Genomic DNA, 72,089 nt, shown 5'->3' on the forward strand with positions numbered 1-72,089 from the left:
TGTAATGAAGAGAGGTGGATGGGGAAAAACTGACTCTGCAAAGTCGTCCTATGTGATCTCCAAATGCGTATGCACACATGTGCTCACACATACATGTGTTCATACATCCTCAAGGAATTATAATGTAATCATAAAAATAATAATATTTTGAATAGCATGTGTAAGGACAAAGAAATGGTTCCGTCAATAAATGCTTTTCCTGGCAAGCATAAGAACCTGAGTTTGGATCCTCAGTCCCATATTTTAAAAATAATCTGGGTTCCGTGGCATATAATTGTAATAGCATCACTGGGAAGGCAGAGACTTCAGGCTCCCCAAAGTTATCGGGCCAGCCTTTATTAACTTTATTCCTTTTGCATATTCGGTGAGTTCTAGGTTTCAGTGACTGATCCTGTCTAAAACCATGAGGTGGAGAGTGGCTGAGGAAGATAGTGTTGACTCTCTCAGACATGTGTAATCCTTTGAATAAAAGGATGTTTCTAAATCTATCAAGGTAAGCTTGATATCATTTAAACCTTGCCAAGAGGTAGTCAGTCTATGCCTACCTTATTGTATAAAATGTTAGATTTAAAAATTATATTCTAGAAAAGATCTTCACCAACCCTACATCTGATAGAGGGTTAATATCCAATATATACAAAGAACTCAGGAAGTTAGACTCCAGAGAACCAAATAATCCTATTAAAAAATGCGGTGTAGAGCTAAACAAAGAATTTTCACCTGAAGAAATTCGAATGGCTGAGAAGCACCTTAAAAAATGTTCAGCATCATTAGTCATTAGGGAAATACAAATCAAGACAACCCTGAGATTTACCTCACACCAGTAAGAATAGCTAAGATTAAAAACTCAGGAGACAGCAGGTGTTGGCGAGGATGTGGAGAAAGAGGAACACTCCTCCACTGCTGTTAGGAATGCAAGTTGGTAAAACTTGCACTCTGGAAATCATTCTGGCAGTTTCTCAGAAGATGTGGAGAAAGAGGAACACTCCTCCACTGCTGGTAGGAATGCAAGTTGGTACAACTTGCACTCTGGAAATCATTCTGGCAGTTTCTCAGAAATCTGGGCATGACACTTCTGGAGGACGCTGCTATACCTCTTCTGGGCATATACCCAGAGGATTCCCCGGCATGCAATAAGGACACATGCTCCACTATGTTCATAGAAGCCTTATTTATAATAGCCTGAAGCTGGAAAGAACCTAGATGTCCCTCAATGGAGGAATGGATGCAGAAAATGTGGTATAGTTATACAATGGAATACTAGTCAGCAATTAAAAACAATGAATTCATGAAATTCTTAGGCAAATAGTTGGAACTAGAAAATACCATCCTAAGTGAGGTAACTCATTCACAAAAGAATACACATGGAATCCAGTCACTGATAAGTGGATATTAGCCCAGAAGTTCTGAATACCCAAGACACAATTCACATATCAAATCATTCCCAAGAAGAAGGAAGCAGAGGGCACTGGTCCTGGAAAGGCTTGATGCAGCATTGTAGGGGATTACCACGATAGAGAGTGGGAGGGGGTTGTTTGGGGAAAGAGTGGAGGGAGGAAGGATTAAGGAATTTATGGGGAGGGGGGAAGCGGGGAAGGGAAAATCATTTGGAATGTAAACAAAGAATAGAGAAAAAACTGATTCCTACATGAGAAAAACTATGAGAGACCTCAAAATTTGAACTCTGGAAAAATGCTTGTTTAAAGTACAGATTAAACATCCTCTACCAGGATATATGGCTTTCAGATTTTTTTTTTAAAGTAAAGTGAATTCACCTGCAGTTCTATAATTCCATTTATCATTGGTTCTCAATTCTCATCATCTCAAGGATTAAATACTTCTTAGCCAACAGCTCTCTTCAGATTTCTGTGCTGGAAACTTCAGTATCTGAAGTGAACATGATTGAAACTTTATGAGCCTTCATATCTGAACATATATCTAGTTCATATCTAGTCATATATTGAATCAAATGTAATTATAGGGACTTCGTTATATGTTCTACTTCCCCTAAATTCAGAGGGATAAAATGCACATTATGTCATGGAAAATATTTTTGTATGAAAATTTCTATATTCAGATTTTTATCAGAAAATATGCAAAACACAATTTCTAATATATGTTACTGGAACAAATGGCCACATAAATATTCATTCTTCAGTTTTACAAGAGAGATTTCTTCTGTAATTTTCTTCACATAAATAACAATATTTTGTAGCGTGAGATTATTCTATCAGTCTTTCTGATGCATGTTTTTCTGTGCAATAAAAATTGCAGTATTTTTGAACTCACATCAAATTCTTATTTTCCTGTATTAGTTGATATTTCAAAAGACATCTACAACATTTTGAAGAATCTTATATTTGTCATGGAACCTGCTGTTGTGTCATTGTAGCTACGAAGAGAGTGTCAGGCAGCATCCTATGCACTCATTTTCAAATTCTGTGAGTAGTTAATGTAGTTGTGAAATATTTTAGTAGACATGTATTGCCTCGTTGATTTGTTTTTTAGAGTGTCTTTATAATTATATAAGTTTTTGGATTTTTTTGTATGTATATGAATTTATGTATGTTTTTGGTATATTGGAAAATAGAACAGTTGTTATTAAATAGAAAGAAAATTTAAAAAAAATCCTATATCAAATAACTCTTTCTAAACTTCAAATGTGTGATGTTTTTGAAAAATGATAATTCAGAGAAAGATTTTCCACACTATCTAATGTACCATATAACAGTCAATATAAGAGAGTATTATATAATATTTACTAAAGGATACGCATGAACCCCCACATGCAAATATAGAGACAGGTCTCAATCATACGAAACATTTGTACTTATATTTTCTTCTCATCTGAAACCATCTAATCATATGTGTATATATATATATATATATATATATATATATATATATATATATATATATATATATATATATATATATATATAATTTTTTATACATATATAAGAAACAAAATTCAGAAGAATTGATTGAACAGCATCCTCTACTTCCAATATGTCTAATATTAGATGCTCTTCCTTGAAAAGTATCCTCCTATTCCTGGAAATAATGACAATAACCGCTTATGAGAATAATAATTGTGTCCATAATATGAATAAAATAAAAAAAATGTTTTAATTGTTTTCTTTACATATCAGAATTGGAACAAATATATGGACTTTCAAAAAGAAACCAATCATTTTAATATTGTTTACTATCAAAATCAAAGTGAATTTCACTTCTTTACAGCAATGACACATATAAGGCACACTGTCAGCATATGTATGTATATACATAAACACACACACATATATATAATATGTTATATATATGTAGGTGTATATGAATATATGCATATGTATGTATGTGTATATGTGTTTATATGTATATATGTGTATATATCCATTAGGAATAATATTCTCCATCATGATTTGCTCGTCACAGCATGCAGCACTGACATCAACATAGCTTCAAATTCAGGTAGGATCATAACCAACAAAATATATTACATGGTCAGTATGTGGTGCTACCCGCATGCATCAGGAACATCAACAGAATTTTTGGCAGGTAGGGTTTCAGGTATCAATCTTACCTTTATTCCCAGCTAAGAGCACTTACCTCAATATGTCTATGAGCATCAGTATGGATTTTCCAATTCTTCAGATTCTCAAGCAGTAACACAGAAAACAGCCATAATTTGGGTCTCCATCAGCAATAGGAATAATGGATTCCATCATGACTGCTGTTTACAACATGCAGCAGTAACATCAGATTAGCTTCTTCTTATAGGTTGGGTTAAAGGCATCAAAGATCATTACAAAGTTGATATCTGGGACTACCTGCATGCACAAGGAACATCAACTGAGTATCCTCTTTCAGATATATCTCAGGTGTCAATCTGATCTCCATTGTCAGCTCAGAACATGTACCTCAATATGACTGTGGGCATAATTATGGGCACTGGAGTTTATCAGAGTCTCAAGCAGCAACACCAATTATAGCCATAACCAGGGTCTTCCTCAGCAATAGGGATAATGGATGTGCTCATGATTGCTGATCACAACATTCAGCACTAAAATCAATACGGATTCTTCCTCTCCTTACAGGAGGGATAACAGTTATCAATGCATGTTACATGTTCAACATTGAGGTTGCATTCAAGCATCAGCTACATGAACAAAATTTCCTGTGACAGGTAGGATCTTGAACAATATTCAAATCTCTAGTGGCAGCAAAAATATACTTACCTCCATTTGACTATGTGCATGAGTACAAACGATGAAATTTATTAGATTTTCAAGCAGCAACAACAAAGGTAGCCATCACCAGGATCTCCATCAGGACAGTCATTCTGGGCTTCATCATGACTTACTTCTTAAAACTTAACCAGTCTTACTGACAATGTTCTTTATAACAGAAAATTCTCCTGAGGGGTCTCATGCATCTAGAACCTCTTCAAAAATACAAACTTTCATCATCACAATCGTATGCTATTCACCGTCTCTTTAATAATGAGGGCTCAGAACATGTTCCTATTGTTCACGAGAGAAAGAAACTTTCCATTAGTGGCAAACAGGAGCCTACCGTTATGTTCCCCATTCTATTGGGATTCATACCTCCACCAGCTCCAAAAGGGAATGTCCATCATACCCTGTTAGCCAAGGAATTTGAAGACAAATTTTATGTCAAGCATGGGATGTAATAATAACTTGCCATTCTTGCGCAGGGAAAGACTCAGCATTCCAATGTGAATATGGATACCCACTTTGTGACCCCTCCCTCACAGGAGGCCAAAAATATTCACATTTTGTCCAAAGCAATCTTAAAATATCCTAATACAAAAGTAGAAGCTGTAGTTCTTGCTCTCACATAAGGAGCTATCAGTTCTTCTCAATCTGACCAATGTAGTCTCAAATTTTCTAATTCTCACCAAAGAGACATTGGATATGTACTCCATGTATCCGGGTAGCCTCAGAACATTTCAGGCTTAAAGAAATGGCCTCTCAAATGACCCATTTAAGAAATTGGGCCTCATAGATGCTTTTTCTAAGAAAAGAGAGCTCAGAAATGTGTGCTCTAATCAAAATTCAGTCAGTTCTTCAAGTCCTGCCCTAGGAATACTCTGGCTCACCCCTTGTGCTCTAGTTGCTACCAGACATTTCCTGCCTTACAAATGAAACCTGTAAGGCTTCCCATCACAGGAGAGTTGCCTGGGTCCCACTCTTTCTTCTCATGGTTTTTTTCAGTTTTTTTTCAATACACAGGCTGCCCTCATTTATCACATTAAGGGTTTTATATGAATAACTGGAGATTAGAACTTTATCTTCTCATCAACCATCTCTTAAAATTGTAACCTCCATTCCTAGCTCTCTCAGATCCACATTGAGGGATCAGGAAGCTTAAAACCATGACAAGAATCCACCTTCTGTTTAAGAGTAGCTCTCAATTTGTTGCTAGAATCATACACTATACAATTTTCTCCTCATGGAGAATAAATAATGCTTCTTCTGAACAGGGAGGACCTAGAACTATTTGATCTGACCTAATTGGTGACAAATAAACTCTCTCATTCTAAGGTGAAATGAATGCAACTAAGCCTGATCCTCTCACCTCATAACCTCTTTTCAAAGAACAGGTCCCTGGTGCCGGAGGCCCTAGTGCATAAGAGTAGCAAAGGAAGCCATAAAACAAGGAAAATTGTCCTAAAGTTTACGAGCATAAATGAGAAAGCCATGTCATGTTCAAAAGAATGCAGCTGATTTATCAGGAGACCAAGCTGGGAACTTTCTCCTAGCATGTTTTTGATTGATTACCCTGCTACTTGTCCTTCATGATATGGATGTTTCAGGTTTGCATGAAGCTTGGTAAGGAAATGTTCACTCTTTCCCTACACTCTAAGTTGACTATTCCCAGATTTTCCCCTGAAAAAATGATTCTTTGATATTTCTGCTTTCCACAACATAGTAAGAGGCTTTTTGCCTCGAAAGAATCATCTTCTTAATATTTTGTGTGTGTATGCATCAACGTTTTCATTCTGTCCATTGGTCTTCCACACCAGCAAGACACACATTTCCTAGTTCCTGAAGTGGCGACCAAATCATTCACACGGGTTAACGGGATCTTCAGGCATACTCTGTCAAAACCAGGATGCCAAATATACTTCAGTGGTTCTCAAGCAATGACCTAGTTCATAAGAATCCCAGATTTCCAAACTACTGTATGGACAAAGGGAGATTATGATCTGTCTGAACTCTGAACCAGGGATATTCAAATAGACTAAGTCACTTAATGTTACCTGTCTAGAACCAATGTGCCTCCTATATTTCACCAATAACTCAAAATGTTTTAAATGTATCTCCTCAACATCAAATGTGTCAGAATCTCCCCAGTTTTCCAGTGAACATTAATATATAACATCTTTGAGAACCTGATATCTTAGACATTCATTTGTTGCTCAAATATCCCTCAAAGTTATCACAGCAGAACAAAAGTGTCTCTTATATCCTCAATGACTAAAGAGGCCCTGTGATAAATGACATAAGATGCAAAGGACTTCAGACATTGTCAATATTATAAGAAAGCCACAAATACAACACTTTTACTGTCATCATGCAATAGCATTGATGAAGTCACAGAGGGGACTGGCATGCAACCAGGAAATTAATGCCTCCAGCTAATAACTCAAGAAAGACAGAAGCAAACTAACCAGTAACTTCAAGGGGGCTCACACCATTTTTGAGGTCTTCTTCTATTTCCTTCTTCAGAGTCTTGAAGTTCTTGTCATACAGATCTTTCCCATGTTTGGTAAGAGTCACCCCAAGATACTTTATACTGTTTGTGGCTATTGTGAAGGGGGTCATTTCCCTAATTTCTTTCTCAGCCTGTTTATCCTTTGAGTATAGGAAGGCCACTGATTTGCTTGAGTTGATTTTATAACCTGCCACTTTGCTGAAGTTGTTTATCAGCTGTAGGAGCTCTCTAGTGGAGTCCTTTGGGTCACTTAGGTAGACAATCATATCGTCTGCGAATAATGATAGTTTGACTTCTTCCTTTCCAATTTGTATCCTTTTGACCTCCTTATGTTGTCGAATTGCCCGAGCTAGTAACTCAAGTACAATATTGAAAAGATAAGGAGAAAGGGGGCAGCCTTGTCTGGTCCCTGATTTCAGTGGGATTGCTTCAAGTTTCTCTCCATTTAGTTTGATGCTGGCTACCGGTTTGCAGTATATTGCTTTTACTATGTTTAGGTATGGGCCTTGAATTCCTGTTCTCTCCAAGACTTTAAGCATGAAAGAATGCTGAATTTTGTCAAATGCTTTTTCAGCATCCAATGAAATGACCATGTGGTTTTGTTCTTTGAGTTTGTTTATGTAGTGGATTGTATTGATGGATTTCCGTATATTGAACCAACCCTGCATTCCCGGGATAAAGCCTACTTGATCATGGTGGATGTTCGTTTTGATGTGTTCTTGGATTCGGTTGGCAAGAATTTTACTGAGTATTTTTGCATCGATGTTCATAAGGGAAATTGGTCTGAAGTTCTCTTTCCTTGTTGGATCTTTTTGTGGCTTTGGAATCAGCATAATTGTGGCTTCGTAGAAGGAATTGGGTAGTGTTCCTTCTGTTTCTATTTTGTGGAATAGTTGAAGAGTATTGGTGTTAACTCTTCTTTGAAGGTCTGGTAGAATTCTGCACTGAAGCCATCTGGTCCTGTGCTTTTTTTGGTTGGAAGACTTTCTATGACTCCTTCTATTTCTTTAGGCATTATGGGACTGTTTAGATGGTCTAGTTGGTCCTGATTTAATTTTGGTATTTGGTATCTGTCAAGGAAATTGTCCATTTCCTCCAGATTCTCCAGTTGTGTTGAGTACAGGCTCTTGTAGTAGGATCTGATGATTTTTTGGATTTCCTCAGTTTCCGTTGTTATATCTCCCTTTTCATTTCTAAGTTTATTAATTTGGATACTTTCTCTGTGCCCTTTGGTCAGTCTGGCTAAGGGTTTATCTATCTTGTTGATTTTCTCAAAGAACCAGCTCCTGGTTTTGTTGATTCTTTGTATGGTTCTCTTTGTTTCTACTTGATTGATTTCTGCCCTGAGTTCGATGATTTCCTGCCTTCTACTCCTCCTGGGCGAAATAGCTTCTTTTTGTTCTAGGGCTTTTAGGTGTGTTATTAAGCTGGTAATGTATGCTCTCTCCATTTTTCTTTTGGAGGCACTTAGGGCTATGAGTTTTCCTCTTAGCACTGCTTTCATTGTGTCCCATAGATTGGGTATGTTGTGTTTCATTTTCATTGTGTTCTAAAAAGTCTTTAATTTCTTTCTTTTAGAGATAAGTCAGGGGTCGCAGCGCCATCATTGGGTGTGGCCGTCCCCACCCTGTCAGCACCTTCCACTCCTACACCTAATCTAGAGACTACCCAGTATACAGGGAGTTCCTTTTGTCCACAAGTTTGGTCACAGGTTCGCACCGAGTTCTCTTTAGCTTATCCAGTGGAAAAAAAGATAGCCTTTTCAACAAATTGTGCTGGTTCAACTGGAGGGCAGCATGCAGAAGAATGCGAATTGATCCATCCTTGTCTCCTTGTACTAAGCTCAAATCCAAATGGATCAAGGACCTCCACATAAAGCCAGACACTCTGAAGCTAATTGAAAAGAAACTGGGGAAGACCCTTGAGGACATCGGTACAGGGAGAAAGTTTCTGAACAGAACACCAATAGCGTATGCTCTAAGTGCAAGAATTGACAAATGGGACCTCATAAAATTACAAAGTTTCTGTAAGGCAAGGGACACCATGAAGAGGACAAATCGGCAACCAACAAATTGGGAAAAGATCTTCACCAATCCTACATCAGATAGAGGGCTAATATCCAATATATATAAAGATCTCAAGAAGTTAGACTCCAGAAAACCAAACAACCCTATTAAAAAATGGGGTACAGAGTTAAACAAAGAATTCTCACCTGAAGAACTTCGGATGGCGGAGAAGCTTCTTAAAAAATGCTCAACTTCATTAGTCATTAGGGAAATGCAAATCAAAACAACCCTAAGATTTCATCTTACACCAGTCAGAATGGCTAAGATTAAAAAGTCAAGAGACAGCAGGTGTTGGAGAGGGTGTGGAGAAAGAGGAACACTCCTCCACTGCTGGTGGGGTTGCAAATTGGTACAACCACTCTGGAAATCAGTCTGGCGGTTCCTCATGAAAACTGGGCACCTCACTTCCAGAAGATCCTGCTATACCACTCCTGGGCATATACCCAGAAGACTCCCCACCATGTAATAAGGATACATGTTCTACTATGTTCATAGCAGCCCTATTTATAATTGCCAGATTGGAAAGAACCCAGGTATCCCTCAACAGAAGAGTGGATGCAAAAATGTGGTATATCTACACAATGGAGTACTATTCAGCCATTAGAAACAATGAATTCATGAAATTCTTAGGCAAATGAATGGAGCTAGAGAATATCATACTAAGTGAGGTAACCCAGACTCAAAAGGTGAATCATGGTATGCTCTCACTAATTAGTGGATATTAACCTAGAAAACTGGAATACCCAAAACATAATCCACACATCAAATGAGGTACAAGAAGAAAGGAGGAGTGGCCCCTGGTTCTGGAAAGTTTCAGTGAAACAGTATTCGGCAAAACCAGAACGGGGATTGGGAAGGGGTGGGTGGGAGGACAGGGGAAGAGAAGGGGGCTTACGGGACTTTCGAGGAGGGGGGGGCTAAAAAAGGGAAATCATTTGAAATGTAAATAAATTATATTGAATAAAAAAAAAAAAAGAAAGAAAATACACAGTAAAATAGAGTAACCAAAAATAAATAAATAAAAGTAATGTATTTCTCAACCATAAAAAAAAAAAAAAAAAAAAAAAAAAAAAAAAAAAAAGAAAAAGAAAGTACTATCAAAAGTATGGCAAGGGCATACTTTTCATTTACACTTCCCTCCTCTTTATCTAAAGGTGAATGGTGAATAAGGTATAACAAGAGACTTGTTAGAACTAAAAAGACAAGGAAACAGCTTAGCATCATGGCATATCGACATGTGTCTCAGGAACACTGACAATATCTCCCATCTTGTCTCCATCTTCACCAGCATCAACGTCTTGCCAAGAATCAGTAACAGCAGGAAGATCTTCATTTTTATTACAGCGTCTGGTCAGCCGCTCAGGCACCCACAGTGGATCTTGTTGAGTCTGAGGAAACACACAAACAGAACCTCTCACCCACGCCAACACTGGATCAGGGCCATGCCATAATCCTGTAAGCACATCCTTCCATTTAACATAACCCTTCAAGGTATTATTAGGGCATTGGTGCCGATCAGCTGCAGCCAAAGCATCATTATCCAGATTCAAAAAATTTAAAGTAAATAATGCCAATGAAAGTCGTTCTTTGGGAGTTCTACCATACCCAATTCCCTCTTTTTATTTTGTAAAGCAAAGAGCCTCTACTTGAGCCACCGTGAAGGCAGCGGATATTCCATAATTTTGAACTGATTCGGCCATCGATTTGATAACTTTAAAGTCTAAAGGCTCATGACTCCTTTGCTCTTGTGGATTCTGAAATACTGCATAAGCTAAAGAGAACTCGGTGCGAACCTGTGACCAAACTTGTGGACAAAAAGAACTTTCTATATACTGGGTAGTCTCTAGATGAGGTGTAGGAGTGGAAGGTGCTGGCAGAGTGGGGATGGCCACACCCATTGATGGTGCCACCCCTGACTTATCTCTAAGTTTCTTCCTATATTTTAGGCTTGCTCCCTCCAACTGTTCAACCAGAGCATGTATCTCCTCCTCCTCAAGATCAGAATCTTCCGAACAGAAATCTCCTAGCCCTCCTGAGGCAGGATAGAGAGACTTTGCCCCTTTTTCTTTAACACTCCCTGCCTTTTCTGTTCATTCCTCTTGTCAGATTTCTAAAGCAGTTTGTCCATCCCCTATGCCCTTACAGCATTTTTTATCTTCTAAACAGCCCCTAGCAAGCTTCCAAATAGGTTTTACTCCTCCTTTGTGCCCTGATCCCAGGCTAAGTCCAGATCCTTCCCTAACCTATCCAAGCAGGTGACCGTTAGGCTGCCATAAACAGCGAACCAGGGTACCACGGTATCACATTCATTTAGAAATCTCTCTAACGTCGATTTCTTGATCTTTAAATTCTTTGATAAAAGCAGCTCCTGAAGTGCCAGAAAAATTGGATGAGACTGTGAGGTCCCAATTTTAAAAATTAAGGCTCTAAGTCCTTTTACTTGGGATCACCTGGAATGCACATTGGTCAGCAAAACCAGAACACGACTCCCCAAAAAAGAATGCAGGCAAAAATGTAGGACACTGCTATCAGAGCAGGGTCCATAAATTGTAACTCTTTACTTTTCCCTAGGTTGCTATAAATTGTAACTCTTTACTTTTCACTAGGTTGCTAATCTGGGAACTTAAACCTCTGCTGACTTTACTTTCACTTTCTGTTTGCCTTCCGCAAACTTTTCAGCTGCCTCTTTGTCTACAGAGAGGAGCAGGCTGCCCGTTTTTAATGGTTCCTTATGTCCCACCTTACCTTGGGAACTTTATCGCTCCACACCGGAGTCTTTATAACCTCTTGTACCGAGGACTTTTCCCTTTGTCCCTCCTTACCTGGGAACTTTATTGTCTCTCACGGAGAACTTTATTTTGCCTCACTTACTGGGGAACTTTATAGTCTCTCAATACCAAGAACTTTACTTTGTCCCATTTAACCGGGAACTTACCAGCGGGCTACCCTGACTGCGAGAAGTTCTGATCTTCAAACCCACCGAATGAGAAGATTTCCTGGAGTTTCGGCACCAGTTTGTCACTACCACTCTCGCCGGCAAGGAATGACGAAACACATGAAGATCTTCATCAAGCAGTTTATTCAGGATCCCTGTACTTCTTCTCCCCTGTACTACTTCTTCTGACTCCAGAAAGAGTCAGCCCAGCCCTTAAATACTAGTAGCTAGCCAATCAGGTTTAGCCACGTGGGCATTGCAGATAGGCTGTATCCACGCGGAAGGCGCAAGACTCAACAGACTCCACCCAAATAAGGACTTGTTAACCGTTAATGACAGTTAAAGGGCAAGCAGCTCTCTATATTTCTCAACAGAAAGTTAACTGTCCTCCACCCCCAATCCTGTGTGGCTTATTGTAAGTTTAAATAGGAAAGAGATCCAGGGTCTTTGACTTGAGTTGTCAGAAGAAACCTCAGATTGCTGTCAAGTCTCCAGTGGATTCCTGAGAGAAAAGAAATTTCTCTGAAGATATGAAGACCTACAATGCCTGAACGATCCTCCTCTACTGAAGGTAAACATGGATACTCCCCCTACTGGCCAATGGGGTGAAGGACTTTTCTTCATTCCCAAACTTTGGTAAATTTCCTCCCATGACTTTGACCTTAAAAGTTATACCCTTTACCCAGTGTATTCCCATAAGAATACCTTGTGACTAGGAAACCATGGGATATATTACCTCTGACCAAGGAACATTTCTCCCTCCTGTCATAGTTTACAGAAATCAAGAGGAGGAAGCATATCCTTGAACCTTATGCCACTTCCTTGACTACAGTAACTTTACATGGTATAAAATCTTAAGTAGTTCACTTCTGGCTGTTTGAACTTAACAAGCTGTTTATGAATCATGGTATCAATATCTGATCTCCTCCTGATTCAGCTAATGCGAAGGATACCCTATTCTCTTAAGAACTGTCAGAAGGTGAGGAAAAGCTAGGACATCATGATGTAAGGTAAGCATTGTAATTTTTTTTCAAAATATAGGGATTTTTATACTTTGTCATCTTTCCTCTTACGAGGATCTCAGCATATCTTTTCCTTCCAATGATACTCACTCCTTCTACCTTTGAATACTTAGTAATCATATCTTCACACTAAAGCAAAAATAGCCTTAGATCATTCCAGTTTGTTCAAAGGACACAGGATATACAGATGGGGAAAGTACTTGGAAGCTAGTGAGATAGACTCTGAACTTCCCTCTAGTACTCATTGTAGCTTGGAAAATTCCCCTGCTAACCATGAGTAAACTAGATATCTGTTTTCTGCAAAGCATAAAAGGGGACCTCTATCATATGGAGCAAGACATGCAGGATTTCTCCTGTATTGAAGATGGACTTACAACTTTCCATTCTGAGAACTACATGTTCCCTTATTTCTTCATATACTCCTGGACTTTTGAAGAGGCAAAGAGAACTACCATGGATGACGCTGAGCCTCAGTCCTTCCCTTCCCTAACAATGTAGCCTTGGAATTTGTGCCCCCTGCAAGGGGGAATGTGAGCTACTATTTTTAACCAAAGGAACCTCACACATCCCTTACTTCAAAAGTGAAATAAGACATGATCTTTGCAATAATAGTGTATTGTGCCTTGTATCCCCAAACATTCTCTTGTGACTTTAAACTGCCTGAAATATATATTCCCTAAATAAAGAAGATTCAAACCTTTCATCAAGATGGGAAGCAAAATATATCAATTCGACCTCTGGCCATGGGTACTTCAGACAGTCATTTTTCCTTACATGGGCTCTCTATACTAGCATCTTATTCAGCCCCACGTATTTACAATTATTTTCTATAATATGAAACTGATGCAATTTGGTTGTCTGAAATCAATATTAAATTCAAACAATAGTATGTTAGTATTCTATTTGGGTATATTTTTGTCTTTTAGGGCACATTGCTGTATTAACATGAGAAGTCAGAAGGTGGGGTTGTTGAGCATATCCTGGCCAGACACTTTGAAAGACAGATGTCAGATCTTGATTATTGAAAATTAGGTCTTGAAAAAGATGACTTTTATAACTAGCATGTTGAGTAATATGATCCTGTAAATCAACAACAATTATATGGTAGATTTGAGTGACCATGGCATGAATATAAACTCCATGCTGAAGAGCATAAAAGCACTGGGGATGAGAATTGACAAAAAATGGTAAAACCATTTACCAGAATCTCAAGAATACAGGAGATAGGAGTATTCCAGGCACTGAAGCATGGCTCTATAATATCTTTCTGAAGTTGTTGTCTTAGCTGATGAGAAAGCTTAAGTCTTTACACTTAATTGGTCACTAGTGTGGGGAAAAGCAGGACTGTTCTATTCAAAAATATTGCCTACGTGTTTTTCAGTAGCTCCTTGAGAATGAATGTTCTAGCACAGATATTTTACAACTCCATAAAGACAGGAACTTTTACCCTAAAGAGAGAAATGTTAAGGTGAAATAGATTTTAAAAGGCAGCATTGCATTGAACTCTTTGACACAAGTTTTCTGTTCTTTGGTGGTGGGATTAATTTAACCATGTACCCACTGACTGTATAAAATTAGAAAGTTGGTATACCAACTAGAATCATCATCGGTTTTGCCTATAATATCTTTTTTTGAAAGTATATGTGATGGAAACTCTAATATAAGACTTATAAAGAAATGTCAACTGATCTCAGTACGCATGGAATCAGGTTTTTGGTTTTCTCACCTAAATCAAGGATATGTGGGAAGGAGTCACCATATGTGATGGGAGCCTCTACCATTTCAGTTATATGTAGTTTTATAACTGGGGTTACAGGTATGCCAAATCACTGACTTCATTTAAGAGTAGTTATCACATTCCTTACAATTTTAGGGTTAGGGATGAAGGTGGGTTCCATCATCCTTATTACACAGGATGCAAATTCTGCTCATTTAGCCTCATCTGCTTCTGCTGAGTCAACCCTAGGGAAATAGAGCTGGGAAATAAAAAAAAAAAAATCAACATAATGCATTACCACTTACTACCTGATTCCTCTACTGGGCAAATCACCCTGACCTATGAACATGAACATACACACACATTATTAGCTACTCCTGTATCTTGTCTACTTCTGGTTAGATGGGGGCCTCTGAGAATGAATCTGGTGACTCCGCCTGGGCGACAAAGTCCACTTTGCATCCCCATTTCCACTGTACTATGAAGATTAAATTCTCTCAAGAGACAGGAACCATATTGTATAAGTATCCTTAAGGAACCCCATCTGTTTCTGAAGAGAAGTCAAAATATAAAAGCAAGACAGTAGACACAGGGGCTGAACTCTGGTCCTCACACTATGCAGTGAAACCACCACCCCTTTGGCATTGGTACAGGATACTAACCTGTCATCTTGACCCCTCAAATGTAGGTGAGAAACCCAGGCTGGGCAGGCCTGCCCAGAGTGTGCTAATAGTGTGGATCCATATCACACCAATCTTCTAGAGGCCATAGAGCATAAAAAAGATAGGAGGCTGCCAAGTGTGACACAAGCACCTCCTACAACTTATTACAAGTCTCCCAAATAGATACAAACTTCGATTGGGGAGGATTTAGTTCATATTACAATGGAAGGGGGAAATGCTGTGGATATAGTATTACTGCAACACAATAATAATAATAATAATAATAATAATAATAATAATAAATAATAATAATTAATAATAATAATATTTTGTAATTAATCTGTGTGTTGTTTCCTGGGGAAGTTATTTCTCACACTCTCACAAATCCATAGTTGCCAGAAGTATCTTCTTTGGGGTTGAGCCCAAAGATGCTTTCCTTGTTCACTTTGCCCTATATCCAGCCTATCATTTTTCATTGATTTTGCTAATTAAAAATATCATGGATTACATTTGATATCAGATAAATATCTAAGTGTTTTTGCTTTTATTGTTTTGTTGGTTTTTTATTTGTATTTATTTATATATTTTGTTTTTTGAGACAGGGATTCTCTGTGTAGCTCTGGTTGTCCTGGAACTCACTCTGTAGACCAGACTGGCCTGAAATTAGGAATCTGCCTGCCTCTGCCTCCCTAGTGCTGGGATGAAAAGTGTGCAATATCTGTAGTTTTAGGATACCTTTTTTTAAATTCTTACTTTTATCAAATAAGAATATTCCCATTAGCCCATTGATTCACTGTTTCTTTTTGTAGAAAGTTATTTCTCATTGCTGCAAACAAGAAAGTATCACAAATCCATCACTCCTTTTGCTTCAGGTGTTAATTGCATTGTTGTTGATAGTAATTACCTTTTCCATGAACTTTGCACATGGAAGATTTTTCCAAACTCGTGATGAAATGTTTGTATTCAGACTTACTGAAACTCATAGCCAGCATTATTCAAACAGTATAATTCAAAATAACCCAATAACATTAGTAGTAAGGTAGTATTCAATTTTTTAAATAAAAACTTTAACATTTTTATAATTTATAATTTCAATATTGGAAATCTTATTCTGGAGTGAGTAATTTTCTTTTGAAACTAGTATATATTTTAAATAGGGAAATTTTATTTTCATCTCATTTACCAACTCATTCTTTAGGACAAATCACTAAACTGGACTTAACATGTCCAATTCATGTTGTAAAAGATTTACCAAGAGGGGATAACTTAAACTCATAAGGAAAGATCATTTTAAGTAAAACACCTAATTTTAGATACAACCAATAATTAAAAGTAGTTTATTAACTGGTGAGAAAAATTGACCTGTAAATAAATTTACTATATCCATAAAGTTAATTTCCTCTGTTTAAAATTAAAATTAGTAAAATATTTATATCTTCCCAATGAAAATTACTGTAAATTCTGAGTTTGTTTTTTATAACTTTACATGTATACTTTATTTACCAATTAAATTATTTTGTTACTGTACATGTGCATTTTAATAATATATGTCATTCTTTAATTTTTATTGAGATGATAGTTTATAATTTATTTGGGAAATCTGTTACTTTAAGGTTGATATCTTTCTTAAAAATTCATGCCTTTATTAAATTAGGTAAACATTATTCCAACTGTTTTCCCATCTTTGCTTATTATTGCAGGAGTGGATGACCTGGTTGGTCATCAGTGAAAGGAGAGGCCCTTGGTCCTATGAAGGCTCTATGCCCCAGTGTAGGGAAAGGCAAGGATAAGGAAGCAGGAGTGGAAGGGTTGGTAATTAGCATTACAGTGGATGGGATGGGGGATTTAGGAGGAGAAACAAGGAAAGGGGTTAATATTTGAAATGTAATTAAAGAAAATATCTAATAAAAAAGGAAAAAGAAGTAGTATTAAGCATCCCTTGTGCTTTTGTATATTCCTTTGCTAATATGCATTGTGTTAGTTAATTAATTACTTATGTCTATTAATTATTTTTATTTATATACCTATTTATCTCTATTTATTTATTGAAAATGGAGACTACAGTAAGTTTTCAGAGAGTAACTTGTTGTCCTACCATTAGCCAGAGATATTTAGGGATCTCTACTGAATCTCCTTGATCAACTAAATCAAACATAGGCCAGTTCTACAACTGTAAATTTTGACTGGCTACAAAGGATGGAAAGTCATTTCGAACATCTTCTGTTCCATCACCAGAACAACTGTCTAGGGTAATACTCATAGATTCCAGGATCTTTTCATTCCTCTAGGTTTCTACACTTTGCCTCCCCAAATTTAAGCTGTCTCATCACACATCATTCCCCACATTTCACCAACCTCAACATGATCTCTTCCACTCTAGACCTCACTTGCTCCCTTCTTACCCATAGACTCTATTCTTCTTCCCTTTCCCAGAGAGATACATGCTTCCCTCCTACATCCTTCATCCTTACCTAACTAACCTCTCTTGATCTATGGATTTTAGCTTGATTACCATTTACTTAAAACCTAACATCTAATTAGAAGTGAATGTATAGTATGTATACTTTTCTAGATCTGGGTTTCCTACTCAAAATAAGCTTTTCTAATTCTAATCATTTGCGTATAAATTACTTCTTATCAAATTTAACCACTGAGTAGTTCTTCATTGTGTAAATTTACCATATTTTTTTGGTCAAGTAATGAGTTGAGTGATATATGTGGTAATTGTAGTTTCTACCTATTATAAATAAATTCACAATGAACATGTGGTACGATCAAATATCCTTTGTATACATTCTCAAGAGCAGTATATCTTGTTCTTGAATTAGATCAATTCCCAATTATCTGAGGAGCTTGCATATTGATTTCTATAGGGATGTAAAAACTATTCACTCCCTCCAACTCTACATTCTCAACAGCATGAGCTACCACTTGTGTTATTTATCTTCTCAATTCTTCCAAATGTAAGAGGGAATATTAGTTTTGATTTGCATTTTTCTCATGGCTAAGGCTTGACAATTTCCTTAAGTGTCTCTCACACACATTGGGTTCATATCCTGAGAATAATGTGTTTACATTTGAAACTCCATTTATAATTTTGTAGTTGTTGTTTCAATATCTACTTTTATGTGATCCTGTTTTTTGTTGGATATTATATTTCTATGGGATGTGAGGTGGATAAAAATCTTTATCCACTTAGTAGGTTGCATTTATGGCCTATTGATGATGCTTTTTGCTGTTTTAAATTAACAGCAGAATGATTTGAACATCATATTTAATTTTTGTGGTATATAAAATATGTTACACAATATATTAATGTTACTACAAAAACAAGTAACTTTGTTAAGATAAATGTTACATAAATGGATATCTTAATTATGTCATTTTCATAATTTTTATTTTATTTACACTTGATATTATTGTTTTATTCTTTATAGCACTTAGAGATTCTATTCTATAATATAAATCAATAAATTTAATATCTTCTTTATTTTATACATATTTTAATTAATTATTGTTATACACTTCATATTTTATATAGCACCTTGCCAAACCCTGTCCATCCTCTGACTGCTCCACATCCAATATCTCCTTCCCTTGCACTGTTCCCACATAGATGTCTCTACACACCTACCCTGCCTGACTTTTACACTCCCTGAGGTTTCCATTTAATTGAGGGTTAGATGCATTATCTCTCAATGAATACTGGCCCCACAGTCCTCTACTTTTTGTGTGCTAGTGGCCTTATATCAACTAATGTATATTGCCTGTTTGGTATTCCATAGTTTAAGAGATACTGAAGGTTCAGAATAATTGAGATTGCAGGATCTCCTCCAGGGTCAGCAAACCATGATTTAGCCTTCCCTAATTCAACAGTATGGGTCAGATGCTTCTGTAAATTGATTTGTTTCAAATATCTAATTCTAACACCTTCAGTTGTTTGTTGGGTTTTCTTGAATGCTGTCATGCTAGGTTCCTTTTAGGGAGCATTCAGTAACAGTGTCAGTCCTTGAGGCATCCTCTTGTACTGAATCCCATTTTGAACCTGCCATTGGAACTTCTAATTCACTGGCCCCTCTACTTTTTCATCCCTGTAATTCTTTGAGAAAGAAAAAATATTGGATCAGAGGTATGAATGTGGGATGACCCATCTCACTCATTTTTATCCCTGTCTTGCTCTTGGAGTTAAACTCTATAAGTTCCCTCTTCCTTCTGTCAAGCATATCATCTAAGGTTCCTACCTTTTACTTCTGTGAGTCTCTCACCTCCCATGTCTCTGGTCCATTCTGGAGGATTCCCCCAACCTCTTATATCCCTAGGTTGCCTGTTTCCATTCTTTCTGCTGGACCTCAGTGCTTCAGTCCTTTTCCCTCCCTTAGTGTCAGATAAGGTTCCCCTACCCCCTTCTGATACCCCCTCTTCTCTCCTGTCTATGTTCCCTACGAGGTTTCTCCCTTCTTCCTTACTTGTGATTGCTTGTTTTTCTCTCACAAGTGGGTCTGATGTGTCCACACATCATTTTGTTGACTCTTTTTCATAGCAATATATGATTCTAGACTGTGATTCTGAGGACCCTTGATCCTGGCCACCTAAACAATTTCAGACATGGTTTTCCTCTTGTGTCATGGACCTTAAGTTGGACTATATACAAATGTTTGAGCCTCTGTTAACTGAGCACTTTTTGACATTTTGTAGGCAGGACAAAGTGTATGATAAAGTTTTGTGACTGGGACTATTTCCCATCCATAAGCTGCTAGAAAAATTCCCTGATTACAGAAGATGGGCAGTTCATATCTGCAATTACAAAAAGGCATTGCTAGTTTCATTTTCATAGTTTCCAGAGAGTTTTTCTTAAGCTCAGTGGGTCTGAGGACTGAAGCACAATTGTCCTTTACTTAACAGCTAGTGTCCACTTCTATGTGAGTACATACCATGTTTGTCTTTCAATATCTGAACTATGTCTACTTCCCTACAATTTTAGGATATCATTGGTTTTAACACCTGACCACTTATTTCACTGTGTAATTGTACCACATTTCCTTAATTCATTTTTCATTTGAGGAACATCTATGATATTTATAGATTATTATGAATAAAGTTGCAAAAAAGACACAGAGCAAGTGTCTCTGTCGTAGCAGAATAGAAACTTTGGAGCATAAGTGCAAAAGGGATATAACTGTGTTTTAATGTAGAATAATTTACAGTTTTCTGAGGAACCATTATATTGATTTTCATCATGGCTTAACTAGTTTGTAATTCTCCCATCAATGGAGGAAATGTGATCCCCATGTTTCAAATCCTTGCTACCATGTACAGTTCCTTGAGACTTGGTACTAGTCATTCAGATAGGTATAAATTAATCATAAATTTGTTTTAAATTGTTTCTCCCCGGTGGGTAAAGATAGCTAAAAATGTTTAAAGTGTTTCAAAAATTTGAAATCCTCTGATGAGAATTCTGTCATCTATCTTAATCTGTAGTCATTGAGTACAGAGTTTATTTATGTTTATGTGAAAGTTGTAGGCTTTGAGATATTTTTCTTGTTCAAAATAGCTTTTAGTTTGTGGTGGACTGAGAGGAAACAGGGCATTATTTAAATTTTCTTACCTCTGTTAACATTTAATTTGTTAGCAACTGGTAAATTTTCATGAGTGTTTCATGACCAACTGAAAATAAAATATAATCTTTTGTGTTTTGATGACATGTCATGCCCTCTCCTTTGTTGCAAAAGTGGTATTGAAGTCACCCACTATCAGTACCTGGTGTTGCATGATTAACTGTAACCTTTGTAAAATTTGTGTCCTTTGTAAATGATGTTACCTCTCCATTCAGCAATTCTTAGAAATGAAAAATCACCTTGTTGTATCTTCTTTTTGATATTTATGAAGTGTCTTACCTTGTCCCTTCTACTTAGTTTTGGTTTGAAATATTTACATTTATATATATGCTAGAATGGCTAAACAAGCTTGCTTTTTTGGTCCATTTGTTTGTACAGTATAGATCAGAAAATTGAGTGCTCATATCCTGAACTGAAAGCAGGAAGCAGAGAGAACTAATTGGAGGTAATGAGATGATACCAGCTATGAGTTTCTGCTTGTGATGCTATACTTTTTCCTCACACCAACACCCGCCTTGCAAGCAGCAGTAACCATTTGGTATAAGTTGTTCAAATTCACAATATAAAGGATGGAAATACGTAATTAAATCACAACAGCACATTCTCCTCTCAAGAGTCAGAGGCCACCTTGGAGGAGGTAGGAGAATGATTCTAAGAATCAGAGAGAGTGAATGACTCCAGAGAAAGTCTGCTTTCAAGACAAAGAAAGCATTTTTACAAATGAATTGATAGTGGGTATAACTATATCCATGAGATCAGTTCAAGACCATGCCAGACAAATCCAGGATATAGGGAAGGGTACTCTAGAAAATCCCAGTGTGAGGCAAGAACTCTAGCCACTTCCTTCTGGTCACTATTGGGACATGGAGATTTATATTTTGGGGGATATTGGCCATGAACATAATAACAACAGTAACTGCATATGATGGTTTAAGTGAGAAATGTCTTCTTTAAGATTAGATATTAGAATATATTATTCTCTTCATGTCTGATGTTTGGGAAGGTATAGTAGTTTATGTAGATAGTTGAAGAAGTATCTTATAGGACGCAGGTCTTGAAAATTTGCACATCACTTGACTTTCGCCTTATTTCCCTTTTTAGTGCTTGTAAGAGATGGGAATTCACAGCTTTCTACTAGTTTTACTCTTCCTGACCCTTTCTGCCATAAAACCTAACATGAAAAAGCCTTTTCTATCTGAAAACATGACAAACTAAACTATACCTTTTGTGAGGAGTCCTGTTCATGGAATTTTAACATCCCAACTGTAAGTGAATACAATGGTGTTTTTGTAGGTTTATCAAAAACACAGAAAAGATGAATGGGGGAGTTAGTGGTAAAGGGATAAAAGGAATGAAAAAATTGAAGAGATGAAATGAAGAATGGATTTTTCATTTTTAACCTAAACAATCATCAGCTTAGAATGAGGAAACTAGGTAACTTTATTCTGTAGAAGTTTGCATTCTGATTGGATTCAAGGCCCACTATACAGATGAGGACTTACGTAGTACAGAGGGCAAATTTGATCAGTTCCCATAGCTCAGGAGTTCATTTGCCATAGATGAGAACCTACTATGATTCTTTTTAACTTTTTGTATACAGTATCAATCAAGCCACACATGTAAACATATCATTTTTGGGGGTAATCTTTAGGAGTACTAATAATATAATTCTTTCATTTGAAGCAAAATAGACAGAAAATGTTATGTATTTTGAAAGAAGATGCATGAATAAGTGTATACATGGTTTTTGAAAGATAAATTAGAAGCAAAAAATATCATGTACTATGTATGTTCATTTACTTATAACTTACATGTAGTATAGGTAATTATGTAGCTACTTAATAGTGTGAGTTCTTTTGATATTTTCAGATAGCCTGAGTTCATCTAACTCTCCTCCCATCTTCGGTATGTTTATCGCCCCATAATTATAAGCTGACAGAGTATTCTATATCTTCATCAGTTCATTTGTAACTTCCTTTTTCCCACTTATGACTGCTGTATGACTTCAAAGCCTGCGATGGTTCCTATTAACTAGATTCTGAATTTTCTTCATGTTATGCACTCAGATCAACAGAATTCGACATAGCAGGCACTGATGAGAAAGAACACAGAGCATTTCTGATTTATTGTCTAGAATAATGCACGCAGTAACATTTTTTATAGTTTTTTTATGTACTTGGAAAAGTCCTTACTGCATCTTTTGACATATGAATACTGTTCCATATTGTATAAGGACCACACATCTAATCATCAGTTAGGGCAATTATGTTATTTCTATTTCCTAGTTAATATTAATATACCAATACTGAGAAAGAAAAATATTTACAGGAGACTATTTAGTGTTTGGGTAAATAACAATGGTTAGGAAGATTCAGCACATGTAAAACAAAAGAAAATAATCCTTATAATGAGCTTGGCAGGAGCTAGATGTTTTAGCTTCTATCCTTATATGATGTAGTAAAATGTTCTGATAAAAGTGGCTTTTATATTTCTGTGAGGGAAATGTTTATTTGGCTCCCAACTTGAGGTTGTTCTCTTCATGACAGGGACCTTGAGAAAGTTCATTAAATCAAACATAGAGTCAAAATTAGATAAGAATGAATTAATATATTTTTAACTTGCTACCTACATTATGTGTAGTCCAGGATGTCTGGACAAGGCCATGATGCTTAATATAATTCGGAAGGAGTTCTCTGTATCAAGCAACATAATCAAGTTATTTCTGCACAGACAATATTTGACATTATTCTTAAATTAGATTATCTTGTTAATTTTTCTTCATGTATCATATATGCTCAGTACCATGATTGCTTAATGATAATTAAATAATTAATTAAAACAAACTACCACATTAGCTATTATGAAAAAAATCTTTTTTGTCATTTCTTTATTTTTTATTAGATATATTTTTTATTTACATTTCAAATGATTTCCCCTTTTCTAGCCCCCCACTCCCCGAAAGTCCCGCAAGCCCCCTTCTCTCCCCTTTTCCTCCCACCCACCCCTTCCCACTTTCCTGTTCTGCTTTTGCCGAATACTGCTTCGCTGAGTCTTTCCAGAACAGGGGGCCACTCTTCCTTTTTTCTTGTACCTCATTTGATGTGTGGATTATGTTTTGGGTATTCCAGTTTTCTAGGTTAATATCCACTTATTAGTGAGTGCATACCATGATTCACCTTTTGATTCAGGGTTACCTCACTTAGTATGATGTTCTCTAGCTCTATCCATTTGCCTAAGAATTTCATGAATTCATTGTTTCTAATGGCTGAATAGTAGTACTCCACTGTGTAGATATACCACATTTTTTGCATCCACTCTTCTTTTCAGGGATACCTGAGTTCTTTCCAGCATTTGGAAGTTATAAATAGGGCTGCTATGAACGTAGTAGAGCCTGTATCCTTATTACAGGGTGGGGAAACATCGGGATATATGCCCAGGAGTGGTGTAGCAGGATCTTCTGGAAGTGAGGTGCCCAGTTTTCGGAAGAACCGCCAGACTGATTTCTAGAGTGGTTGTACCAATTTGCAACCCCACCAGCAGCGGAGGAGTGTTCCTCTTTCTCCACACCCTCTCCAACACCTGCTGTCTCCTGAATTTTTAATCTTAGCCATTCTGACTGGTGTAAGGTGAAATCTCAGGGTTGTTTTGATTTGCATTTCCATAATGACTAAAGAAGTTGAGCATTTTTTTAAAATGCTTCACCACCATCCGAAGTTCTTCAGTTGAGAATTCTTTGTTTAACTCTTTACCCCGTCTTTTAATAGGGTTGTTTGGTTCTCTGGAGACTAACTTCTTGAGTTCTTTATATATATTAAATATTAGCCCTCTATCTGATTTAGGATTGGTGAAGATCTTTTCCCAATTTGTTGGTTGCCGATTTGTCTTCTTGATGGTGTCCTTTGCCTTACAGAAACTTTGTAATTTTATGAGGTCCCATTTGTCAATTCTTGATCTTAGAGCATATGCTATTGGTATTCTGTTCAGAAACTTTCTCCTTCATTGAGACCAATGTCCTCAAGGGTCTTCCCCAGTTTCTTTTCTATTAGCTTCAGAGTGTCTCACTTTATGTGGAGCACATTGATCCATTTGGATTTGGGCTTAGTACAAGGAGACAAGGATGGATCAATTCGAACTCTTCTGCATGCTGACCTCCAGTTGAACCAGCACCATTTGTTGAAAAGAATATTTTTTTCCATTGGATGTTTTTAGACTCTTTGTCGAGGATCAAGTGGCCATAGGTGTGTAGGTTCATTTCTGGATCTTCAATTCTATTCCATTGGTCCACTTGTCTGTCACTGCGCCAATACCATGCTGTTTTTAACACTGTTGCTCTGTAGTATTGCTTGAAGTCAGGGATACTGATTCTCCCAGAATTTCTTTTGTTGTTGAGAATAGTTTTAGCTATCCTGGGTTTTTGTTATTACAGATTAATTTGAGAATTGCTTTTTCTAATTCTGTGAAGAACTGAGTTGTCATTTTGATGGGGATTGCATTGAATCTGTAGATCGCTTTTGGCAAGATAGCCATTTTAACTATATTAATCCTGCCGATCCACGAGCATGGCAGATTTTTCCATTTTCTGAGGTCTTCTTCGATTTCCTTCTTCAGTGACCTGAAGTTCTTGTGGTATAGATCTTTCACTTGTTTGGTTAGAGTCACACCAAGATACTTCATGTTGTTTGTGGCTATTGTAAATGGTGTTAGGTCTTCTTTGAAGGTCTGATAGAATTCTGCACTGAGGCCATCTGGTCCTGTGCTTTTTTTGGTTGGAAGGCTTTCTATCGCCCGATCTATTTCCTTAGGGGTTATGAGACTGTTTAGATGATCTATTTGGTTCTGATTTAATTTTGGTATCTGTCTATGAAATTGTCCATTTCCTTAGATTCTCCAGTTGTTTTGAGTATAGGCTTTTGTAGTAGGATCTAATGATTTTTTGAATTTCCTCAGTTTCTGTTGTTATATCCCCCTTTTCATTTCTAATTTTGTTAATTTGGATACTTTTTCTCTGCCTTTGATCAGTCTGGCTAAGGGTCTATCTATCCTGCTGATTTTCTCAAAAAAACATCATCTGGATTCATTGATTATTTGTATGGTTCTCTTTGTTTCGACTTGACTGATTTCTGCTCTGAGTTTGATGATTTCCTGTCTTATACTCCTCCTGTTTGAAATGGCTTTATTTTTTGTCCCAGGGCTTTCAGGTATTTTCTTACATTGGTAGTGTATGCACTCTCCATTTTCTTTTTGGAGACACCCAGGGCTATGAGTTTCCTCTTAGCACTGCTTTCAATTTGTCCCAAAGATTTGGGTATGTTTTGGCTTCATTTTCATTAAACTCTAAAAAGTCTATGATTTCTTTCTTTATTTCTTCCTTGGCCAAGGTGTCATTGAGTAGATTATTTTTCAGCCTCCATGTGTATGTGGGCTTTCTGATGTTTTTGTTGCCATTGAAGACCACTCTTACTCCATAGTGATCTGATAGGCGGCATGGGATTAGTTCGATCTTTTATATTTGTTGAGGACTGTCTTGTGACCAATTATATGGTCGATTTTGGAGAAGGCTTCATGAGGTGCTGAGAAAAAGCATATTCTTTTCTTTTATGGTGAAATGTTCTATAAATATCAGTCAAGTCCAATTGCTCCAAAGATTCAATATTTTATTGTATACCTGTTTAGTTTCTGTTTTCCTGATTGGTCTATTGAGTACAGTAGAGTAGAATAGAGTGTTGAAGTCACCCACAATTATTGTGTTAGGTGAAATGGGTGCTTTGAGTTTTAGTAAAGTTTATTTCACAAATGAGGGTGACCTTGCATTTGGCACATAGATGTTCAGAATTGAAAGTTCTTTTTGGTGGATTTTTTCTTTGACCAGCAAGAAGTGTCCTTCTTTATCTCTTTTGGTGACTTTAGGTAGAATATCAATTTTATCTGATGTAAGAATGGCTACTCCGGCTCGTTTCCTGAGACCATTGGTTTGTAAAATTGTCTTCCAGCCTTTTACTCTAAGGTAGTTTTTGTCTTTGACATTGAGGTTTGTTTCCTGTATGCAGCAAAATTTATGGTCCTGTTTCCTTATCCAGACTGTTAGTCTATGTCTTTTTATTGGGGAGTTGAATCCATTGATATTAAGAGATATTAATGAATAGTGATTATTACTTCCTGTCTTTTCGATGTTATTTTTATATTTGACTGGTTATCTTCTTTTGGGTTTGATGAAAGAAGGTAACTATCTTGCTTCTTCCAGGGTGTCATTTCCCTCCTTGTATTGGAGTTTTCCTCCTATTATTCTTTGTAGAGCTGGGTTTGTAGAAAGATATAGTATAAATTTGGTTTTGTCATGGAATATCTTGGTTTCTCCATCTATTGTGATTGAGACTTTTGCTGGGTATAGTAGTCTTGGATGACATTTGTGTTCTCTTAGAGTCTGCATCAGATCTGCCAATGATCTTCTAGCTTTCATGGTCTCTGGTGAGAAGTCTGGTGTGATTCTGATAGGTCTTACTTGGTCTTTTTCTCTTACTGCCGTAAATATTCTTCCTTTGCTTAGTACAATTGGGTTTTGATTATTATGTGACAGGAGGTATTTCTGCTCAGGTCTAGTCTGTTTCGATTTCTGTAGACTTCTTTTATATTCATGGGCATTGCTGTCTTTAAGTTGGGAAATTTTTCTTCCATAATTTTGTAGAAGATATTCGCTAGCCCTTTCAGCTGTAAATCTTCACTCTCATCTATACCTATAATCCATAGGCTTGGTCTTCTCATTGTGTCCTCTATTTCCTGGATGTTCTGGGATACAAGCTTTTTGCATTTTGCATTTTCTTTGACAGTTGAGTCAATGATTTCTATGGTATCACTGGCATCTGTGATTCTTTTTTCCATCTCTTATATTCTGTTGCTGATATTTGCATCCTTGGCCCCTTATTTCTTCTCAAGGTTTTCTATCTCCAAAGTTGTCTCCCTTTGTGATTTTTTAGTTGTTTCTACTTCTGATTTTAGTTTCTGGATGGTTTTGCTTATAGGTAAAATTTTTGTTCTGCTGGACATAATTACATGAATAATTCTTCAAATCTGTACTGAAATTTACACATAAGTGGATGATCTTTTCAGAGAAAATGTTGCAATTTCTCATTGTAACTCATTGTCAAGATTCTGAATGCTTTGTCCTTTCTCTACAAGAATTCTAACCTATCACTTTCTTTCATAGTGTTTTCTCAACATACACTTAAATAGATAAATAAAGGCAAAGATTTTGATGCAGTGCAGGGTACCATTTGAGAAAGGATAAATAGCGAAAAACTGGAACACTGTCAGTAATGAACTGAAAAGGCGATAAGATAATATGAAACAAAAGGGAAAGGAAAGCGTCAAGAATGCTTATATGTGAGTAAGGGAACAGCTAAGAAATACAAGTGGAACACAAGCAGAAATATGTAATAGATCAAACAAGTAAAAGGAAATCTAGCACCTATACCCAGCCAGATAGATTTTTTAAGCATAATTCAACTTAACAAAACTAAGAAAACTAAATACTAAATAAGAAATAATTAAAATTTGATATTTATTCCAATTCATTTTAACAATTGAAAATATTTTTCTGATTTCTAAGGATAGAAAACTTTGAAAGTTAAAAAAATACCTTTACATATTAAATATTTAAATATTTTTTACTTTATAAGAAGAAAAATAGGGAAAAAGCAATGAAAAAGGTCAATATAGTTCCCTATAGCCTTGTGGGATTTAGTGGTTTCCAGTGCTGTGTAGACTATTTGTAAACACTTTTGCTTTATAAATGATAATTATCCTTAGAGGATAATGAATTGCTTTAACACAGACTTCCAAATCCTTACACAACTTCTGGTTAAAATATCAATTTCAGGGTTTTCAATATCAATTTTAAGTAAAAATGGGCAATTATATTTATTGAAATTGATAGGAAAAAATATTTTTTCTAATTATTGCCATTAATGAATATGTTGTTCATATAGTATAAGTTGAAATTTGTTGATATTCTATTTTGTTATAGTCATCTGAACATTGAGCCAATTGGGCTTACACTCTTGAGTCATAGAAATCCATGATTAATGCAGAAATTAACCCCAAGCATATAGTCACAATTATTTTTATCTCAAGGAATGAAAGTTGCAGTATTCATGTGTGGATTATGCAGACTTATAAAAGGGTAGAAAATAAATATTTAGATATATGTCTTAAAAGGGGAAATTACTTAAAATCCTGGAGTTTTGGGTGTCAGAAAAAGGTTTCAAATGATTGAATTGTTTAATACGCTTGTAATAATAAAAAGCTATATTTATGTGCTCATGTTAAATTTTGTTGTTATAATTTATCCTTTAAAAAGTATTAATTGTCAGTAACAATTATAAAATATACCTAAAACTGAAGTAACATGTGTGTTAAACTATATGAAATATGGGCATGACTTCTGCTGCCTCTGTAAACAATATTGATATCACTGATCTCTTCTGCTTCAGTAAACATGCTGACAACAATACTCCATGTTTTCTATAGAAATCTTGCTGATAGCCATCATCCATGTAGTACCACGACATCTTGATCTTGGCACAAGAGAGACATGTTGAAAACCTTGGACAATTTTGCTGCTCAAGATAATGTTAAAGTATGTTTTATGTACTTCAAGAGTGCTCTAGTTGAAAGTCTATTACCTGAACTGCAAGTTGAAATAACTGATGACTATTCACACCCACCAATCAACCATGCTGAAGTCCAAATGGAGACCTTGTAATACCGATGATCCCTGTTGGCAACGGAGACCCTGCTGAATTCCATGGTCGGTACTACCTCCTGAAACCATATTTCAGGGAAGTGTTCTACTTTGGAACCAAGATTCTATATAATGGGCAAGGCTGTGGGTAGCATGAGTGTCAGTGGCAGCAGCCTGGAGGCCATGGGTGGAGAGGAACAACAGTACATCTCTGTGCCCTCAGTGCAGTCTCTGAACAGAATGTCCATCTACCAAACATTATAACCCAACTTACCCGACCTACATGTGTGCCCTGGTGACTCCTGCCTGGCACAGGACATGTTGAAATGCTGTAGCTGCATGGGAGAATGCATGGCAGCACTGGAGCTCCACTCCAGCTAACAAGAAGCCCCTGAGACGACCTGTTGGAGGAAATGTCAGAGAATCATGCATGAATTCAGTTCCATCCATATGTCACTATGGAGAGGACATGGCACCTGTGCAAAGAATGTGGTCTCTACTGCAAGATGAATGGCCTAAGCAGGTCACTCATCAAGCCATAGAAACCTCTGCCTTTATCACTGCAGCTTGGAATTTCTGTGCTAACAGTAACAACACAACCACTACTTTATGGCCTACAAATATTGAGTTACTCCCTGTACAATGCTCTATGGGGCTCATAGGAAATGCTCTATAGGAAACTCCGTGGACTGCCTCTACCATTGCTATGAAAATAAAGCAATTCAAGCCAGGGAATGAAAACCTAAACAGAAGTCAAAGGCTTACTCAGGCAACAGCAGTGGTTCTGTCCCTGTGACTCCCACTTCCTTTTATTCTGATTCACATGACTATGAAAAAAATATTTTTCTTCCACATAAGTGAACAACTCAGGGGTGCAGCAGTGATGTCTGCAGTGGGAGAAAACACCAACTCGGAGAAAAGTGACCACAACTGTGTCTTGTATTCAGGTTGAGAGAGCCTCTACATAGGCATCTGTCAGTCCTCCCTTGCCAAAGTCACATCTTCTGTGCAACAGGAGTCTTGGTGTTCTATGGCCCTGGCCTGAGATGGTGCTACCAGGAGGCAAGGGTCTCTGAAGGCTTTGTTCCACTTGTGTCTGATTTTGTCCAGCGATCCTGATGACAGCAATTATGCACATATAAAATTCATTTGTTGCATGATTTTTGTGCCTTTGTTTTGGAAGACATGTATTTCCCAAGAAGCTTACTGAAGTAAGAAGAGAAGGGCTTTTGCAGGAGGGACCAACACACTGGGAATGGAGCCAGCTGCCTCCAGCCAACCTGACTCTGGCTCTGCCCCACACCAGTTGGAGAAGCGGTGACACTGACAGGAGCCTTGTCTGCTAAGGAAGATTGAGAAATTAAAAAAAAATGTTTACTACTCCAAATAATGTTCTTATTATTATCACAAGAAATCAAACCCCAAAACCTTGGGAGCTGGGAACCTTAGGTGAACCCTCTAGAATGTGGGTTGAAAGACTCTCAGTACTCATATGGAGGAAACTTAGATGAAATGACAAAAAGGGGGAAGAGGGAACTTGTAGAGTCAACTTCCAAAAGAAAGACAATCCAGGGAAGAGATAGGGTAGGTATCCCATAGTAAAAATTTTGACCCAGAATTGGTCATGTCTAAAAGAACTGAAGGGACAAAAATGAAGAATTAGAGGTAAAAGTTGTTCTTTTCCTGGCCCAAATTGGGATCCAGTCAAGTGCAGGCTTTAAGGCCTGAGACTAATACAGATCTCATGGTGTGCTTACAGAGAGGAAACTATCATTGCTGGCTTCCAAGAGGACCAACAAGCAGGTTAAGGAGACAGATGCAAATACTTAGACCAAATGTACGGGAGCTGGGGATACCTGTGTTTGAATGATGGAAAGACTGGAAGAAGCTGATGAGGAAGGTGACCATAGAAAAACCAGCAGATTCAAATGTCCTGGACACCTGTGATCTCTTGGACACTGATTCACCAACCAGGTAACATGTATTAGCTTTCATGGAGGCCATAACTCATACACCAGAGGACGGCTTGCTCTATCCTTGGTGAACAAAGTTGCACCTACCTCTTTATAAACATGATGTCCCAGAGAGTGAGGTCACATAGTCCAGTGGGATGTGGAAGGTGGGTAAATGCTGCTGGAAACTGGGGTATGGGGAGGATGAGTGGAAAAAGGAAATGTAGGAGGACAGAACACAAAGGAGATGAAGGCTGGTCAGGAAAAGAAGATTAAAGATAATTTTAAAAGAGAAAGATAAATAAGTTAAATTCACACTCAAAATTTGTATCTCATTCAGTCCTTTTGGAAAATATTTGTTATGTATTTAGTATATTGGCTTTTCCTTTGATTTGTACCAACCACACTAATCAGAGACAGTGTGCTATGTGCTATGTATGTAAGATCAGATTTCACAAAAAAGGATGGATTTCTTCTCTAAGTCCACTTTGTTTGTGAATGTGTGTGAATTGTCATATCCATCCTTTCTAAAACACAAATATGTAAGATGTCTTTGCCTTTTTCATTCCAAAGCTATAACAACCTTCCCTATGATTTTCCTAATGCTGCTCATTTACCTGCAAATATCATGATTTCACTTTTCTTAATGTATTAATTCTGAAGGATTGTGTTAATGTAACATGCTGTTACTGTTTGTCAGGTGATATACTTCTAGACTGTTTCCAATTTCTAATTATTATAAATAGAAGAGAAAGGAACCTATATAAGTGAATATCTGTAGTAACACACAGAGTCAATTGCATACATGCCCAGTATTGATATAGCTGTATATTTTGGAATATTTATGTTCTTCCTTTATGAAAACACCACAATGAATTTCACAAGGACTCTTCCATTGTTCGCTCTAACCAAGATAAAAAATCTTTTGTTTTTCTCATCATATATTCTGTCATTTGCTGTCATTTGTTTTACTAATCTTGGACATTATGACTATTGTAGGATGGAGTCTCATTACAATTTTCTCTTTCATTTTGCTTAGCCCCGACATAGATACCCAAGACCAAAGCCGTTTCATCACGCTTCAGATATTTATGAGGAAGAGGAGACAAAAATATTTACTCACGTATTCTAACAACAAGAATAAAAATGCATCTTTTTCAATATTTATTTCTTATCATGAAATAAGTGGAATTATATGAAATATTTTCTTCTGCATATATTGATATTAGTAGTCAATCTTGACTAATTGACCTGAGGATGGAGAGTGAGTGGAAGATAGAACCTGAGATTTATCAAGCTAAAGTATCATCTGTCATTAAACCACACTTTTTTATTAACTCCTCTCTTCTAGGCATACATTCTATAATCTGTACTGTGCTTTCAAAATGCTGTCATAAAGACTAAAGGAAATAAAAGTGAGGGAGGCCTATATATTTCTCAGGGTCCAGCCATTAATGGAATATGAAAAGACAATAGCACTACATGTTCCATTTATTCTCCCCCTAATCCACATGGGTGATGAAAAGAAACAGTCTCAAAATGTTCTCCAAACCACAGTATTTTCTTCCCTCCCTCTCTCCATGATTCTGTTATTTCTTTCCTTGTATCCACCAGGGGAGCCATTTGTAAAGTAGGAACTTCACAGAACAGCATTAAAGTATCTCTAACCTACATGTCTTGCTTTTTGTCTTGTCGATGAAATGCCCAGTGGAGAGAGGATATCCTATCTGCTGAGAGAATTCTCTTCTATTTTTAATTACCTCTGTAAAGTTGAGCAGGGTCCAGTTGATTCTGTTCTTTTAAGTAGATATGGTAAAGTTCATGGATCATTCCTTTCTGAGGTAATCAAACTTGGCATTACCACTTTGTGAGAAGCCTTGGGATCCTCCCCAGGAACATCTTCTAAGGAGGTTCTTAGAATTTTTGACAATGTCAACAGCAGGACTGACTTCATGTATCAGCAGGCTGCTTGTGCAGAGTTGACAAATAGGCTGAGGTATTTGGCAGTGTCTACTCATTGTTTTTTTTCCCTTCCCAATCAAGTGTATGGCCATTGTTTAAGTTTAAGAAATAGTAAAAAAGAGTGGTCTCGCTCCTTTTGAGAAGGGAAATATTTTGTTATACAATAATTGTGTGCGTCAGGATGTTTGAAATTCATAGTATTCCTCCTCTCCCAGCACATTAAGTACTTACTTCTCAGATGTGTTCCACAAAGATGGGCAGTTATGATTTGTTTTGTCATGTTTTGAGACAGGGTCTTGCTATGTACATAAAACTGTCATGAAATTATAAATACTCCTGTCTACATGCCCAAAGTGGTAGAATTATAATAGGTGTGCACTAGTGTTCTGAGGTGAGACCCTGTTCCATTTATGAACGTCAAATTTGTTTTTAAAACTCTACGTAATATGAAAAGGTTTAATTTTACAGTTGTCGCACTGATTTCTTACCCAGATATCAAAATAGGAAACAGAATATTGCATGATGACTTTAGAAGTTTAACTTCTACATTATTAGCTAAATCATTCAGTTTTATAAAGTAATCTGATCTGAGTTATATATTCAAGATTTCTGATTGCTATCATATGTTTCATGCACAGATGTTGATTAAATTCACAGCTTCAGTTATTGTAGGACAACATGTTGCTGAGCTGTTGTGCCACTCCTGTACATTATTTTTGTCAGTATTCAAAGCCCAATAGACTCCTTTAAGATTGAAATTAAGTGTGGAAGAATCCTCCTTGTCTAAAAGTGTGGAAGAATCGTCCTTGTCTAAGACATCATCTCTTTATGCTTGTTGTAACTAACCAAAGAACTGGATATTTTGTTAATGAGAATGTTATTCATGTGCATATTTGTATATTGTATATTGTATAGTTGTATATTTGTATAATGACATAAAGAAGAGTAGTTTAGCTTTGGTAAATGACTCCTGGTTGAGGCTTATATGACTAAGTTACAGTTGGATCTTACCTACAGACAATGTAACTGACATTCCACTGGTGAATATTTCAGAGGTTCCACGGCCTGTTTCTGTATAACTTTCCTTTCTTTACTTCTTCTCCCCTAGCAGAAATCACTAGAGCTTCTCATAACTCAACCTGGAAGTACCGAAATGTTTTAAACATTAACAGATATGTAATTAAAAAAGATAGAAAAATGCAAAAAAAAAAAAAAAAACACAAAACAAAAAACCTCCAAGTCAGCTACACAGAGGTAGTGCACAACTATAATCCCAGTACTCCGGGAGGCAGAGGCAGGTGAATTTCTGAGTTAGAGGCCAGCATATTCAACAGAGTGAGTTCCAGGAGAGCATGAGCTGTACAGACAAACCATGTCTCAAAAAAAAAAAAAATCCCAAACAACAACAACAAAAGCTTCAAGTCTTGACCTAGATTGATGACTCTAAATATGAAAGCATTTTCTGACGAATGTGATGCCCAATAATCTACTGAGTCCTTGTACATGGAAGGAAAAATCAAATACTACCTAGTAGTAGTATGCATGAACACACAGACACATATACACACACACACTCATACACACACACACATACACACACACATACACACACACATACATACACACACACACACACACACGCAACACATGCACAGATGTACAAAACAGAAATTAACAATTTACATCAAATTTAGCACGTATCGTTGTGACTGTTTAATGCTGAATGACTGTATATACATAATATACATTTTTGTTTGTTTCCCAGAATTTATTTTGTGACCAACTAAAGTTGCCAAATATCTATGTTTATATGCAAAAACATAAAAGAATGAAGCAAAAAATTACAAATTTGTGGTATGCCTAGGAAACAAGGAAGATATCCTGCTTGAAAACAGCAATCTGCCATGAAGCTATGTGGTTCCATCTATTAATTTGTGGTGTATTGATGAGTTTAATGAGGGGTTGTATTTTGATTCTTTTTTGTAGTGTCTTAGTCTTAGTTGGTTTTGGCCACTATTATTATTATTATTATTATTATTATTATTATTATTATTATTATTATATCTTTGTTTTACAATACAAACTTTATCTCTCTGCTGGTCCACCCCATGTCTGTTCCATCTCCCATAACTCCTCCTTAACTTCCCAACCTCTAAGAGTAAGTTACCCCAATCCACAACACACCAGACATCCACATTCCCTGTAGCCTCATGTCTCCTGAAGGTTAAGTGCATCTTCTATGACTGAGTCTAGACAAAGTAGTCCTCTCCTATATAAGTACTGGATGCCTCATATTAGCTGGTTTATGCTGCCTGGTTGGTGGCTCAGTGTCTTAGAGATTTGGGTAGATGTTAGACTATCACTATGTGCAGAAGAATTGATGGAATAATTAACCAACCCCCAAAACTCCACAAGAGAACTACTACAGGTGATAAGCTTCAGCAAAGTGGACAAACATACAATTAATTCAAACAAATTAGTAGACTTCCTATACTCAAAGTATCAGCAGGCTAAGAATGAAATTCGGGAAACGCCAGTCTTTCACAATAGGGACAAACACTATAAAGCATCTTGGTGTGACTCTAACCAAACAAGTGAAAGACCTGTACGAAAGGAACTTCAAGTCTCTGAAGAAAGAAATCCAAGAAGGCATCAGAGGAAGGAAAGTTCTCCATGTTCATGGACTGCTAGTATTAATATACACAAAATGGCCATCTTCCCAAAAGCAATACAAATATTCAGTGCAATCCCCATCAAAATTCCAACTCACTTGTCATAGAGTTAGATAGAGCAATTCTCAAGTCCATCTGGAAAACAGGATGAAAAAACCCAGGATATCTAAAACTACACTCAATCATAAAGAACATCTGATGGAATCTGATTCCCAGAACTCAAGAATTTATACACACCATTGGGGTTAAAAATTGTATGGAATTGCTACCATTATAGGCATGTAGATGAATAGGATAGAAATGAAGACCCAGAAATGAACTCACTCACCTGTGATCATTTCATCTCTGACAAAGGAGTTAAAACCATCCTGTGGAAAAAATACAGCATTTTGAAAAAATGTTGCTGGTTCAACTAGTGGCTAGCATGTTGAAGAATGCAAATTGATCCATCCCTAAGCCCTTGTACAAAGCTCACTTCTTCATAAAGTAAGAAAGATCCACTTTCAAATACATCTGGAATAAGTAAAACCCAGGATAGCAAAAGCTAAAATTAACAATATACAAATTTCTACGGGAAGCAACATCCCTGACTGAAAGCTGTACTATATAAAAGTCCTGATAAAAAGTACATGGCATAAGTAAAATGACAGGCAGTCAGATCAATGGAATAGAATGAAAGATCCAGAAATAAACCCACACAACTATGGCCACTTGATGTTTGTCAAGGGAGCTAAAACCATCCAGTGGGGGGGGGGGAGTGAACAAAGAATTTTCCACAAATGTTTCTGGCAGAAGAAAGCAAATCAATCCATTCTTATCTCCCTGTACAAAGCTGAAGTCCAAGTGGAATGAGAACCTCCACCTAAAACCACTTACACTGAAACTGATGGAAAAGAAAGTACATGGGCACAGGGGAAATTTTCCTGACTAGACCATCAATTCTTATGCCCTAAGATAAAGTATTGATAAATGGGAGCTCAGAAAGTTGCAAATCTTCTGTAAGCCAAAGGACATTGTCAGTAGAACAAAACTGACAACCAACAGATTGGGAAATGATCTTTACCAACCCTCCATCTGAGAGAGGGCTAATATCCAATATATTGTAAGAAGAAGAGAAGTTCAACTCCAGAGAACCAAGTAGCCATATTAAAACAGGGGTACAGAGATAAACAAAGAATTTTCAAATGAGTAATATGAGATGGCTGGGAAACACCTAAAGAAAGGTTGAACATCCTTAATCCTGAGAAAATGCGAATCAAAACAACCCTGAGAATCTACATCACACCAGTCAGAATGGCCAAGAACAAAAACTCAGGGGAGCGCAAATGCCCCCAGGCCCTTGGTCCTGGAAAGCATAAATGCCTCAGAATAGGGGAATGCAAGGACAAGGAAGCAGGAGAGGGTGAATTGGTGAACAGTGGGAGCAGGGATAGTTTAGAGGATTTTGGATTGGGGGCAACCTGGAGAGGGAACACATTTTAATTGTTAATAAATATTTATTTAATAAAATATTAAAACAAAAAATAATTAAAAACTGGTCGCAAGATTTTTTTCTTTTGTGTGTGTGCAAATATTTCTCTAAAGCATTAAGAAATATTGCAGCATTAAAAGTATTCTGCTTATTCCAAATTATGTAGACTCTATTATCTAATGAAAACTGTAAATGTTCCCATATCTCTAAGTATATGTGAAATGGGATTTTGACATCTCTTTATGATCAGTCATTCCCCCATTGTATGAGAAATTATATTCAGCTTATTGTTGGATTCCTGACTTAATCACCTGCTAGTCCTTCTCTTGTCTTTTTTGTTAATCTCTAATTAAATTATTGCCAAATAAATAATAGTAATGTAATGGACAGAAGCATTTGGATAAAATTTAAAATTTTGTGATCATCAATTTTGCTTGCAAAGGTGATGTTTTAAAGCTAATAAAAGGGTGAAATTCTAATGCATAATGTGGCCTTCCAAAAAATAACAGTACCCATGACTTTTGGATATCAAAGAACATGTTCATTTAAAACTTACTCATGTTTCATGACATGATATGATTATCCCTATTCTTGTTAGTACATATCATAACTTTTTCCTCCATTATGTGAATTTCCTGTCTTTTGAGATCTTTGAAAATATTGAATTTTCTTACCAGAATTATCCCACTATGCATGAAGAAAATGCTTTAGGATGAAATGGATAGGAATCATAGCTATCAGTTCAGATAATATACTCCTGTGATAATTAGCTTGGCAAGTGTAATGCCAGCACAAAATAGTGTTCTCAGTTTTAGTTACACTGACTATGTTTATTTCAGATAATGTATCAAGGCACTTAGCAGTTTTTTTAATAAATTCACAAATGACTGCTTTATGAAACTGCAGATGATGATAAACTTGATTTATAGTTGGCTAAGATTACTGTGAGTCACTCTACATACTTAGGATTTTTTCATAAATAACATTATCATTAAAAATAACATATTTTAAGTAAGTACACTGTAGCTGTCATCAGATGCTCCAGGGCATCATGTCTTGTTACAGATGGTTGTGAGCCACAAACCTGGGATGTTGGGATTTGAACTCAGGACCTTTGGAAGAGAAGTCAGTGCTCTTAATGCTGAGCACACTTAAAGTATTGGAAGAGAAACTGGGGAATACCCTAGAGGACATGGGCACGGGGTAAAAGTTCCTGAACATATCACCAATAGCTTATGCTCTAAAATCAAGAATTGACAAATGAGACCTCATAAAATTACATAGTTTATGTAAGGCAAAGGACACTGTTAAAAGGATAAATTGGCAACCATCAAATTCGGAAAGGATATTCACCAACCCTACATCTGATAGAGGGCTAATATCCAATATATACAAACAACTCAAGAAGTTAGACTCCAGGGAACCAAATAACCCTATTAAAAATGGGGTACAGATCTAAACAAAGAATTTTCACATGAAGAAATTCGGATGGCAAAGAGGCACCTTAAGAAGTGCTTAACATCATTAGTCATTAGGGAAATGCAAATCAAAACAACCCTGAGATTTCTCCTTACACCAGTCAGAATGGCTAAGGTCAAAAACTCAGGAGACAGCAGCTGTTAGCGAGGATGTGGAGAAAGAGGAATACTCCTCCAATGCTGGTGGGGCTGTAAGATGGTACAACCACTTTGGAAATCAATCTACTGGTTCCTAAGAAAACTGGACATAACACTTCTGGAGAACCCTGCTATACCTCTCCTTGGCATATACCAAAAGGATTCCCAGGCATGCAATAAAGACACATGCTCTTTTATGTTCATAGCAGCCTTATTTATAATAGCTACAAGATGGAAAGAACCCAGATGCCCCTCAAAGGAGGAATGCATACAGAAAATTGGTATATTTACACAATGGAATACTATTCAGCAATTAGAAAAAATGAATTCACAAAATTTTTAGGCAAATGATAGGCCTGGAAAATATCCTCCTAAGTGAGGTAACCCAGTCACAAAAGAATACACATGGAATTCAATCTCTGATAAGAGGATATTAATTAGCCCAGAAGCCCTGAATGCCCAAGGCACAAATCGCATAACAAATGACTCCCGTGAAGAAATATGGAGAAGGTCCTGATCCTGGAAAGGAATGATCTAGGATGGGAATATAGCGACAGAGAAAAACAGGAAGGAAGTGATTGGAGAATGGATGGAGAGAACAAGTTTTATGGGACAAATGGGAATGGGGGATCCGGGAAAGGGGAAATCATTTGGAATGTAAACAAAGAATATAGAAAACAAAAATATTAAAAAAAAAAAAGGTTTGAATCACAGTTACGGCCTTCTATTCTAGATACAGTCCTCTCCTGAAAGAGTTGACCACTGAGAAGAGTTATCACAATCCATCACCAGTTAATGTGAAACACAATCATATTACCTTGTGTTCAAATGGGAATAATAGCCAGTTAATAATAATGCCTAAAATGATGTAACTTTCTCTTGGTTTACTGCAAAATCATAAACAGTAACCTAGGTGGCATCTTACCCAATATTAACACTTCCTTAATCATATTTAATATTCATCTACAGAGCATTTAGCTCCATTCCTTTTCCTGGTTCTCCACTTATCTCTGAACCATACATTTTGTATTTTTCTTCCTCAGTTTGGTGCACTTGATTAAAAAATCTTCCCTATAAGACAGAACCAATGGAGAAAGTTGAAATGAATTGGGTTTGTGAAATTCTTTCTTATAGTAACTATTCTAAATCACTTTACCTTATGCTCAGGAAGACTCTTCAGAGAAAGGCAAAAAGACCTACAACAAAATAACATGAAAATTGTTTCTAAACCACATACTCTATTACTCTGAAATCCCTTGAACCAGGTCTCAACAGTTGAAATCACTCTCAGCACCACTGTCTTTCTTGCTATACTACTTTGTCCAATTGAACCCCACTTAATCCATCCCACAGCTTTCCATAGTGACAAAATCTGCATTCTTAAAAATAATGCTCACACCTATGTCAATTATAGCGAAGTACTTTGCCCCCATATCTGTTTTAGTAAAGGTTTCATTGCCATATAATCTCTATCCCTAAGACAATTCTTATACAGGAAGACATTCAATAAAGGCTGCGTTACAGTTTTAGAGCTTCCTTCTTTTTTCATCATGACATGAAGTACAGTATTATGCAGAAAGTTCCACTGATAAAGAAGCCAAGTGTCCTACATTATGACCCTAAGGCAGGCAGAAGACTCTGCCACAGCCATCCAGGAGGAATCTCTAGACCCCATTACCCAGACTTGAGAATTTCAAGAAACATAAAAGACCTAGCTACATTGTGACATACGATAACATACTTCCTGTAAGAAAGCTACACCTTCCCCAATATTAAAACATCTGATTATTCCACACTTTCCATGGGGTAATCATTTTCAATCAATCACATTCCACTCTCAGGAACCCATTAGCTTATTCAAACACTTGAGTGCATTGGGGCTATACCTACGCATACCCATACCAAAAAAAAAAAATACATTAACTACAACTACATATATTCTAGCACAGCCTCAACAGTGTTTTAAAGTTAAAGTCTCTTTTAAGATTCATGCATTCTTAGAACTGCAATCCCTTATAAAATGAAAGTGAAATAGTAGGTCATATACTCCCAAAACTTGACAGTGAGGAAATTCCAAGCCAAATCAAGACCAAAAACTTGCTGAGCAAACACCAAACTCTATATCTACATTTCTGATGTCCTGCATTCTTTCAGCTTTCTAAACTATTATCTCCCTCTTTCACTAGGGCTGTTCTCATTTCCACGTTGAATCTTTACGTAGCAGGTATCTAATGTGGTTCAGGCATGATTTTCTGGGTTCTTAGAAAGGGCTTGAGTCACTCCTCCAACTATTCTTTCTCTATCACACTAGGTTCTGGATAACTTCACTCCATGGTTGCTGCTCTTCTTGGTAGTCATCCAATGGAACTGGCATTTCAAATACAGTGGCATCTTCTTCTGTAACTAGGAAGCATTTTTACCAAGAGTCTCTTGTAAGCTATCATCAAGGTACCAAGCATCAGCTTCATTTCAAAAAACCCTTCAGTCTGGAATCTTCACTTGCCCTTTAGACTGTGCTTTCTTCACTGATATTTACTGGTCTCCCACACTGGCAAGACTAGATGGCTATTTATTATCCCTTTAGTCTTTCAAATCCATAACCACCTGGCAGGTTCTTACCTATTATGTGGTAGCCAGCAGGACGTCTTTCTCTGGAATTCAACTTCTTTGTGATTTCTGGTAACACTTCCTAGAAAATTTCTCCTCAGTGATGCTATGAATCATCATCTGACCTCTTGCTAAGCAGCATATGTTGTACCAGTACCCTGTTCAATTCTTCATTCTAAACCCATAGGTACATTTTAAAATTTAACATATTCTTCTGGCTGCTGGATCTGTAATTTTTCTCCCATGATCAATTATAATTACACAAGGTTTCTGTTTTCAGTGATTTCATGTTCTAAGGTTGGATGTCATGATCCTAGCTCTCTAATTCTAGAACGTGATAGTTCTTGAACTCAGATCTGTATGGTTCTCACATTTGAGTAATGCAATGAAAGTCTTATATCACTATGATTGGACTTAAGCTTTTGTATACCTGGAAATTATTCTGTAACAGGATGGACTGGAACTCAGAAATCTGCATTCAACTCTCTCCTGTGATTAAGGATATGCACCTTACCTGTCCCCAAGCTTTTCATGGCTAATATGCTTCTAGGGCTGGATCTAAACCTGTGTCCTCCCGATTCTTGATTTTATATCAAAATACTTGGTTTCCAGCCTCAAGGACTGGATCATAGATGTGTCCTCCATTTCTGAATTGTAGTTAATTTAGGTGTAATGAAGGTAAACAGTAAGAGTAACCATCCCAATCCATAGCTTGTCAATTTGACACACAATTATTTCTTTTTATGTTCACATGAAAAAGTTAACCCAGTCATAATAATGTCTAACATGATATATCTCAGGATTCACTGCTAAAACATAAATACCAAGCTTATCCATGTGTGATCTTACCCTTTCTCTTATCTATTTGATTCCTTCTGTTACCACCTTGTCAGGAAGTGTATAGCACCATGCAGGATGACATGATGCTGGAAGAGCCAAGTGTCCTACATCATTAGTCATGTGCAGACAGGATACACCTTCCATCAGGTCACTGGAAATATCATCAGTATCACCCTGCCTAGACTTGAGAATTTCAAGAAATCTCAAAGCCTAACCTTTACTGTAATTCACCATGATATATTTCATCTCCTAATCCTAATTTGTCAAAGTTCTGATAAGTCCTGATAATTATGCATCTTCAAACCACCACACTATGGTTTCCACTTGAAAGTTGACTTTACCTCTCAGATCACTATGGAGAAAGAATGGTTTTCAATAGCAACCAAAACAACAGAAAGCCCACATAGACATGGAGGCTGAGGAATACTCTACTTGTTGACATCTTGGCCAATGAAGAAATAAAGAAAGAAATCAGAAACATTTTAGAATTTGATGAAAATGAAGGCATAACATAAGCAAATCTTTGGGGCACAATGAAAGCAGTGCTAAGAGGAAAACTCAGAGCCCTGAGTTCCTCCAAAAATAAAACTGAGAGAGGGTACACTAGCCCCTTAAGGAACACCTGAAAGCGCTGAAAGAAAAAAGAAGCCAATTCACTCAGGAGGAATAGACAACAGGAAATCATCAAATTCAGGGCTGAAACCAATCAAATTGAAACAAAGAGAACCATACAAAGAATAAACGAATCCAGGAGCAGATTCTTTGAGAAAATCAACAAGATAGATAAACTCTTAGCCAGACTGATGAAAGGGCACAGAGAAAGTATCCAAATTAGCAAAATTAGAAATGAAAAGGGGGATATAACAACAGAAACTGAGGAAATCCAAAAAAAATCATCAGATCATACTTCAAAAGTCTATACTCAACACAACTGGAGAATCTGGAGAAAATGCACAATTTCCTAGACTGATACCAAATATCAAAATGAATCAGGACCAAATAGGTCATCCAAACAGTTCCATAACCCCTAAAGAAATAGAAAGTGTCATAGAAAGCCTTCCAACCAAAAAAAGCACAGGGCTAGATGGTTTCAGTGCAGAATTCTTTCAGACCTTCAAAGAATACCTAACACCAATACTCTTTAAACTATGACACAAAATATAAACAGAAGCCTTCTACATAACCACAATTATGCTCATACCAAAACCACACAAAGATCCAACAAAGAAAGAAAAGTTCAGACCAATTTCCCTTATGAACATTGATGCAAAAATACTCAATAAACTTCTTGCCAACTGAATCCAATAATACATAAAAACGATCATCAATGCAATGCACTACATAAACAAGCTCTATGAAAAAAAAACCACATGGTCATTTCATTGGATGCAGAAAACAACGTTTGACAATATTCTGCATCATTTCATGCTTAAAGTCTTGGAAAGAACAGGAAATCAAGGCCCATACCTTAGCATAGTAAAAGCAATACACAGCAAACCGGTAGTCCCCATCAAACTAAATAGATAGAAACTTGAAGCAATCCCACTAAAATCAGGGACTAGACACTCCCTGTGAAAGGGCTGTACTTTTTCTCCTTATCTTTTCAATATTGTACTTGAGTTGCTATCTCAGGCAATTTGAAAACATAAGGAGGTCAAACTGTCTGAATATGCTATTAACTGTGCTTGGGGAGATAAAAGTTAGCCATGGTCTTACCCACTACTGGAAACAGAATTCTATAACACTGTTATATTCTTCACACCGTTGCTATGGTTGCACAACTATTAGGAGGTAATCATGTATGTTTACAGGTTTTGAGACATGATCCATGTTAGGGATTTCAATACTTAATAATGAAATTGTAGTTAAAAGCTCATAGGTCATAGGATAGAACCTATTATAATTTTGGTCATGGTGATGTAAAATTACCTTCCATGTTTATGTTTACAGACATAGACTGGTAACAATCTTAGTCAAAAAACTTCTTTTGATTTGGACAACAGTCATTGGAAAGAACAACTCCATTTCAGTGTTCAGGGAATAAGTGACAGTGAAAGCAAAACCCGAAATGATAACACCATGCCACATTTCTTTTCTTTCTTTTTTCTTTTTTTTTTTTTGTTTTTTGTTTAAAATGCCTTTTTTTTAAATTGACCTATTTTTTATTTACATTTCAAATGACTTTCCCTTTTCTTGGTCCCCACTCCCTGCATTCCCATAAGCCATCTTCCCTCCCCCTGTTCCTCCATTTACCCCTGCCCACTTCCCAGTTCTGGAATTCCCCTATACTCCTGTATTGAGTCTTTCCAGAAACAGGGGCCACGCCTTCATTCTATTTGAGCATCATTTAATTTGTTGAATATGTATTGGGTATTCAAAGTTTTTTTTTTTTTACTCGATATATTTTTTATTTACATTTCAAATGATTTCCCTTTTTCTAAACCCACAGTTCCCAAAAGTCCATCAGCCCCCTTCCCTCCCCCTGTTTTCCCACCCAACCCTTCCCTCTTCCCTGTTCTGGTTTTGTCCTATACTGCTTCACTGAGTCTTTGTCATACCCTTAATGTAAGGTGCAATTACAGTTTCAGTAAATAAGCCTGAGGTCCACTTCAAAAGATAATCCAACTGTTTGTCAGCCCCATTGAAGTTATGGATTTATTTAATTCTGACTTGATTTCATTATTAGCTTGACTCATTAATTGTCCTGGTTCTTGAAGGGTTCATCTGAGTCCCCACTGTGACTTCATCAATGCTTTTGCATGCTGATAGTAAAAGGGCTATATTTGTGGCCTTCCTAAAATATTGAGATCTGAATTCCTTTGTTTATTATGATATATGTCTCAGGGCCTCTTCAGGTTTGATGACCTATGTAACACATATGTTATGAAGTGGTAACTGGGAGAGCTCTTTGAACAAATAAAAAATATCTGAGGGTTCAAGTTCTCAATGGAATTATATGTTAATGCAGCCTTCAACACTGGGGATTTCCTGATATATTTGATGTTGAGGGCATACATCTGAAACATCCATCAGTTTCTGATGAAAGTTATGAGACTTATTGTTTCTATTCATGTATGTGTGTATACTGTCCCAGTCTTTAGACACACAAGAAGTTGGCTTTAGTTGACCATTACTGATAGTATTGCTGGGAATTGATGTTTGCACTCCATGCTATTAACTGCTGAAACATATTTCCAGTATTGGTACATTGGTGGCATATTGGGCAGAAGGAAAGTACACTATACTTCCTTCTGAGGAATAGGGAGTTCTCTGCTGCCATTGGGTAAGTGGAATTTCATTAGGGGGAGGTGGAGCCAAACTGAGATAAATCTAGTCCTCTAGGAAAATTGCAGCATATTTGATGGGGTCTCCTGAAAGTAACTGGTAAGTGTCTGGGAGCCACAGTGGCTGAATAATACATTATCAAGGCTTCTGGTCTAAGTGACAAGGGTGCTAGTGTCTTTTGTGCAGAATGGTATGTTCCCAATTTAGATGGGAGAGATAACAAGTGTGCAACATTTTCTTGGGTAGTTGAAGTAGCAGCAGTACTCTGGATGTTTGTTGAAAGATCCATAGACGTTTCAAAGACATGAAAAGTCCTCTAAACCCAGGAGAGGATGAAGAAATCCCCATAGGCATCTGAGCTGAGGGGACATGTTCTAAAATCCCTTGTGCTGGTAGGACTAATTTACATCTCCTGGGTCATAGGACAAATGTTGTGTAAATTTTAAATAAGATTAAAAACTTTTCTGAATTCCTTGAGCAGATGACAAAATTTCTTTTCCTTGGGCACACTGAACTCCAGGAGAAAATGCTACATTACCTAAAGACATTTGGAAAGTTCATAGAGTCTATATATGCCTGCTTAGACTTTGATGGTACTAGTAATTCTATGCTAGATGGTAAATATTCTCCTGCAAGAGTGCTGGAGGCAGAAGGACTTTTAGATTCTTTAGAAGAAATGGAATTTTTCAGATAAGGTTGGGTTAATGGTAATATGTCTAGATTGTATATTTTTTGGCTTGGACTTTTTCTTAGATACATTGTAATATGAAAATGTTGAATTTCTGAAGTTTGATTTGCCAAGTGACAATTTACATTGAGCATGTGGTAAATGTTCTGGAGCATTTGAGAGAGATGAATAAATGCCCTAAAGCCCTGGGGAGATGGTAAACATACTAGAGTCTTACAGGTAGACAGAGAAGCCCATTATTCACTGGTATTGGATCCTATAAATTCAGGATCCATCATATACTGAAGACCAGCTGAGACATCCAGTCTATAGAGTTGAGCAACTGCTATATTGTTGGACTTTCCCTTCACAGCTAGCCATTCCTTGATTAGTGGCACTGCAAGTGTAAATCATCCCAGTGAATCCACTTTTAACATCAGTTATTCACTCCGTAAGTTCTGTGGCTCATGAAAAAGCCTGATTAATATATTGTTTTATCTCATCAATAGAAATTCAAAAAAACAGAAAACAGTACGAGATCATTAGTTAATAATGCCCAATTCTCATGAAACCACAACACAAATGATGCTCAATATTTGTTTATTGAATGAAAGCCTCAATCATCATCACCAGAATTATTATTATTTATTTGTTTGATATGTTTCTGTCTCCCAAGTTCCTACAAACACAACTTATTAATTAAGCATGTACAAACCCAGAAGTCATTAGTTTGCCCATTTAATTTTCTCCAAATTTTTCTTTCTCCCTATTATATGATGGCTATGTGGTGGGTAGCTTCAGAGGCCTTGAATTGCCTGGAATTGCACAGTTCTTGAAAATACAGATTTAAGCCCAGTCTACTGAAGTGCCAGTTTGAAGCTTGTCATGGAGTCATCCTAGTCTTCTCACTATCAATGTCCACTATACCACAGGTTTTCTGTGGTCAGGGTAAATCAATTCCATGGTAAATAGATGCCTCAAGAACCAGATAAAATGTTAGAAGAGTGAGACAATTCCCAAGGGAATCCAGGCCTAATAGGGCCATAATAGTTTTGGTTTCTCATTAATACTGCAACTTGTGAACCCAAGGTTCATTCTACCGCTCTCACTTTTTCCTTATGCTGGCTGTTAATGTCCTTTGGTCCATTACAAATGGAAAGGGTTTCATTCAAGATACTGTAGAATAGTAATTCTTAAAGACACCATTCTATTATTCCGCCTTTGATGAAGTCTCTCCAGATCCCCACTCAGCAAATTCTTCTGTGTAAAAAAAAACATATTACTGTAAGTTTTTTTCTCTGCATTGTACAATCCAGCAAGATAAAACCTGTTCATTAATTCTAAGTGAGAGATCCCAACGCAATATTTTTAGACACCTATCCAACTCACCCCGCACAGAGAAACTTATTTTTCTTCTTTTAATTTGAGAAAGTTTTCCCACCTTGTTCTAGTTCCAATGATTAACTCCACAATGCTCCAAGGATACTTGCTCCAGATAATCCCTAACCTTCCTTAAGGCATAAGATATTGCCTGATTTCCTCATTCAGTACTTTCTCATTCCATGCTTAATATTTCCTCTACCCATTGCCTTGTGAATTGTGTCTTCCACTTCTTTCTTTAGATAGAGAGAAATATCGGCATATCAGACATATATTTGTGAAAATTTTTATTTAATAAAAAACTTATGCTTCAAAAATTGTAAACAGAATACATTTTTAAATACAAAATTTGAAGAAAATTGAAGCACCTGTCACTGTCAGGTATGTCGTGAGTCTTTCAATGTTGACATCACAATGGTCTGTCATCCTGACTACTAAAGAATCATAAGACCACAATGGTTGGCTTACCAAGTGCAGTTTTCAGTTTGGAATTTAGTGACTAGAAGGAAAATGATCATTTTCCATCCAATTATTTGTTCTAGATTCCTTTCTCTACTATAAAGGTATGTATATAATAACTAATGTAAATCTTTTGATAGTCTAATTGAATCAGTACTTGATCTATATAGATTCCACCACATATTTGGAACTAGCTTATAACTTGACCGTGGTTTCATTCAAACATACTTATTAGCAATATTAATTACTAATCCTCAAAGAAACAAAGTTATCATGTAATGGGAGTTATTGTTTGATCTTGCAAGAGAATACTTTCTTTAATCCTTAGAAATACATATCCTGGATATGTGAGAGAAACATTTAAGAGACTATCCGATTGTGTTTGCCCACTACAAACACAAGGTTTTCTTGTAAATTGGTTAGGTTCAACCTAAACACATGAGCAGTCTGATTTTCTGAAAATTTCTATTTTCTTTTTACTAGATATGACATGAGTTTTTTTTTTAAGTTTTCAATATTTTAATGTTCATTCAGATAGAAAGGAATCCCTTTCCAAACATGTCTATTTACTTTCAATATTACCTACCATGAAATGGAGTTCATATTGTATTTAAAAATTATTTTTACATTATTGTTGACCATGTGTGATGTTAACAAATGGCTGCTGTCCCTCCTGACTCCTCTAATATCAAGGCTCCTAAACCCTTTCTTGATAAAACCTGGTGTCTCTCTCCATATTCTTTGAAAGATATATTAAATATTTTGGGCAGTGTAATATTCATTTAATATATGCTTTAATCTTCAAAATTTATAAGCAGGTCAGAGCAAAGAACCACAAAAACAGTAGCTATCAATCTGTCTATTGATCTATCATCCATTTGTCTCTATATTCTATCACCTATATAACTTTCATATACATATGTATGGTTATGAAAATGTTATTCCTTCCAAAGTATTATAGTTCAACAACTATTACAAAATATTTTAAATCTCCTAAGAATAAGAAAAGAAATGCATGTAATCCTATGTCTGTTGGAATGCACTTTAGGATAGTGACATCACAATGGTTCTTAAGCATGACTACTACAGAACCCTCAGATTTCAGCTGTGTGTCTAGCAACTGTAGTAAGCAATTTGGTGTTCAGGAGCAAGAAGGGAACAGTCAAGTTTACTGAAATATTCTCTCTGACAGGCTCCACAGAAAAGGTATTTTTATAAGAAATTTTTTTTCTCTTGATTCCCTAATTCTATCAGGAAATGTTCTCTCTTTATTCCTCCATATCGTATAAGCTATCGCAACTCAGAAGTGGCTTTTTGAAAAGGGAGTTATTGGAGAAATATCCAATACCAATGTGCTATAGAAACAGGATTATTATATAAGGTGTGCTATTTTTTAAGCACACAGGAGAACAATTTCTGTAAATTTTAATAAAATGACCATGTAATGGGTGACGATTATTTTATGTGCAACTCAATTCGTTTAACTACCATAACTGCAAACACACACACACACACACACACACACACACACACACACACACACACATATATATATATATATGTATGTATGTATTATTGGTCATATACATATATATATTGCATATATTGTTGGCAAATATCTGTTATTCCATATAAATACTCAAAGATCATTAATTATTCACTAATATTAAAGCCACATAAATGAAGGGAAGAGACAGTATATAGCATTTTCTCAAATATGACATAGCCTTACACTGCGGACATCACACTACTAATTTTCCATGTTTTTTCTGTGATTATTTGATTTCCATAAAATGCTACATAATTAATTGGAAGATTTAAAGTGAATCTCCCACATTATTTTAGGTACAGTACTTAGTCATTCGTGGCTTACTAAATAAACTTTTTGTACCTAAAAATGTGTCTTCTTCCACAGACTTTAATGTTTCCTGTAATTTTTATATACATTAGACTCTAACATTCACAGTGTTGTTGACGTTTATATTCTGTCTTTTCAAATTTACTCTGGACAGGTTGAAAAAATTAGGAATTGAGTGTATATATATATATATATATATATATATATATATATATATATATATATTGAACCAGTGTTTCCATTTTGTAATATTGCCTCCTGAATCTGAGGGGGCAAATTGAATATCTTCAGTTTTAGAACAACATATTAACTTAACAGTATGTTCCATACAGACTTGCAGCCCCAGGTTCAGAAACTCACACATATACATACACAAACAAAAACAAACACAAATACACATATGCACACACACACACACAGGTCATACTCAATTAATCATAACATAATAGAAAAGTCACAAATCTGAGAAGAATTATGCGAAAAAAGAGATTAGGGCAATGGATTCAGAAAATATGATATATTTATAGTATGGAATACAACTCAACTATTAAAAACAATGAAATTATGTAATGTTAGGGAAGTGTGTGGAACTGGAGAATGGCATCCTGAGTTAGGCGTCCCAATTGCAAAAGAATACACATGGAATGCACTCACTGATAAGCTTGGAATACACAAGTCTCAACTCACATATGAAATCATTCCCAAGAAGAAGTAAGGAGAGGGTCCTGGTTCTGGAAAGGCTCAGTGTAGCATATCAGGGAATACCAAGGCAGGGAAACAGGGAAGAAGTGATTGGGGACAGAGAGATGCAAAGGAGCTTATCGGATTTTTGAGGACTTTTCTGGGTTTCCTGGAAAGGGGATATCATTTAAAACGTAAATAAAGAATATATCAAATTAAAAAAAAATGGAAGGGTAAAGAGAGAAAAGCAAAAAACAAATTAGAAAATATATGTGTGTGTGTCTGTGTGTGTTTGTTTCTCTCTCTCTTTCTCTTTCTTTCTCTCTCTCTCTCTCTCTCTCTCTCTCTCTCTCTCTCTCTCTCTCTCTCTCTCTCTCTCTCTGTGTGTGTGTGTGTGTGTGTGAATTTCTCAAAGGAAAAACTGCATATAAAAGGAATGATGAAAAAAGGAATGTGATTTGATTGAGGTAATTGTATATCCAGTCACATTGATGAAGTTGTTTCTCAGCTGTAAGATTTCTCTTGTGGAGTTTCTTGTGTCTCTTAAATATACTATCATATCATCTGCAAATAGTGATAATTTGACTTCTTCCTTTACAATTTGTATCCTTTGACCCCCTTTTGTTTTCTAATTGCTCTAAGTAGAATATTAAGTACTATATTATATAAATATGGAGGGAAACGGCAACCTTGTCTAATCCCTATTTTGGTGTGATTGTTTCAAGTTTTTCTCCATTTAGTTTGATGCTGGCTTCAGGTTTGCTGTATATTGCCTGTAGTATATTTAGATATGGGCCTTGAATTCCTGTTCTTTCCAAAACTGTAACATGAAAGGATGCTGACTTTTGTCAAATACTTTTTCAGTATCTAATGAAATGATCGTGTGTTTTTCTTTTTCTTTGACTTTGTTTATGTAGTGGATTATATTGATAGCTTTCCATATATTGAGCAAAATCTGCATCCCTGGGATGAGATCTACTTGTTCATTATGAATGATCATTTTGATGTGTTCATGGATTCAGTTGACAAGAATTTTATTGATTATTTTTGAACCGATATTCATAAGGGAGATTATCCTGAGGTTCTCTTTCTTTGTTATATCATTGTGTGGTTTTGGTATCAGTGTAATTGTGGCTTCAAAGAATGAATTGGGTATTGTTCCTTCTATTTCTACTTTGACAAATACTTTAAAGAGTATTGGTCTTGGGTCTCCTTTGAAGGTCTGATAGAATTCTGAACTAAAACCATCTTATTCAGGGATTTTCTTTTTTTTTCCTCTTTCTATTTTCTTTTTTAATGTTCTTTCTTTCTTTTCTTTTTTTTTTTTTTTTTTTTTTGGTTGGAGACTCTCAAGGGCTGCTTCTATTTCATTAGGGATTATTGGACCATTTAGATTGTATATCTGATCCTGATTAAATTTTGGTAGTAGGTAACTGTGTATGAACATATTCATTTCATTCAGATTTTCCAGTAGTGTTGAGTATAGGCTTTGGTTGTAGAATCTGATAATTTTTTGAATTTTTTCAGTGTTTATTGCTATTTATCCCTTTTCATTTCTGATTGTGTTAATTTGGATAATGTCTCTGCCCTCTGGTTAGTCTGGCTAGAAGTTTATCTATCTTGTTGATTTTTATAAGAACCAGTTCCCTGGTTTGGATAATTTTTTGTATAGTTACTTTTTCTTCAACTTGGTTGATTTCATCCCTGAGTTTGATGACTTCTGGTCTTCTGCTTCTCTTGAGTGTATTAGCATCTTTCTGTTCTAAGTCTTTCAGGTGTGGTGTTAAGCTGCTAGTGCAAACACTCTCAAGCTTAGTTTTGGAGGCATTCAGTGCTAAGGGTTTTCCTCTTAGCACTATTTTCATTGTGTCCCATATATTTGGCAATGTTTTCCCTTCATTTTCTTTAAATTATATAAAAAATCATTGATTTATTTCTTTATTTATTCCTTAAACTGGGCATCAGTGTTCATCTTCCATATATATGGGACTTTCTGTTCTTTTTGTTGCTATTGAAGACCACCCTTACTCCATAGTGATCTGAAATTATTTATGGGATTAGATTGATCTTGATATATCTACTGAGGTCTGTTTTCTGACTAATTATAGGTTTAAATTTTGTGAAGATACCGTGAAGTGCTTAGAAGAAGGTATGTTCTTTTGATTTAGGATGGAATGTTCTATAGATATCTATTTAATCCATTTGTTCGAAACATTCTTTTAGTTTCACTGTGTCTCTTTAGTGTTTGTTTCACTGATGTGTCCATTGATGAAAATGGGGTCTTGAAGTCACCCACAATTATTCAGTGGGTTGTGATGTAGGCTTTAAAATTTCTTTTATAAATGAGGATTCCCTTTTATTTGGGGCACAGATGTTCAGAATTGAGAGTTCATCCTCGTAGATTTTTCATTTGTTGAGAATAAGGTGTCCTTCTTTGTCTTATTTGATAACTCTTTGATGAAAGACAATTTTATCTGATATTATACTGGCTACTCAAGATTCTTTTCTGGCACCATTTGCTTAGAAAACTGTTTTCCTGTCTTTTACTGTGAGGTAGTGTTTAGCTTTGATCCTGTAATGTATTTTTTTTATGCAACAAATTCTCGAGTCGTCTTTATATATCTTGTCTGTAATTCTGTGTCTTTTTTGGGGGAAATGAATCCATTGATGTTAACAAATATGAAGAAACAGTGAATTTTGCTTCCTGCAATTTTTTAGGTATTTTTAATATTGGTGTGGTTATGTTCTTTTTGGTTTGTTTAAAGATTATTTTCCTGTCTTTTCCATTGTGTGGTTTCAATCCATTTGTTCTTGTTGTCCAATTCATTATTTCTGGAAGGGCTGGAATTGTGGAAAAAATTTGTTTTTTTAATAAAATACCTTGGTTACTCCATCTAAGGAAATTGAGATTTTTGCTGCGTATAATACTTTGGACTGCCATTTGTGTTCCCTTAGGTTCTGCTTGACATCTGCTCAGCCTCTACTGGATTTTATAATCTCTAGTCAGCAGTCTAGTGTAATTCTGATAGGTCTACGTTTATATATTACTTGACCATTTTCACTTATTGCGTTAATATTCTTTCCTTGCTTAGCATATTTGTTATTATAGTTAGTATGTGATGGAGGATTTCTGTTCTGATCCAATCTATTTGGAGTGCTGTAGGCTTCTCGTATATTCAAGGATATCTCTCGCATTAGGTTATGGTAGTTTTCTTAGGTAATTTTGTTGACAGATTTTACTGGCCCTTACATTGTAAACTTCACTCTCTTCTATTCTTTTAATCCATAGTTTTGGTCTTCTTATCATGTCGTGATCTTTCTGTATGATTAGGGTTCACACTTTTTTTGCATTTTGCATTTTCGTTGACTGTAGAGTAAATGCTTTCTAGGGTATCTTCAGCACATGAAATTCTTTCTTCTATCTCTTTGTAGTTAATTTTGGCGAGAAAGTATGTAGAGAGATTTAGTACAGTTTTCTGAGACAGGAAGACAGAGGAGGAGAATAAACAGAGAAAAATAAAAAAAAAATGACAGAAACGAAGCTACAGAGAATCCTGTCTATAATAATTAAAAAAGAAGCAAAAAAAAATAGAGAGAGAGAGAGAGAGAGAGAGAGAGAGAGAGAGAGAGAGAGAGAGATAAGGACCAATGTGCGTACCATAAGGAGAGAGGCCACTGAGCCAGAGTGTGCCTTAACAAATAGAAGCAGGGAGCAGGAAATCCTGGTCCTGGGAAAAGTGCCCTCAAATTGGAAACACAGGTGTTAACCCTGGGTAAAGACAGTGACTACTCGATGTCTTCATCAGGGTTTCTATTCCTGCACAAACATCATGACCAAGAAGCAAGTTGTGGAGGAAAGGGTTAATTGAGCTTACACTTCCAAATGTTGCAGTTCATCACAAAAGGAAGTCAGGTCTGGAACTCAAGCAGGTCAGGAAGCAGGAGCTAATGAAGAGGCCATGGAGGGATGTTTCTTAGTGGCTAGCTTCTCCTGGCTTGCTTAGTCTGCTCTCTTATAGAACCCAAGATCACCAGCCCAAAGGTGGAACCACCCACAAGGGGCCCTCACCACTTGATCACTAATTGAGAAAGTGCCCCACAGCTGGAACTCATGGAGGCACTTTCCCAACTGAAACTCCTTTCTCTGTGATAACTCCAACCTGTGTCAAGTTGACACACGAAATTAGCCAGTACAATTGACCCCTGGTCAACTTGATACACAAACACATCATTATTAAGCCTCAACCCTTACTTTCTTATTCATCCCCAAGATCAAAATTACTTTTAAAGTCCCACAGTCTTTACACATTAAAAGTTCAAACACCTTAAAATGTCCAATATCGTTAAAATCTAAGTTTTTTAAAAGTCAAAGTCTCTCAACTGTGGGCTCCACTAAAATCCTTTCTTCCTTCAAGAGGGAAGCATATCAGGGCACAGTCACAACCAAAATCAAAACTCAAAACTCCAGTAGTTCAATGTCTGGGAACCAACTCACGATCTTCTAGGCACCTCCAAGGGCTTGGGTAATATTTCATCTCAGTGATGCTGGTCTCTTCCTAATCACCGCTAATTTCTAAGCTCCTGCTAACCAGCATCAGTAGTCCCCACAAAGGTTTGCTTTAGTGGTTCTGGTATCTTGTTACTTACAGCTGATTCTTCAGCCCCAGCTAACCAAAATCAAAGTATCTTCAAAATCAAAACATGGCCACTGTAAGAGGCTTTAATCTTCCCTCTGAAATTTCACAAGCTAGACTTCCATCTTCTGCACTGTTCGTAACATTGTCTTCCATGCTCCTACAGAACATTCCACAGAGCTCTTAACACCTAATGGATCATCTAGCCCAAAGTTCCAAAGTCCTTCCACAGTCCTCCCCAAAACATGGTCAGGTTGTCACAGGAATACCCCATTACGCTGGTACCAATTTGTCTTCGCCAAGGATTCTATTCCTGCACAAACATCATGACCAAGAAGCAAGTTAGGGAGGAAAGGGTTTATTGAGCTTACACTTCCACGTTGCAGTTCATCACAAAAGGAAGTCAGGACAGGAACTCCAGCAGGTCAGGAAGCAGGAGCTCATGAAGAGGCCATGGAGGGATGTTTCTTAGTGGCTTGCTTCTCCTGGATTGCTTAGCCTGCTCTCTTATAGAACCCAAGATCACCAGGCCAAAGGTGGAACCACCCACAAGGGGCCCTCACCACTTGATCACTAATTGAGAAAATGACCCACAGCTGGATCTCATGGAGGCACTTCCCCAAATGAAACTCCTTTCTCTGTGATAACCACAGCCTGTGTCAAGTTGAAACACGAAATTAGCCAGTACAGTGGAGATGAGGTTTCTTACATCCTCCCCCAACCCTGGATATCTATAGGAGTGAAGGAGAAACCCACTCAGTTCTTGGTGGACACAGGTGCTCAACACTCAGTCTTCCAAATCAATGGTGCTGTTTCCAAGAAAAGATCTTGAGTCCAAGAGGCCACTGGAACCAAAATATATTCATGGACTAGTCGAAGAATGGTGGACCTAGGAATGGGGTGGGTAGCCAATTTATTTTCAGGGTCACCCTATACCATTCCTACTCTCTTTTGGAGTAAAGCATACTCTCTAAAATGGAGAGGTACCTGATATGTTTCCTGCCCAATGGGCTGCCCCTAACTGGCCCTAAAGGAGAGACTGACTCCTGCTGAAGTCACTACAGACCAGAGCAGTTTTTCTCCACGGTGGAAGCAGGTACTGCTATGGTGGTGGGCACAAATGTCCTCTAGGTAGAAGAATCTTTACCCCTGGCATGTCAATGCATAAAGTGGAACTTGTTGCCCTCACCAAGATTTTGGAACATGAAACCAGCAAGAAAATCAACAGCCACAAGGATAACAGGTACTCCTTTGCTACAGCCCACACCAATATTGATATATGCCAAGAAGACTGCTCACATCAGAGGAAACTGGAAATCTTGGACTTCTTAGATGACCTAATGAGCCAGCCACAGTGAGTATTTACTGCCCAGGATGTCCAGTGGGAAAAGACGACATGGGCAATAACCAGACAGAGCAAATAGCTCAAGGAATCGATGTACAAGAGTCCATACTGGTTATGGTTCTGTAAGAGACACCCACTGGGAATTGGGCCAAAATTAAGTAACAGCCTCATTTAAAAAATGACTGAGATTGTTAACCACACTACCACCTCTTACCAAGAGAAGGTGCACACAAGAAGGGAAAACTATACTCGCCAGAAAGTAAGTCAATAACTCACTAGGCCAAATGTACAAATGGACTCATTTAGGGGATTAAAAACCTTATCCTGGCAGCTAAGGGAACACACACATATATTTATGGCTCAGGTTTTAGACTTGAGAGATAATAGAACAATGTAAGATATGCTAGCTAATAAATGCTTATGAAGTAACGAGTGAACAGGGCAAATGACCTAGAGGAGATCAACCTAGAGTATGTTAAGGGATTTTATAAAATCTATGGCTGGAGAATATGGTTATAAAATACCTTCTAGCATTTATAGATACTTTCTCTAGATGGGTTGAGACTTTCCCCAGTAAGCAGGAAATAGCTGCCAAGCTTAGAAATAATTATCCTGAGTTTCAGATTGCACAAGGTAATTGAATCAGATAACTGTTCTGTTTTTGTTTCTAAGGTAAGTCAGAAATTGACAGATATTGGGGACAAATTGGAAACTGTATTTGATGCACTGTCCCCTGGACTCAAGGCGGGTAGAAAAAATAAACAATACCCTATGAGAGACCTTTCCTACATTGACCTTGGAGACTAGCTGAAGGCTGGGTGGTGCCTCCCCCCTTGTTTCTGAACAGCCTCTGATATTTTAACCTGCCCCCCTAGAGCTCCTCTTTGATACCCCAACTCCTTTGGTTTCCACTGAGACCTCCTAGGAGGTGTCCCACAATATGTGACTTACCTTATATGCTTCAGGCATGCCAGAGACTCCTCCCTGCTTCCAGATAGGTGACTGGATCTGTATAAGAAGGCTTCAGGAACTGTTGCTGAAAATCTGATGAAAGAAACCCTCACCAAATTGACCACAGAGACTGGTGTTAATGATAAGATAACTCTCCTACCTGTTGTACTCTTGAGGATTTTGTTCTCAAGGCCCTGGAGTGGGCTTTGTATTATGAGAATACTTATATTATGAGAGTAAGTAGAATGATTTAAATACAGAGAAAAAATTCTGTGTAATCACAATCACCATTAATGATGAAAATGCTGAAACCTTAAGTCAATGGATACATTGGTCATTTACCTTAATCTGTCAATTCCCTCATTACAAAATATGTCACTACATAGTTGATATATTCTAAAGAGTAATGAATATTTTTAATGCTCAAATTTTGTAATAAAGATTCTGTATTATAGATTAGAAAGACTGCTTTTCCTCTCTCCCTATAAGGGTGCCATAGGAGTATGAAGACCAAGAGAGAAAGGCCGTCTAAATTAGTAAACAAATCACAAGTAACTTACAGAAACTGAAGCATAAATCACAAGGCTGCATAAGTCTACAACATTTGTTTATGTGTGTGTGTGTGTGTGCGTGGTTGTGTGTGGGAGTGTATATGTGTGTAGGGCAGTGAGGCGCTGAGAAGTGTAGAAATGGTGAAAATTATCAGAATGTGTTGTATGACAAAAAAAAAAAACTATGTTTAAGAAAAGTAAGGAGGAAGAAAATATAATGATTTTTCTGAAAAAAGGAAGGAAAAACCACTAATTTTTAAACCTCAAAGTTAATAGAAAAAAAATAAAATAGAATAATATTTTATACTTATTTAATGGGTTATATAGTGAAGTTGTAGAAGAAAGAATGGATTAAATTTTAAAAAAAGTTTTTATACTTTACTGTGATTCTGAAATAGGCAATCATTGTTATGGGAAAATTATACAAAAATCTTCAATGCTGTCTGACCTCCCTGTGGCTGAACTTTTATTCTCTATTTAATAAAACACATTAATATTTATAAAGTCTCCTATGACTCTTAGACATTGTCCTCTAAGATTCCCAGTGTTAATAGTGTTGAATTATTACAGAGAACTTTGGTATACATTTGATAGTTCAAAAACGGTTTAGGCATTGAGAGTACTTGTGAATGTACATTAATTTTACTAAATTTTTAAATATTCATTATTTTCTTGATGAGTTATTATTCCTTACATCTATTCAAAACCTATCCATCTATCTATCTATCTATCTATCTATCTATCTATCTATCTATCTATCTATCTATCTATCTATCTATCTATCTATCTGTCTGTCTGTCTGTCTGTCTGTCTGTCTGTCTGTCTGTCTGTCTGTCTGTCTATCTATCTATCCATCCTTATCTCTCTTTATATATATTTTTTTGATATATTTTTATTTACATTTCAAATGATTTCCCCTTTACTAGCCCCCCCACTCCCCGAAACTCCCATAAGCCCCTCTCTTCCCCTGTCCTCCCACCCACCCCTTCCCACTTCCCCATTCTGGTTTTACCGAATACTGCTTCACTGAGTCTTTCCAGAACAAGGGGCCACTCCTCCTTTCTTCTTCTACCTCATTTGATGTGTGGATTATATTTTGAGTATTCCAGTTTTCTAGGTTAATATGCATATATTAGTGAATGCATACCATGATTCACCTTTTGAGTCTGTGTTACCTCAATTAGTATGATGTTCTCTAGCTCCATCCATTTGCCTAAGAATTTCATGAATTCATTGTTTCTAATGGCTGAATAGTACTCCATTGTGTAGATATATCACATTTTTTGCATCCACTCTTCTTTTGAGGGATACCTGGGTTCTTTCCAGCATCTGGCAATTTTAAATAGGTCTGCTATGAACATAGTAGAACATGTATCCTTATTACATGATGGGGAATTTTCTGGGCATATGCCCAGGAGTGGTATAGCAGGATCTTCTGAAAGTGAGGTGCCCAGTTTTCTGAGGAACCGCCAGAGTGATTTCAAGAGAAGTTGTACCAATTTGCAACACTACCAGCAGTGCAGGAGTGTTCCTCTTTCTCCACATCCTCGCCAACACATGCTGTTACCTGAATTTTTAATCTTAGCCATTCTGACTGGTATAAGATGAAATCTCAGGGTTTGTTTGATTTGCATTTCCCTAATGACTAATGAAGTTGATCATTTTTTAACATGCTTCTCCACCATCAGGAAGTTTTTCATGTGAGAATTCTCTGTTTAACTCTGTACCCCATTTTTTAATAGGTTGTTTGGTTTTCTGTAGTCTAACTTTTTGAGTTCTTTATGTATATTGGATATTAGCCCTCTATCTGATGTAAGATTGGTGAAGATCTTTTCCCAATTTGTTGGTTGCCAATTTATCCTTTTGATGGTGTCCTTTGCCTTACAGAAACTTCGTAATTTTATGAGGTCCCATTTGTCAATTCTTGATCTTAGAGCATAAGCTATTGGTGTTCTGTTCAGAAATTTTCTCCCTGTACCGATGTCCTCAAGGGTCTTCCCCAGTTTCTGTTCTATTAGCTTCAGAGTGTCTGGCTTTGACACTCCACTCAGAGTGGAGGTCCTTGATCCATTTGGATTTGAGCTTATTACAAGGAGACAAGGATGGATCAATTCGCATTCTCCTGAATGCTGACCTCCATTTGAACCAGCACCATTTGTTGAAAAGGCTATCTTTTTTCCATTGGATGTTTTCAGCCCCTTTGTCGAGGATCAAATGGCCATAGGTGTGTGGGTTCATTTCTGGATCTTCAATCCTGTTCAATTGATCTGCCTGCCTGTCAATGTACCAATACCATGTAGTTTTTAACACTATTGATCTGTAATATTGCTTGAAGTCAGGGATACTGATTCCCCCAGAATTACTTTTGTTGCTGAGAATAGTTTCAGCTATCCTGGGTTTTTTGTTATCCCAGATGAATTTGAGAATTGCTCTTTCTAACTCTGTGAAGAATTGAGTTGGAATTTGATGGGTATTGCTTTTAATCTGTATATTGCTTTTGTCAACATAACCATTTTACCTATATTTATTCTGCCGCTCCACGAGCACGGGAGGTTTTCCCATTTTTTGAGGTCTTCTTCAATTTCCTTCTTCAGAGTCTTGAAGTTCTTGTCATACAGATCTTTCACATGTTTGGTAAGATACTTTATACTGCTTGTGGCTATTGTGAAGGTGGTCATTTCCCTAATTTCTTTTTCAGCCTGCTTAACCTTTGAGTAGAATGAGGCCACTGATTTTCTTGTGTTGATTTTATAACCTGCCACTTTGCTGAAGTTGTTTATCAGTTGTAGGAGTTCTCTAGTGGAGTTTTTTGGGTCACTTAGGTAGACTATCATGTCATCTGCAAATAATGATAGTTTGACTTCTTCTTTTGCAATTTGTATACCTTTGACTTACTTATGTTGTCGAAGTGCCTGAGCTAGTACCTCAAGTACAATATTGAAAAGATAAGGAGAAAGAGGGCATCCCTGTCTAGTCCCTGATTTTAGTGAGATTAATTCAAGTTTCTTTCCATTTAGTTTGATGCGGGTTGATGGTTCGCTGTATATTGCTTTTACTATGTTTAGGTATCGGTCTTGAATTCCTGTTTGTTCCAAGACTTTAAGCATGAAAGGATACTGAATTTTGTCAAATGCTTTTTCAGCATCCAATGAAATGACCATGTGGTTTTTTTCCTTTGATTTTGTTTATGTAGTGGATGGCATTGATGATTTACCATATATTGAACCAACCCTGCATCCCTGGGATAAAGCTTACTTGATCATGGTTGATGATTGTTTTGATGTGTTCTTGGATTCGTTTGGAAAGAAATTTATTGAGTATTTTTGCATCGATGTTCATAAGGGAAATTGTTCTGAAGTTTTCTTTCTTTGTTGGATCTTTGTGTGGTTTTGGTATCAGCATAATTGTGGCTTTCTAGAAGGAATTGGGTAGTGTTCCTTCTGTTTCTATTTTGTGAAATAGTTTGAAGAGTATTGGTGTTAAGTCTTCTATGAAGGTCTGGTAGAATTCTGCACTGAAACCATCTGGTCCTGTGTTTTTTTTTTTTTTTTTTTTTTGGTTTGAAGACTTTCTATGACTCCTTCTATTTCTTTAGGGGTTATGGGACTGTTTAGATGATCTATTTGGTCCTGATTTAATTTTGGTATTTGGTATCTGTCAAGGAAATTGTCCATTTCCTCCAGATTCTCCAGTTGTGTTGAATACAGGCTCTTGTAGTAGGATCTGATGATTTTTTGGATTTCCTCGGTTTCTGTTGTTATATCCCTCTTTTCATTTCTAAGTTTGTTAATTTGGATACATTCTCTGTGTCCTTTGGTCAGTCTGAGTAAACGTTTATCTACCTTCTTGATTTTCTCAAAGAACCAGCTTCTGGATTCGTTTATTCTTTGTATGGCTCTCTTTGTTTCCAATTGATTGATTTTAGCCATGAGTTTGATGATTTCCTGTCTTCTACTCCTCCTGGGTGAATTGGCTTCTGTTTGTTCCAGGACTTTCAGGTGTTTCGTTAAGCTGGTAATGTATGCTCTCTCCATTTTCTTTTTGGAGGCACTGAGGGCTATGAGTTTTATTCTTATCACTGCTTTCATTGTGTTCCAAAGATTTGGGTATGTTTTGCCTTCATTTTCATTAAATTCTAAAAAGTCTCTGATTCTTTCTGTATTTCTTCTTTGGCCAAAGTGTCATTGAGTAGAGTATTATTCAGCCTCCATGTGTATGTGGGCTTTCTGTTGTTTTTGTTACTATTGAAAACCACTCTTACACCATAGTGGTCTGATAGAAGGCATGGGGTTAGTTCGATCGTCTTATATTTGTTAAGGTCTTCCTCGTGACCAATTATATGGTCGATTTTGGAGAAGGTAGCATGAGGTGCTGAGAAAAAGGTATATTCTTTTGCTTTATGGTGAAATGTTCTATAAATATCAGTCAAATCCAATTGGTCCAAAGCTTCAATTTGTTTTACTGTGTCCCTGTTTAGTTTCTGTTTTCCTGATCAGTCCATTGAGGAGAGTGGAGTGTTGAAGTCCCCCACAATTATTGTGTTAGGTGTAATGTGTGCTTTGAGCTTTAGTAAAGTTTCTTTTACGAATGAGGGTGCCCTTGCATTTGGCGCATAGATGTTCAGAATTGAAAGTTCTTGGTGAATTTTTCCTTTGACCAGCAAGATTTGTCCTTCTGTGTCTCTTTTGATGACTTTAAGTTGAAAGTCAATTTTATCTGATGTTAGAATGGCTACTCCTGCTCGTTTCTTGTGACCACTGGCTTGTAAGATTGTCTTCCAGCCTTTTACTCTAAGGTAGTTTTTATCTTTGACACTGATGTGTATCTCCTATATGCAGCAAATTGTAGGATCCTGTTTCTTTATCCAGTCTGTTAGTCTATGACTTTTTATTGGGGAATTTTGACCATTGAAGTTAAGAGATAGTAAAGAATAGTGATTATTACTTCCTGTCATTTTTGATGATGTTTTTATATTTGACTGGTTATCTTCTTTTGGGTTTGATGAAGGAAGGAAACTATCTTGCTTTTCCTGAGTGTAGTTTCCCTCCTTGTATTGGAGTTTTCCTCCTATTCTTCTTTGCATAGCTAGGTTTGTGGAAAGTTATTGTGTAAATTTGGTTTTGTCGTGGAATATCTTACTCTCTCCATCTATGGTCAATGAGAATTTTGCTGGGTATAGTATACTTGGCTGATATTTGTGTTCTCTTAGAGTCTGCATGAGATCTGCCCAGGATCCTCTAGCTTTCATGGTCTCTGGTGAGAAGTCTGGTGTGATTCTGATAGGTCTTCCTTTATAGGTTATTTAGCCTTTTTCTGTTACTGCCTTTAATATTCTTTCTTTGTTTAGTGCATTTGGGGTTTTGATTATTATGTGACAGGAGGGATTTCTGCTCAGATCCATTCTGTTTGGAGTTCTGTATGCTTCTTGTATGTTCATAGGCATCTCTCTCTTTAAGTTGGGAAAAGTTTTCTTCCATAATTTTGTTGAAGATATTTACTGGCCCTTTCAGGTGTAAATCTTCACTGTCATTTATACCTATAATCCTTAGGTTTGGTCTTCTCATTGTATTCTGGATTTCCTGAATGGTCTGGGATACAAGCTTTTTGTATTTTGCATTTTCTTTGACAGTTGAGTCAATGGTTTCTAAGGTATCTTCAGCATCTGAGATTCTTTCTTCCATCTCTTGTATTCTGTTGTTTATATTTGCATCTATGGTCCTTGATTTCTTCTCAAGGTTTTCTGTCTCCAAAGTTGTCTCCCTTTGTGATTTCTTAGGTGTTTCTACTTCTGTTTTTAGATCCAGGAAGCTTTTGCTCAGTTCCATCATTTGTTTGTTTGTGTTTTCCTGTAATTCTTTAAGAGATTTTTGTGTTTCCTCTTTCATGATTTCTGCCTTTTGACTCAAGTTCTCCTGTATTTCTTTCTTTCTTTCTTTATTTTATTTATTTATTTATTTATTTATTTATTTATTTATTTATTTATTTATTTATTTATTTATTTATTTGCGTTTCTTCTTTATTAGCTTCTATCTTTTGGGCCTTATTCTCCTGCATTTCTTTAAGTGAATTTTGTCTTTCCATTATATGGGTTTTTACCTTATTCGTGTTCCCCTGTATTTCTTTAAGAGATTCATTTTTGTCCTTTTTTGTTCTTCTAGCAGCATCATGACCAGTGATTTTAAATCCAAATCTTTTTTCTCTGGTGTGTTGGCATAACCAGGACTTGCTGATGTTGGAGAGTTTGATTCAGGTGCTGCCGTATTGCCTAGATTTCTGTTAGTAGCATTCCTGCATTTGCCCTTTGCCACTTTCTTCTCTGGAGCTGGTTGGTCTTGTCTCTGGCTGGTGTTTCAGCCTCCTGAGGGGCTATTTCTGCAACACTGGATGGCAGGGTTTCCCCTATTGCAGATTGCTGGTATGCTGTCCTCCTCTTGGGTACCCTTGCAGCCCTCGTGTGCTTTGCCCCGGATTGTGTCTGTGAACCAGATGTTGCTCGTTTGTTCCTTCAGGGAGTGTTGACAGTGTATGCTGCAGGGACCTTTTCTGTCTGCTGATCACTTTGCTGGGCAGTGGAGCTCCCAAACTGGTTGGTGCACCCAAGGCTAGCATATCTGCTCAGGCCCTGAGTCTAGGCAAAACCTGACAGGCCAATGTCCGAGCAAAGTTCCCCTCAGCTGTAAGTGTTAATTGGGTCTGTCACGTGGCCAGGATGGTGGGGTGTGAGCTCTCCCTGAGAGTGCTGGGAGAGTCTGCTAAGCTAACAACCTCCTGGCCAGGTCAGCACACAGATGGCCCGCCGAGCAGCCCAGGGCCTTGGGGCAGTCCAGGGCTTGAACTTCTTAGACCCCTGCTATGTCAGCCTTGGGCTATTCCTGTTTGCCTGCTTGGTTTTGCCTGCTAGGACTCTCTGGCTTCCCGTAGGCAAACGGGCAAACAACCTCTTGGCCGGGTTTGCACACTGGTGGCACCCCGACCAGCCCAGTGCCTGGGTGCAGGCCAATGCCCGTCGGGCTTAGACCCCAGTGATGTTGGTCTCAGGTTATATTTGCATACCTCAGTCTGTCTGATCTCTCTGGCATCTGAGAACCAAGATGGAGGCCAGTCTCTCATATCTGACTGGTGGGAGGCAGATTTTTGATGTGGCTTCTGTGTGGTGAAAGGTGCCTTAAATCCTCCACTGCTTGTAGCCAGGCTGGCCAGCGATGTACAGTGGTCATGGGGGCAGGGTCTGCCTGGACCCTGTCAGCTTGGTTCCATTGCTGATGACCATTTCTCTGGACCAGCTGCTGCTGCTGTTGCTGCTGCCACTGCTGTTCCCACTATATATATATATATAATACTATATATATATATATATATATATATATATATATATATATATATATTTATAAGTATTTTTATTTTCTATATTCATTGTTTACATTCCAAATGATTTTCCCTGCCCCGGATCCCCCCTCCACATATGTCCCATAAACCTTCTCTATCCATCCATTCTCCAATCACATCCCTCCTTTTTTTCTCTGTCTTTATATTTCCCTCCAATGCTAGGTCAATCCTTTCGAGGATCACGACCTTCTCTATACTTCTTCATGGGAGTCATTTGTTATAAGATTTGTGCCTTGGGTATTCAGGGCTTCTGAGCTAATTCATATCCACTTCTCAGAAATTGCATTCCATGTGTATTCTTTTGTGACTGGGTTACCTCACTTAGGATGATATTTTCCAGATCAAACCATTTGCCTAAAAATTTTGTGAATTCTGAAGAAATTCAGATTGCCGAGAGGCATCTTAAGAAGTGCTCAACATCATTAGGCATGAGGAAAATGCAAATCAAAACAACCTGAGACTACACCTTATACCTGTCAGAATGGCTAAGGTCAAAAACCCAGAAGACAGCAGGTGTTGGCAAGGATGTGGAGAAAAAGGAACATTGCTCCACTGCTGGTGGGGCTGTAAGATGGTACAACCACTTTGGAAATCAGTCTAGTGGTTCCTCAGAAACCTGGACATGACACTTCCAGAGGACCCTGTTATATCTCTACTGGGCATATACTCAAAAGATTCCCCGACATGACCATTTTCTCTCCATTGATTGGTTTTTGATTCCTTGCTCTAATGTAAAGGTATGTATATAATAACTAATGTGCTTCTTATGATTGTGTATTGGAATCAGTACTTGATCTACCTAGATCCCTCCACCTTTTTGGAACTAACATATAACTTGACAGTGGCTTCATTCAAACATACTTATTAGCAATATTAATTACTAATCTTCAAAGAAACAATGTTATCATGAAATGGAAGGTATGACTTGATCTTCCAAGAGAATACTTTCAATAAGCCTTAGAAATATATATATCCTGGACATGAGAGAGGAACACTTTAGAGACTATCTGATAGTGTTTGATCATGACAAACAATTCAGATTCAACCTATAAACTATGAGTTGTCTGGTTTTAAGGAAATTTCTATTTTTTTTTACTTGATATGATATGAGTTTTTTTTAAAGTTTTCAATATCTTGATGTTCATTCAGATAGAAAGGAATCCCTTTGCAAACATGTCCATTTAATTTCAGTATTACAAACTATGAAATGGAGTTCATATTGTTTTTAAAAATTATTTTTATATTATTGTTGACCATCAATGATGTTGACCAGTGGTGGCTGTCCCTACTGACCCCTCTAATGTCATGGCTCCTAAACCCTTCCTTGATAAAACCTGGTGTCTCTCTCCATATTCTTTGAAAGATATATCAAATGTTTTGGGCAATGTAATATTCATTTAATATATGCTTTAATCTTCAAATTTTATGAGCAGGTTAGGGCAAAGAACCATAAAGAGAGTAGCTATCAATCTGTCTATCGATCTATCATCCATTTGTCTCTATATTCTATCACCTATATAACTTTCATATACATATGTATGGTTATGAAAATGTTATTCCTTCCAAAGTGTTATGATTCAACAACTATTACAAAATATTTTTAAATCTAAGAATGAGAAAAGAACAGCATGTGATCCTGTGTCTGTTGGAATGAGCCTAGGGTATTGACATCACAAAGGTTATTAAGCATGGCTACTACAGAACCCTCTGACTTCAGTAGTGTGTCTAGCAACTGTAGTAAGCAGTTTGGTGTTCAGGAGCAGGAAGGGAAATTTCAAGTTTATTAAAAATTGGATCTCTCTGACAGGCTCCACAGAAAAGGTATTTTTATAAGAAATTTGTTTCTCTTGATTGCCTAATTCTATCAGGAAATGTTCTCTCTTTATTCCTCCAGATCTTAAAAGCTATGTCAACTCAGCAGTGTTTTTTTTCAAAACGGAGTTATTGGAGGAATATCCAATATCAATGTTCTATAGAAACAGCATTATTTTGTAAGGAATGATATGCTTTAAGCATACAGGAAAACAATTTCTGTAAATTGAAAAAAAAAGTCCATGTAATGAGTGACAATTTATGTGCAACCCATTTGTTTTAACTACCATAATTACAAAAAAAAATTAAAAAATTGGTCATATACTTACATACATACATATATATTGTATATATTGTTGACAAATATCTGTTATTCCACATAAATACTTGAGGATCATCAATTATTCACTAATATAAAAGCCACATAAATGAATGGAAGAGACAGTATTTAGCCTTTTCTAAAATATGACATAGTCTTACACTATGGACATCACTTTTAATTCCCCATGGTTTTTCTGTACTTATTTGATTTCCATAAGATGCTACATAATTAATTGTAAGACTTAAGGTGGATCTCTACATTATTTTAGGCATACTTGCTAAATAAGCATTTTTGTACCTAAAATGTATGTATCTTCTTCCATAGAAGAACATTTCCTATATTTCTTATATATATTAGATTCTAATATTCACAGAGTTGAAGTTTATATTCTGTCTTTTCAAATTTATTCTTGATAGGTTGAAAAAAATAAGAAATAGAATATATATATGTATTTATATCATAATGTTTTATAAAAATATTTCTCCTATTGTTGAAAAATATTATTTTGGTTATTTATTTATATTTATCATTTATTTATGGTTGCGAAAATATGTTATTCCTTACAATAGAGTGTATAAGCAAGATTGGAAATCCCTGCGTATGATCCTTGTACACAAGTGGCAGATTATATAGGCCTTTTGACTTAATAGTTTCCTAATTAGTATAAAGAATCATGAGCAGCTGATATACCTATTAATAGCAGCTACCAATCACAGGAAACTGCTGGCACCTAATATTTCCTGGTTGGTAATTCTGTACATGCTAGAGATAAGTGCTGTGATTAAATGATGCCATATTCAAGGTTACTCTGTAACTTATGACCATGGAGATCATAACATATACTCTCCACAGCCCAGTTTCATAGCCTTCATATTAATTTAGAAGCTATGAAGTTGATACTGACATTGTCAAGTAAACAATTCAAGCTGTGTTCTCTTAAGCTTGTATATGGCTTGGAGAACATGCATCAATAATATACTTTGCTTAGTTTGGGAAATAAATTTCTGGTCATCCTTACATAATATTTCTGAAGATCCACTTCAAAAATTGTGTGAAAATGAAATGTTCAGAAGAGAATAATTGGGTAAATTTTGTTTTCAACCCTGATGAGTCACTTTAAGTTCCCAGCATTGAAAATGGTAGTGTCTGACTGAAGGAGGTTCAAAATATATGAATATCCAGACTGTCTATTAGTCTGTCATCCTTCTTGTCATTTCCTCTCAACTCACATTTAGTCTACACTTGGAAATACTCACCATTTTTCGATAAAGTAATCAACTCACTTGAGTGAAAATGAAAAAAAATGTATAAACAGAAAACATGCCTTTTAAAAATAGTTGGTATAAGTGAAATTTACTTAAATATTGGAGAGTAAAAGAAACTAAAATGAAAGTTTTTTGAAAGACCATATGTTTGCCCTACTTCTTCTGTCTTTTAATAGCAATTAAAAATATTTTGAGATTGTCATTCATATGATATTAAGAGCATTATTAGTCTCATAGGAGATGATTGTCAATATTTCCACTTACAATGAAGATTATCTATTATCAGATATTTAAATTAGAGATTTTAGTTTTAAGTAATTCTTCTGAATTTTGGATCATATATATATAATTAGATGTCTTGTTGTTGAAACAAAATATAAGTACAAATTATTTTATTTGATGTTGACATCTTTGTATGTTTGTGTGTGATTGTGCATGTGTATTGTTTGGTAAAGTAAATTAATATGTTTATAATTTGACTGTTATATGGTACAATAGAAAGTGTTGAAACATTTGTCTATAGTATCATGTTTCGAAAACATCACACACTTGAAATATTTAGATAATTATATTATATATATATATGCACACATTTATACATATATATATATATATATACATATACACACACAACCACACACACGTATATATACATATATATGTATACACACACACACACACACACACACACACATATATTGAATTCGTGTTTACATTTTGTCATAATGTCTCCTGTATCTGAGAGAGGCAAATTAAATATCATCAGTTTAAGAACAAAATATTAGCTTAACAGTGTGTTCCATACAGACTTGCACACCCAGGTCCACACACTCACATATATACACACAAAACACAAATACACACCTACACACATGCACACACACACACACACACACACACACACACGTCATACTCAACCTCTCATAAAATAATAGAAAAGTCACAAATCTGGGTTAAAATCTGGAAAACAATTCTACAAGCAAATGGTCTTAGGAAACATGCGGGAGTGGCCATTCTAATATCAGATAAAATTGACTTTTAACCTAAAGTCATCAAAAGAGACAAGGAAGGGCATTTATTACTGGTAAGTTAAAAATCCACCAAGAAGAATTCTTAACATCTATGCTCCAAATACATGGGCACCCTCATTCATAAAAGATTCTTTACTAAAGCTCAAAATACACATTTTTACCTGTCAAGATTATTGTGGGCATGTTCAACATTCCACTCTCTTCAATGGACCGACCAAGAAAACGGAAACTAAACAGGGACACAGTGAAAGTAATGAAAGCATTGGACCAATTGGATTAAACAGATACATAGTGAACTTTTCATCCTAAAGCAAAAGAATATACCTATTTATAGGCACCTCATGGTACCTTATCCAAAATGGACCATATAATTCATCACAAGACAGACCTCAACAAATAGCGGAATACCAAAATAATCCCATGCCTCCTATCAGATCACGATGGAGTAAGAGTGGTCTTCAATAGCAGCAAAAACATCAGAAAGCCCTCATACACATGGAGGCTGAACAAAACTCTACTCAATGATACCTTGGCCAAAGAAGAAATAAAGAAAGATATTAAAGACTTTTAGAATTTAACGAAAATGAAGTGACAACATACCCAAATCTTTGGGATACAATAAATGCATTACTAAGAGGAAATTTCATAGCCGTGAGTGTCTCCAAAAAGAAAATGAAGAGAGCATACACTAGAAATTTAAGGGCACAATTGAGAGCCCTGGTACATAAAGAAGCTAATTCACCCAGGATGAGAAGAAGACAGGAAATCATCAAACTTAGGGTTGAAATCAAACAAGGAGAAACAAAGAGAACCATACAAACTATTAACAAAACCATGAGCTGGTTCTTTAACAAAATCAACAAGATAGATAAACCCTTAGCCAGACTAACCAAAGGGCACAGAGGCAGTATCGAAATTAAAAAAAAAAAATTAGAATTGAAAAGGGAGATATAATAACAGAAACTGAGGAAATTAAAAAAAAAAAAAATTAGCAGATCCTGCTACAAAAGACTATACAGGACACAACTGGTAAATCTGTAGGCAATGGACAATTTCCTAGACTGGTACCAAACACCAAAATTAAATCAGGATCAAATAAATCAACTAAACAGTTCTATAACCCATAAAGAAATAAAACGGGTCACAGAAAGCCTTCCAACCAAAAACAGCATAGGACTAGAAGATTTTAGTGCACAATTCTATCAGACCTTCAACGAAGACTTAATACCAATACTCTTCAAATTATTCCACAAAATAGAAACAGTTGGAACTCTACCCAACTTGTTTTTTTTTTTAATTTTTTTATTCGATATAATTTATTTACATTTCAAATGATTTCCCTTTTCTAGCCCCCCCACTCCCCGAAAGTCCCGTAAGCTCCCTTCTCTTCCCCTGTCCTCCCACCCACCCCTTCCCACTTCCCCGTTCTGGTTTTGCCGAATACTGTTTCACTGAGTCTTTCCAGAACCAGGGGCCACTCCTCCTTTCTTCTTGTACCTCATTTGATGTGTAGATTATGATTTGAATATTACAGTTTTCTAGGTTAATATCCACTTATTAGTGAGTGCATGCCATGATTCACCTTTTGAGTCTGGGTTACCTCAATTAGTATGATATTCTCTAGCTCCATCCATTTGCCTAAGAATTTCATGAATTCATTGTTTCTAATGGATGAATAGTACTCCATTGTGTAGATATACCACATTTTTGCATCCACTCTTCTGTTGAGGGATACCTGGGTTCTTTCCAGCATCTGGCAATTATAAATAGGGCTGCTATGAACATAGTAGAGCATGTATCCTTATTACATGGTGGGGAGTCTTCTGGGTATATGCCCAGGAGTG

The sequence above is a fragment of the Apodemus sylvaticus genome, assembly GCF_947179515.1.
Source record: "Apodemus sylvaticus chromosome Y unlocalized genomic scaffold, mApoSyl1.1 SUPER_Y_unloc_5, whole genome shotgun sequence".
NCBI lineage: Eukaryota > Metazoa > Chordata > Mammalia > Rodentia > Muridae > Apodemus > Apodemus sylvaticus.